The sequence below is a fragment of the Rhinolophus sinicus genome, chromosome 5, assembly GCF_057876585.1.
Source record: "Rhinolophus sinicus isolate RSI-liver-muscle chromosome 5, RSI-T2T, whole genome shotgun sequence".
NCBI lineage: Eukaryota > Metazoa > Chordata > Mammalia > Chiroptera > Rhinolophidae > Rhinolophus > Rhinolophus sinicus.
In genome coordinates this window covers 25026896-25098984 of record NC_142505.1, presented here as the reverse complement: position 1 = coordinate 25098984, position 72089 = coordinate 25026896, and the positions used below count along the sequence as shown (strand labels likewise).

At 38.8% G+C, this 72089-nt stretch overlaps 1 pseudogene; it reads right to left on the bottom strand.

Moving 5' to 3' along the window:
* Window positions 1-34625: 34625 nt before the first annotated feature.
* Window positions 34626-47891, bottom strand: LOC141567335 (small ribosomal subunit protein uS2-like; annotated as a pseudogene).
* Window positions 47892-72089: the final 24198 nt, after the last annotated feature.

The window sequence follows — 72089 nt, the reverse complement described above, 5'->3', positions numbered from 1 at the left end:
CATCATGAAGCCAATCAAATCCACAACTTTGCATGTTGCTAACAGTTTCACAAGTTTACGTGGAGGGTCCACGACTTTCCAGGCACCATTCCAAGGATACCAAAATGTCAAAGATAAGTCACCAGAAGATAAGATATAGATCCTCAAGGGGGGCTTACAAGGTTGTGAAATTGGTCCTGATTAGTAGCCGCCTCTTGCCAAAAGAAAAATCCACCTGCAAAGGATAAAGCTTTGCCACCACTGGAATGATTTTAAAAATAAAGGGCCAGGGAAGCTGCTGATGGGAGGCAATACTCAGAAGACAGTGCCTCAGAGATCAGTCACAAAATATGCTGACGAATGACACTAGTGTCACAATTATGATAGTCCCTTCCGAGGCAAATTTTAAAGATGATATTCATTTGAAGTTCTGTTTTGTTTGTAAAGTCCTATTGCTTTCCAGTCACTACTTTCAGTTTATGACAGTGACTCTGAAAATACTTTTCAGCTCATGAGTGTATCCTTTGTTAACTGAATTTATAAATTAAACTGTTCATAAAACCAGATTTCCTTGTGATTTTATTTACCTTGATTACTAGCTGCAAGCTGAGGTCACTTAATAAAGTTATATTTCTCCTTTGCGGATTAATTGTAGAATATTATTTTAAATGCATGTTAAATACTGATCTGTGCATACATAACCCAAAAGGGAGTAATAGCACACTGTCAATTTGATAGAAGTTGTAAAATTGCATAAGCTGTGGTTAGATTTCCCAACAGCGCAGTGTAAGACAAACAGATTTCAACATAATAAATTTACTGATTTAGCAATTATTTTAAATTTTGTAGCACATGCTTTAAATATTAGAGCTGAGGTAGGCATAGAGCAAACCTCAAGAATGAACAAAAACTATTGTGAGAATAAATTAACTTTAAGTTTATGGCTGCATTCTTTCACATCATTAAGAAATAGATATCATTTTTCAGTCAGTAACAGCTTTTGATGTCTACAAAATCAACGTTTTCTAGAACTGTTGAAGAAAAATTACAGAATTCTGTCTTCTAAAATTAGAAAAATTCTAGGAACTTATAATTTTTGTATAAATGTAGTTTTTAATGGCTTATAGAAAAATTAGGGGTAAAACAAATGCACTTGCTAAAGGTATAGAGATGGAGAACAGATTAGTGGTCACCAGGAGTTAGGAAAGGGGGAAGGGATTATGCGGTTATGGAGAAAGTATGAGGGATCTTCGTGGAAGGGGATAGTTCTATATCTCAATCGTGGTTACTCAAATCTAAAACTGTGATAAAACTGTAAAACCACACATGTGCACGCACGCACACACACACACACACACACACATTCATACACACACGTGCATATAAAACTGGTGAAATGGGAATAAACTGGACTACAGGGTGAGTTTCCTGGTTGTGATATTTATCCGAGTTACACATGATGTTATCATTGGGGGAAGTTAGGCGAAGGGTGCTTGGGACTTCCTGTGCATTTTTTGCAAATTCCTGTGATTTATAATTATTTTAAAATAAAAAGTAAAACAGGAAGAAGGAGGAGGAGGAGGACGAGAAGGGGGAGGAAGAGGAGGAGGAGGAGAAGACAATGTATTTAGAATATCTGAGGGAAATTAAGTGAAAGAAAAAAATGTTAAAATCATTGATAATGCCAACACCCAGGATACCAATCCTTGTAGTGGTTTCTTGGTTTTTTTGTGCATATACTTGAATTTTTTTAAATTCTATTTTTTAGAGAGATTGTAGCTTTATATTGGTATTTTTTAAATTTAGGCCACGGCTTGTTTGCCAATGCAATATATAAGCAAATTCACTACTATAGAACTCTCATTGCATTTTACAATGACATGTGACTGCCTTATGCATAATATCCTGTTGTCATGATTTGAATATGTATTTTAAGATTTTAATTTTTTTACCAAAATATTTGTGATTATCAAATATTCTTATTCCTTATTATTAGTAGAGATTTAACTTAGAAATGTTCTACTTCTTAGACTTCTGGACAGGTGCAATATAATCTTTAGATAGCATTAATGTACTATTTTTTAAAAACCAAAAAACTCATTTACAACTGCTCATCTCTGTGAATCAGGTTTTTCTTGATATGGTGCAATCAAAACAACAAATTTGAGTGCCCCAATCATCCATGATTTAAAGTTCGTGTTCATCAGAAGGGCTTCATTGTAAATGTTATAAATGCGAGCTTTTAAAATACACTGATAAAATAAAATACTGCTTCAATCTGTTTCTCATATTGCAGATACACATAACATTTCATTCAGAAAAATGTTCTTAGGCTAAAAAAATATTTTTAAGCCATTGTTTTATGATCTATAAACTTTCTGTTGTTATTAACATCTATAGTTTACAGGAATTTCAAGGACACTATTGCTGTTATGTGATTACTGACCTTTGTAAAAACAATTGTTGTATTTGAGAAGTAAAATAGTAGAAGATCCATGACAAAATAGGAATTAAAGTTGGCTACGCTCAACTCCAAAAAATACCAAAAAATGCATTTGCAAAAAGGTAGGGCACTTTAAAATAATTCCAATAGTAAATGATATGCACATTTCATTGTGTAATGTTTGTAGATTTGTCTGAGATTTTAAGATTTATCAGTTCTAATAGCCCAATCAAGAGAATGGTTTTACTATTTTCATTTTTAAATTTTCCCTTTGAGGTCCACCTTTTCAGTGAAGGTCAGTATAGTGTCTCTTGCTGAGAAATCAGTGGTAGTAACATACCCCCTAATGTCACTCAAGATAATGATTCAAAAGAATGACTCAAAGTAAAAGTAAATACAAACTATTATAAATAACAGCAAGCTATTAAAACTTGGATAACAAAATTCTAAAATTTTAATCCACCCAATGTCACCCCACAATACAATAGTTAACTCCTTGCAAATTACTGAAATGCAGTATATTAATTCCAGAACAATTAAGTATATCTCTTTAAAGTAAGGGGAAAATAATTATAATAAGAACAATTTAAAAAGACAGATAATTTCACAGATTTTTAAAATAATATTTACATTTTGTAGCTTGCCAAGGGTTTCCACACCTAACCTTATTTACAACACCTCCATAGGTAAGATATTTTATCCCATTTTATAGATGATCCAGAAATAACATTATGACTGGTCCACATTTATGTGATTTCAAAATGTATCAAGAACTGAAAGTTAAATAGGTAGAATAAAGTTAGGATGACTGAAGAATTATTCAAGTATAGGTATTTAAATCCCTAGCCCAAATAAATTATATTCTTGTATAACTATATAATCATTCAAAGTCTTTAGATAATCAACAGCTATCATTTTAAGCACCCTATGAAATTAAGACAGTATCTAGAGACTACAATATTTAAGAAATATTTTGTACTTACATCTGAAAAAGAACTTCCTTATTAATTATAAAATTTTTCTTTATTTCAGAAAACATTAGACTATGAAAAATTAAAGTCAATGAGGAAAATTATTTTTAAAATCCCAGAAACTTGGTAAAAAATAAATAAACTTCTTTGTAAGTAACAGTTTAGTTCAGCTAAATCTAGTTTAATTCTAAATTATCAAAAATAGGAACAAAGAAATGAAAAAGGTAACATACCTTTACTTGAATAGTTTTTCTTATTGTTATTTCATCCTAAATGAAGTAATGTGTATGTGGAAATTATAATTCAAATTAAGCCACTAAGTGGTGTTCTAAAGATTGGAGGACTTTTTGGTAAGGGAGAAGATATCAGATGATAGCCTTGATGCATCATTGCATAACTTTTATCTTTAAATTGCTATCATCATTTTTAAAAAGCACTGCATCTGATTACTCATGTGACTCATAGACTCATGCAATTGGAACAGGGAGAGAAAATGTTCCTTAGATAGGCTGGTTCTGGACACACACAAAAAAAGAAATTTACATTGCCTGCCTTCGGCAAATAGAGAAGGTTAAGTAAGGAAGCTCTGCCTACAATATTGAACATGAAAAGGTAAACTGTAATTTCAAAGCACCTCCTATGCTTTGTGTACTGGCAGGCCTAATATTCATGGGCAGGCACTGGAACAGCTATATCACAGTAGTTAAAATGTTGAAATACTTTCCTACCAGTTTATAAATAACTGCTGCGCTGACCCCCCCACCACCATGACCACCATAACCTCTCATAGCCTTATCACCCTAGATCCTTCCCTAGTACCCTGCTCAGCTCCAACTAAGAAAGAGTTATGCCTGGCTCAGTATGAAATCTCTAGCTTTGCTTCTGTCCAGTTGTTAAATATTATTAATATCAAATCTAAGTAGGAACCCCAAAGTCAACGGACTTTTTCAGAACATTTTAATAGCAGTTCTTTGGACATGCAAAAAAACCAAAAAGATTATAGAATTTAGTCTGAGGTAGGGCAGGGTCTCTGTATAAGAAACCTAAGAGACAAGAACCAACGTCTCAAAAAGAAAGGGGCTCTGAGTAACATAATCCTTTGGCATGAGGAGTAAGGACTAAGAAAAACTGTGCTAAGGGAAATTCTGCCTAATGGCACAATTATGAAGAAACTTGAGGAACAATCATGCTAAAATTCAATTCTAATGTTTTTTTTTTTTTTTTTTTTTTTTTTTTTTTTGTAATCTATGAGATAAGCCTTCAAAGTTGCTCTCCAAATAGTCAAACATTGGTATATTATAATGTATTTACTGGTGTTTGGGGAAATGGAAACAGTGAAGTGATGTTCCATGGCTGGGAAAATATAGAAAAAGTGATAAGGTAGAGTTAATAAAGAGGAGCAAACTGCAGGACTAGAAGACACTAGTGGACTTGAAGACCTAGAAATAAAAACTATCCAAAATGATACAAAGAAAAAGGACAATCAAAAATAATTAGTAGAGTCTCAGTGAGCTGTGGGACAACCTCAAATGGCCTAATAAAAATGAAACCAGTGTTCAGAAAGGGTAAGAGAAAAAAAGGGACAGAGAAAAATATTTGAAGACATAATGGTAAAAATAAAAAATCCAAATATGATAAAAACTATAAATCCACAGATCCAAGAAACACAGAAAACCCCAAAAAAAGAAACGTGAAGAAAACTACACAGCAAATCATAAGTCTAATAGCTCATAACCACTGATAAAAAGAAAATCTTAAAAGCACTCTAGAAGAAATACATGATACCTATAAAAGGACAGGGATATGAATAATAGTAGATAACTCATCCAAAAAAAAAAAAAAAAAAAAAAGTGGAGCAAAATCATGAGGGTACTGAAAGTTAAAAAAAAAAAAAAAAAAAAAAATCAACCTAGAATTGAATTCCCAATGAAAATATCTTTCACAAATGACATTAAAAAGCTGAAAGTATTCATCTCTAGCAGACGTGCACTACCAGAAAAAAGTTAAAGAATGTCCTTCCCGGCAGAAATAAAGTGATAAGAGGTAGAGATATGGATCTACATAATAAAGAAAAAGGATCAGAAATGGTAACCATGTAAGAATTTTTAAAATCTTTGTCATTGCTTAAATGTTTTTAAAAGATTATAGACTGATTAAACAAAAACAGTAAAAAAATGTACCGTGTTTCCCCGAAAATAAGACCTAACTGGAAAATAAGCCCTAGCATGATTTTTCAGGATGACATGCCCTGAACATAAGCCCTAATGCACCTTTTGGAGCAAAAACTAATATAAGACTCAGTCTTATTTTCGGGGAAACACAGCAGTGTGGGTTTATAGCATATATAAAAATAAAATATATGACAAAAGGAACACAAATATCAGGAGAGGAAAATTAGAACTATACTGTTAAAAGGATCTTATATGAAAGGTGAAGTGATATAATATAACTTGAAGGTAGATTATGATGAGCTACAGATGTATACTATAATCTTTTTAAAATACTAAAATGATAAAATAAAAATTACAGCTCATAAGCCAACAAAAAGACAAAACTAACTGTAAAAATACATTCAGTTAATTCAAAAAAGGGAAGAAAATGTGGAACTCGGAAACAAAAAATAAATAAGACAAATAGAAAACAAATAGCATTATGATATATTTAAATTCAAGCATATCAATCACAATAAATGTAAATGGTCTAAAAACCCCTATCAAAAGACAAAGATTATCATATTTAGATAAAATAAAAGAAAGACGCAACTACGTTGCCTACAAGAAACACCCTTCAAATATAAAGCCACAAATAGGCTAAAAGTAAAAGGATAGTATAAAATATGTGCTGAAACTATTTAAAGAAGGCTGGAATGGCTATAGCTATATGAGACCATGTAAATTTCATAAACAGCAATAATGATAAATGGGTCAATCCATCAAAAGGACACAGTAATCCTAAATGTTTTATATATGTGTATGTAATAACAGAGCTTAAAATACATGAAGCAAAAATTGATATAATTGTATAATATACAAATTCACAATTATAGTCAAACATCTCAATATCCCTCTCTCAATGAATGATAGAACAAGTAGACAGAAATCAGTAAGAAAATAGATGACTTCATCAGTACTATCAGCCAACTTGTTCTGATTGACATTTATGGAACTTTCCACCCACAAAATACAGAATGTGTTCTTACACACACACAGAACATTTATCAATGTCCATATTCTGGACCATAAAAGAAGTCGCAGTAAATTTAAAAGGATTCAAATTATAAAAAGTATAATCTCATCACTAATGAGTTAAATTATAAATCATTGACGGAAAGCTATGTGGAAAATCCCCAAATATTTTGAAACTAAATGGAATACCTCTAAATTATAGAGTCAAAGAGGAAATTAAAATGAAAATAAGAATTTTGAACTGAATTAAAATGAAAACACAGCATATCAAAATTTGTCAAATGCTTAAGGAGACATTTATAGCATATATTGTCTATATAAGAAATGAAAACAATGTTTCAAATGAACAACCTAAGCTTTTACCTTAAGAAACTAACAAAATAAGAGCAATTAAATTCACAGTAAGTAGAAGAAAGGATATACTAATAATCAGAATATAAATCAATGAAATAGAAAAGGGAAAAACAGTAGACAAAATAAATAAAAACCAATAGTTGATTATTTGAGAAGCTCAATTAAGTAGGTAAACTTTCTAGACAGACTGACAATGAAATACAAAGAAAAGACATAAATTACTATTATCAGAATGAGAGATGACATTACCACAGATTCTTATAAGAAAATATTATGAAAAACTTTATGCAAATAAATTCAACAACATAGATGAAAAGGACAGATTCCATGAAAGACAAACTAGCAAACTATACTTAAGGAGAAATAGATATCTGAAAAACATTGTATCTGTTAATAAAATTGAGTTTATAGGTTAAAATCTTCTCACAAAGAAAAACTCCAATCCCACATGGCTTCAGAGAGGAAGTCTACCAAACATTCAAAAATAACTCTAGTTCTGTAAATGCTTTCCTAGAAAACTGAAAAGTCATTAGTCAAGGAAATGCGAATTAAAACCACAGTGAGATACCATTACACACCTGTTAAAGTGGATAAAATTTAAAAGACTGAGCACACTAAATGTTGACAAGGATGCACAGGAACTGGAACTCCCATACAGGTGTTAGGAATGTAAAATGGAATAATTACTTTGAAAAACAACTCAACTTCCTTATAAACATTTAAACAAATATCTACCATATTACCCAACCATTCCACCACCAGGTATTTCACGAAGAGAAAAGAAAGCATATGTTCATGCAAACACTTATACGTGAATGTTGATAACAACTTCATAATAGGCAAAAAGTGGAAAATATCTAATTGTCCAAACATTGAATGGATAAACAAGGTAGTAAAACTGCATAATGAAATGCTCCTTAGTAATTAAAATTAATGAATGACTGATATCTACTACAACAGGAGTGAATCTCAAAATAAGTATGCTGAGTAAAGAAAATTAGATTTTAAAAGAATACGCAATGTATGATTCCATTTATATAAAATTGTTGGAACTGAGATATAATGCATAATGACAGAAAGCAGATCAGTGCTTGCCTGGGGTCAGAGGTGACTGAAGGGAAAGATGCCAAAGGGCAGAAGGGCAAGATGCCAAAGGGGCATAAGGAAACTTTTGGGCAAGATGGCTAGCTTCATTATCTTGATTGTGACATAAGTTTCACAGGTGGGTACATAGGTCAAAACCTAACAAATTTTACACTCAATATGTATAGCTCATTTTATGTGCATAATTATGCTTTGATAAGCAGTTCTTAAAACACTAAAGCTGCATCTCAAACACTGTCTTCTCATTTAAGGGGACTGTGTCCCATACACTCTCCCCATCACATGCTTATCATATCTGGGTTAGTATATACTATACACAGATAGGAGTAGAAGCTATGTAACTGGGGAGTCCTCGGGCACTCATCTTTAGGAAGGGTGAAAACCAACAATGCACCACAGCCATATCTCCGTAGGTGTATAGAAAATTCCGATTCAATGTTAAGCACATAGACAACATACTTAAGAAGTTTTGATGGGACATAGCTTAAAAAAAAAAAAAAAAAAAAAAAAAAAAAAAAAAAAAACAGAATGAGGCCTTAGGGGAACTTCAGAGGCAAGATAGTAATGGGAAAACCAAAGGCAATGGCCAACACTGAAAATGGAGCCAACATGAGTCATGCAAAAGAGGCAGGGCTGAGTCTACTGGAAAGAATTCACATCTGATTACACTGATGCTACGGTATCTGCAAATTTACTTTAAAATGTTTTACCAAGAGTAGCATGATATTATTAGTTCATGCTTTAATTCTAGCAGCCAGTTGCCCTGACTGAGAATTCATACTTTAAGAAAATCTGTGGCTTGTTAAATGCCATATGAATGTTAGTAGTTGCTCTCATTGGTGAAATGATTAAATGTTAAAGACATGTGGATTAGATGAAGTTTGAGAGATACTCTCTGCCCTTTCATGAAGAGGAAATAAGTATTGACTACAGCCTTTAGCCTGACAACCTTGGATATGACATGAAGTCTTGCTCCCTACGAGATTTTGTTTCAATCTCGTAGACAAGATAGTAATGGGAAAACCAAAGGCAATGGCCAATCATTGATTAAGAGGATTTTTCATTGTCTGATTCCAACTATAAGGGTACAGATACTCTCTGGAATACTGCCATGTCTGTCCTGAGGAAACTTTGCATGCAGGGTGATGGTTGTGGTATCTAAATGAGGAGAGAGCTGAGATATCCTTAGGTTTATACAACAGGTTGTGGGAACAGATTGTGCTTAGTTTCTAATTAGAGTTTTTTCAATAAGTGAGGAACCCAGAAGCTACCATCCCAGAATGTCATCAATGCCAAGAGTTTTCTTAAATTCCAGTTTCTTCAATACTCCATGGGTAGAAAGAACTACTTAAAATTACTTCCAAACCCCATTTTCTAGTGGGGACAGAACTATGCTTGGCTTCCATTATTCCAGAGATGCTAGATGGCAGCCTGTCTGTGGTTCATTCATTCAGTCAACAAATGTGTATTAAGCACCTATTAATTGGTTAGGCACTGTGGGGTAGGGGCTTGGGTGGTCATCTGGGTTCAGGTCAGGATGAGACAGTGACAGCCTATAACAGCATCAAGACCCTTCACTAGGGAAAAATTGGAAAGACCAAAACAAAAGGTAACTCTCCTTAATTCATGATGGGATGGACTGTACAACAAGGAAACCAAAGAAACAGACTCCTGATAATTAGGAGCCTGTAAGTCTAGCTATCTATTTCTAGTAGATTCTAGTAAAACTTCGCAGTGGAAGCTCTGTTATTAGCATCGTGTGGACTGTGATGAGACCTATTAAGCATTTACCCTCAGACTGGTCGGCACTCCTGCTTTCACTAACAAAGATGACTCGTCGGATGACTGCCAGTCACTTGGGTTACTAGTCACTTAGGAATTTGGATTCCACCTGCAAAACATTCCTGACATTATACTGTTTTCTCTATTTTGGTGTATATTTGCAAATTTTCCATAATAAAGTATTTTTAAATCTCTGGCCTGCAAAGGTCATCGAGCTTCACTTGAACTTTCCCAGAAGTGGGATCCTACCACTTCAGAAAGTTTATATTGAACTGAAACAAAGCTTCTTATAATGTCCACCAATGGATCCAATCCTCTCCTGTGAACTACATAAAAGTAGTTCTTTACACAAAACTAAATCTCTCAACAAGAGAATCCTCCAAATAGCAAGTTACCAGGTGACTATGTAATTTACTCTCCAAAATGAGGACAATTTTGAAAGTAAAAGGTAGTACTAAAATAATATTAAAATTACAATTGTTAAAACTTATATTTATTAATATGTTAAGTTTTATACATTGGGAGATCTATTAAAATGTTCTAATCCAAAAGCATTTTCAAAAATAAATTTATTTCTCAAAATGTAGTAATAACATATATGGGACAGGTGCTAAACCAGATGGGAAACTGAGAAACCAGATGGGAGCAAACAGAATGACCCAGGTGAACCCAAACATATGGTCACCCTAGATACAATGTCTCATCATCACTTCCCTCCTTCAGGTTAAACATCTCCAATTCTTTGAACTCTGATTTCTTCAGCCTCCAATTTCCTTAATCTGTCAATATCCACTTAAAATATGGCACCAGAAATAACACAATATTCCAGATGAGTGCTGACCAGTGTCCAATACAATGAAGCCATCATCACCATAAATCCAAACATCATATTCTCCTAACACGGCCCTCATATTGCATTAACCTCCCCAGCAGCTGCATCCATATTGTTGGCTCATATTCAGCTTGTAATCAACTGAAATCTTTTGCACGCACATAAAGTGTTACTAAACACAGTCTTCCTCTTTATGAATAGTCACAAAAGATTTTATTTTTCAGAACTAAATTCAGGGTTTGTATCTTGCTAGTTTCAGGTCATCATTATAAACTATTAATGTAGTTTTTGACAAACAGCTTGTTGTCTAATATATTATCTGTTCTTCCAATTTTTTGTGATATCCAGAGTTTGCTAGACAAATTCTATGTGTATTTTATCCAAATTGTAATTAAAATACTTAACACAACAGGGTCCAAGCTAAACTAGAACTACTAATCTCGTTGATCCAATTAGTTAACATTCTTCTAACCAGATAAGAATCCACCAACAATCCAAACATTGGGTTTATATCTGTCCATCTAATTCAACAGAACCTCATGAGAGTTATCAAATAAACCAGATACTTCCTTTGAAAAGGAACATGATAGAATTCGCAAAGTAATTTTCTATACCATTTGCTATGACAGATCATCTACTCATAAGTATCTTGTAAAGCAGTCTGAAGATTTTCAATCATAAAAGATAGCAGTTGTACAAATTTCACCACACAATCCAACATCTTAGCTGTTAAATGCTGCCTGATGAAAGCATAACCCAGAAAGAAAAGTGAAAATCATGGGGAGTGCATTTTGGCAACCAATTACTTTGATTCAGTACAGATGTTACATCTTCCCATGCTCTTCTTTGGAGCCTCCAGGTCTCATTAATGGGCCATACTCTGTGTTGTTTCCTATCCTAGGGCCTTGCTGACACTAGGTTGAAGAGCCATGGCAAAGACCCACCATGACTCAGCAGGATTAATGTGAGCCAAGAATAAACACACAGAGAAGTAGGGCCAAGAGAATCCTCTGATGAAGTGTGGCAGAGTGTGTGTGGGGGCAGAGCCCCAGAAAGTAGTTTCCAGGCTCTCAGCCTCACATAGACAGGTGCTGGCTCAGGTAGTAAATGGCCATCAACTGTGATTGCATGGCCATCAGCTGTGGCTAGTTGGCCGTCAGCTGTAACCAGTGAGCCATTGGCCACTAATATAACTGCTGTGGCTATGCTAGAGAAGAGGAGAGAAAGAATGGGGGCTAGCAAGAAGATGGCGGCTGGGCTGGCAAGTGTGGATGGCGGTTTGCGGACAGTGTGGATCCAGCCTCCAGTGAGAGTATAGTGCCGCCAGAGAGAATATAGTGGTATGACTCCCCTACCTATGGCTCCGTGGGTGTTCCTTTTTGGCCTCACCATGTCCTGCGTTCTTGTATGGGGAGCGGGAGCAGAGACCCCGCAGGCTGCCCTGCATGACAAATGGCGCAGCAAGCAGGGTCCCCCGCATGACAGTGTGTGACACCCTTTGCAAATAAAAAACAAGAGAGAGGACACTAGTGATCTCTATTACCTATATCAACAAAACCACAACAAAAAAATTCTCTAAGTAAAACCAAAAATGCCTGGAATCTGAACCACCCTAGACATACCATAGTAGTTTCTATTTAAAAAAATTTTTTTTCAAAGCAAACTACAATTGTTTTTAATTCTAAAGGATTATGAAGGAAGTGTGATCTAGAGAAAATGGGCATCTAGTCTGAAATCAAGCTCCAGTTTCTTCCCTTACTTGTTATGTGATTTAGGGTCTTGTCACTTACTCTTCCCAAGCCGTAGTTTTATTACCTGTAAAATAAGCCCCCCCCCCTTTTTTTTAATGCCATGACATGTTATAATACAAGAAAGATCTGCCAACCTCATACAGTTGTTATGGAGATCAAATGTAAAACCATAAATAAAAGCTCCATACAAATATATATTCTTATGATAATTAATCATAAATTGTTAACATTTAGATATTTTTAGCTAATTTGATTAAATGTTGAAGGTTATGAAAAAAATGATCGATAGGTGACAGAGAGATGATAGATATACTTATGAGAGCAGTGAACTATATTTACTGAACACTATCAACAAAATATTCTTACAGAATAACCAAAATTTAAACCTGGAATGGAATCTTGTTTCACATTATCTTACAGATGAGCAAATAGAAGTTTAGGTGTGTTAAGTGACCTGCCCAAGGTCAAGTTCGTGTGAAAACTAAGGTTACAATCTAGATTTCCAGACACCCAGTCCTATATGCTTTCCACTTCACTTGAATGTTGTTAGTGATGATGCTATCAGAATTTTCTATTCAAACTGTCACTATTCGAAAGATAAATAAAGCTATCACTTTTTCAATACTGCCAAGCTATATCATAGAACTTATCTTGGTGTGAAGTTGCATTGAGTAATGCAAAACTGGTAATGCAATGCTAATTGTCTCCACTCTCTTCCCTCTCCCACGGGCCAGGAAGCGGCTTTATCCTCTTGAAAACAATGGTCTGAACAAGCACTATCAATCAGTCCGAGTTGCCATGTTAGATGAAAATTATTTATACTTCTTAGATACATTGGAAAGATATTGGAATAAAAAATAGGAAACTTGAATTCTATCCCAATTTCTGAAACTCCCTAGCCATGTCACATCAGGCAGGCAAGTTACAAATATTTCCTCATCTGAAAAATGAGGGAATTGTGCTAAGTGATCCCTTCCCAGTTCAGATATCATCTACCTCTATAATAAATGTCTGAAGCTTAAGTGAAATGCAAAAATTAATAAATTAGATTGTGATTATTGTAGATAAAAGTGTATCCTAAGAGAAAATTATCTCATTTGTGATTTGTGACCTTTCCTTATTTTCAAGTCAGATAATTACTAATATACAACTAATATAGTTTACATTAGTTAGAGTATGCCAATCATTTATAAGAAATAAATCCCAAATTGAAACAGCTCAAACACATAAACACAGGCTAGACAGCAGGTATCTCTCCTCCATGTGGTCATTCAGGGACATAGGCTGATAGAGGATCTACAACTACAAGTCCAAGGTCAGTCTGGTCATTGCTTTTCCAGTCCACAGGAAGGGGGAAAAATATGTGTAGAAGCATATCCACTAACATAAAGACTTGGCCCAAAACTGGTAAACCTCACTTCCCCTCACATTCTATTGAACAGAAATAAACTATATAACCATATAAATAACTTCAAGGAAGTTTGGAAAAAATAATCTCTAGCTGACAAACCACATCTCAACTATAATTCTATTACTATGATAGAAAGACCAAATTTTGTCATATAGCTAACAGTCTCTGCCACAGAGTTCATTTAAATCATTGCAATATAGTCTGCTATATACCGATATATTAACGTATAGTCATCAAAAGCAGTTATAATCCTCAGCCCATCACTCATGACACTGTTACTAGATGTCTGAACTTTGAAGTTATCAGTTTGCTTAAATGTTAGCAGTTTACTTCAATGTTAGCAAGCGAAAGAAGTCCTTTGAGTCTCAACTTATAAATCTCTTCCACCTGTGAACTCCACCGAGAACCTGGAAATCACAGATTTACTCAATTTGATCCAAGGAAGCAGGCTTCTGCTTTTGATGTGTTCTAGCAATTCATGGGAAGTAGGTCTCTTTGAATCATAAATGGAATCTATAGTTTTAAAGAGATGCCTTTCCCTTGTAATTGAGGCAGTGCAGTGAGCAGTCTGACTGGCTAAGACTGAGTGATACTCAACAGAAGAGTGTGCATCTGTTACACTTGGCAAGATTGCTAATGCACAGTGATGCTGTTTGTTATGTCTCTTCTTTAGCTCATAAGTTAAAAAAAGGAAGGCACAGGATAAAACAAAACCAACACCACCCCATTCCATCGTGTCCCTCTTCACTGAGCTTCTGCTCTTCTACTTGCAAAATACAGCAGATAGAATGTTAAATGTAAACTAGCAAGTCTCTTGCATTCCTAGCTGTCAAAACAAACCATGTGCCTCCTGCTTCTCAACTATAATCCACTGAAAGCAATGAGACTATTTCAGACACCAGAACATGCACATCCAGGTAACTTTTTTTTTTAAGTATACAAGTTGGAAGACGAATGGGTGAACTCAAGCAAGAAATAAGTGTCCTAGCTCAATGAAGATTTATTGGCATTTTAATTATGACAGCTCTATGATAAATACACTTAGTCCTACCAAGACCAGTAAATGTTAATATTTCTCCGTGGTGATCTATGCTAAACATTAGTATGTATTAGGGTCATTATAGTCTTTATTAATTGTTTAGAAGAATTTTGTCCAATAAAAATATATTGCAAATCACAAATGCAAGCCACATATATAACTTTAAATTTTCTAATAGCCACATTTAAAAGGGGGGGGAAAGCAGGTGGATTGGTTGGAATAATATAATTTAAGTGCTTATATTCAAAATAGTATCATTTCAACATGTAACCCATATAAAATTATTAAGGAGATGTTTTATACTCTATTTTTCATACTAAGCCTTTGAAATCTGGTGTGTATTTTACATTTACAGCACATCTCAATTTGGACTAGCCATGGTTCAAGTGCTCATTAGCCACATGGACAGTGCAAGTTTAAATCTCTTAGTATTTTTTTCCCTACAACTTGAGACTTATATGAAAATTAGAGTGACAAGGAAATGTGCTAAGTATATTACAAAGTAAATAATCGGCAGTATCTTAACCCAGAAATCTTCCCCCAGGTACACAGTGATTAAAAATTCATGTATCAAGTCAGAAGTAAGATAAATGTGTTGAATAGGATCCATGGCCAAGCATTCCACAGGTCCTAAGCCCTTACCCCACACTTGCAGCTAACATCCTGACTGTTGTGAATAGGCTCTAAATCCAGCAGCTAATTCCTCAATCCTTTAGAATGCTATTATAAAAGTTGAACCCAGGAAAGAAAGTATGACTGGGTCTTTGCCCGATGGGACTGAGTTTTGAGAAATCCCAAAACGTGGCCAGTTGATGAGCTAGTCAAAAAGGCACTCTTAATTTGAAAAAGGGAAAAGTTGGAAACTGAAAAGCACATACTCTTCAGAGGTCAAGTCCACCATATAAATATATGTGTCAAGCCATACAAAACAGTAAAGGGACGAGGGTCAACTGCAGCAGGAATGCCTCATCTAAAAATCTTCACATTGAAATTTTGTGAAACACCATGTAAATTCCTGGGTCTCACAGGACCTTTGGGTTGTGTTGTCTATTTATAATCCCTGATAGAAGCTCATAAACACCAACAAGGAAGTTTCCCACATATATAAGCTTGTAGGGGACATTAGCCAAGATTTAGGAGGAAATACAAAACTACAAAAAAAAAACCCAATTTCTGTTTTAGCCCCACATTTTTGAACAATCTGAAAAATGAAGAGTCTATAAATAGTATTCCTGGACTCTTTAAGATACCTCATATGTAAATAGTAGTAAATGGATTTGACAAGTACCGGATTGTGTTACTGACTAAATAAACTCAAAGGTGATTTTGGGGAGTTTTTTTTAAGAGAGCTACTTCACACGGCATTCTCACCTAAACTAAACAGGCCAATAAATGCAACTTGGAAATGAGCATTTTGCCCAACAGACTTACAAATGATCCTTTTACACAAGCCATGAACTGGCTCTTCAGCAGAGTATAATATTGGTAACACAGTAAGATGTTCTTGTGAAGAAATGACTTCATATAAATATTCAAAATGTCATAAAAAGAGTACAATGGGTCTACAACCAAGAATCATGTTTATTCAGCCAATCACTTCTTTGAAAACAATATTACTGATATTACTAGAGAAACAAACAGGAAGCATCTTGACTACTTGTAAAGATATATGCTCACTGAGCCAGAAAGCATTAACATTACTCTTCCTGTGAAATTAACTTGAAAATTAGGTAAGCCAAGCCTAATTTGTTATTGAGTCTTTAACATAAAAAGTAAACAAAAACTTTCTCCAAAAATTTACAAGCAAAAATCATACCAGGGAGATTCTTCAAATTCCCTGAAAGAGATCTGATTTGATGGTCTTGAAATCCTTAATTTCTTTAACACTATTTAACCTCTCTGTGCCCCCATTTCCCCAACTATAGTGAGAATAATAATACCTACCTCATAGGTCTCTTATGAAGATTGCAATAACCTATGTAAAGTGCTTAGAAGGCCTGGCACCTAGAAAGCATTCAGTAAATATTAGCTATGAATTTTAAATTAAAGAAGAAGAAAATGGAGACACTAGATAAAGCAGTCCAGTCAGAAGTTACACAGATATGTAGGCTAGATAAGGGTTCAACTTCTAGAAGCTGAAGAACAGTATTTTAATGCAGGTAGACTGCAATTAAACAAATCACCACCAACACCACCACCACTACCACCTCCCTCCCCCGCCAAAAAAAAAAAAAAAAAGAAAAGAAAAACTACCATTGAGGCAAACTGAAACCACAGGAGAGATTCTGTGATTCCATTTGTGTAAGAGAATGAAATACCTCAGCTTCATCTTGACCAAGCCAGTAACAAGTAAATGGCGTATGGCAGGAGCATAATATCTGAACCACTGTAGCTGAGATTATTAACACTCACCCACAGCCTAGTTCTCCTATATGCTTGCAGTTAGGTGTGTTCATGTGGTTGGGTTCTGACTAACGTAATAAGAAACAGAACTCATATGAGTTGCTTTTAGGCCCAACTCTAAAACATGCCACATGATCTTCCACATGTTCTCTCTTTCCTCTGAGGAAGTTTAGAACTCTGAGATGATAGAGACAAATGATGGAAGAAGTCCATAAGTGAGAATATGAGAAACTTTGTAATAAACCACTACAACTTGGGGATTATTTGTTATAGCAGCTAGTGATACTTACCTTTTTTCATTTGTTTACTTCAGTGGTGATTTAAACCCTACTTGGGCTCCTGCCTGCAACCACTTTAGTTATATCAACACTACCTTTTTCTAAATTATAGGCTTGGAGGCCCTATGAAGAAATAATGAAAGATAGACATATCTTGACTTAAGGTGATTTAATTTGCATTCTAATGACATTCAAACCGGTACACTCCCATTCAATGACATTCAAACTGGTAGATTCCCATTAACTTGCCTTAATATTATTAAGCCCTCAGCGTCTCCTCTTCCTCCCTTCATCCATGCCACCATCAACTGAACATGAATTTCAGTTCCTAGCTGGTATCCCAGTCTTCACATCATAGTGAGAATAAAGCCATACTTAAAACCTTCAAATGATTTAGCATTGATTTACTATAATCTAAATCCTATAATTTGGCCTGTAAGACCCTCCATGCTTTCGTCCATGTTTACTCCAAAATCACCTCTTTCCACTCTCCCATTTGGTTATTGTGTTCCAACCTTCTGGTGTCCGTTCTGCTTCTTGAACATAACACATTTGTACCCATCTCAGGACATTAGTACTTTCCTTTTGTTTTCATCCTTCAAATGTCACCTCCTAAGAAAAGTCTTCTTTGACTTCCTCAGCCAAATTGCTAGCCCTCAAAGCCAATACTGAGAACATTACTAGATTATTTTGTCTTCAAAACAGGCATCAGTATCTATAAAGTAATCTCATTTACATATTTTTTTGTCTAAATGTCCCACCTTACCTCATCTCCAGTAGAATACAAGCTCCATATGAATCTGTCTGTTCATAGCTATTTCCCCAACACATAGTTCAGTACCTGGTACTTAGTACACCCTCAAAAGAATATATGTTAACCAAGTGATGAAAGCTGTAAACACACATTCCCCAAATGCATTCATTCACAAAAAAAGTTTACATATTATTTTATAGGGTTATGAAGCCCTTGAAAGCCACATATGTGCTGCCTAGGGATTGACGAGCAGCAGCACAGAAATCAAATATTGTATTGCTTGATGAGGAACCTGGAACTAGATCAATCTTGGGTTAGAACTTTGTGGGTCCTTCAACATCTTCTAGATATTATCAATTTTCTGTCTAATTTTTTCATCAGTTATTCTCAGTGAGATATTAAAGTCATCAACTACTATTGTTAAATTATAAATTCCCTTTTCAATTCTATCAATTTTGATTCATGTATTTTGAGACTCTGGTTTTAGATGCATATATGTTTATAACTGTTGTGTTTTCTTTCTTATAACTTTTATAACTTATTATTATAAAATGTCCCTAAAGCAGGGGGCTATTATTGTCTTCACTTGGCCCACTTAGCATGAATATTATACTTAGTATGACTCTCAAAAATAAAATATTAACATACTTAATTATAAGATGCCACCCCAGACTTCACCAGGGACATTATAATATATGATATTTGCACTGAATTTTCTCTCTGAAATCCAAAATTTTCTAAATTGCTTAAACAGCTAGCCTCAAGGGTTTTGGATAAGTGATACTGGGCCAATCATTTGTTTCAGGTAGCAGGTACTGGGCTAAAATTTCCATAGGCATCTTGACATTTAGTCTTCTGGATTGGATAGAAAATTAAGTCACAGTTCAGTCTCTAGGGCTTAGAGGAGCTGGTCACCTGCAGTTGCCTGTATGGTAAAGCCAGATCAGCACCACAGCAAAAATCACAGTTGTCTATTCTGTAGTAGGCATGTCTCAGCACTACGTGATCCACACACATGTAGAATCCCACGTATAAGAAATCACTGCTTGTCCTCCCCATTTGCAGAGAGCATCATTTCTGTGGAGCTCTGACAGGACTAGATGATGCTGTCATATAAGACCTGACACTTCCTCTCCCCACTAAGACTTTGGCTTCACAACAGTTTAACCAACAATTTGTTTGTTAATTAAGTAGTCCGTTTTGCTTTCTCCTGGATGAAGTTAGCTCTGCTGAAGGACCAGCAGTTATCAACACGGAGTTATGGGGTTTGATCAAGAGCTTTCAGATTATTTTCTATGGACCCCTAGGAGACTACGGAGGTGCTTAAGTGTTCCATAAAACCTGGATTCAAATTTCATTTTTAAATGTGTGTGTGTGTGTGTGTGTGTGTGTGTTTTAAATACTGTAATAAAATCAACATGCACACTTAAATGTCATATCAAATTTAAATACTCTAGAAACCGTATTAATTTGACTTGCACAAAAATTTGATTTTATACAAATTCTGATACAAAAATTCTATCATTTCTTTGTGTTTAATTAGAATTCTTGTAACTGTATCAGTAATTACAGAGGTTGTAGCTCTGTGGTGATCTATTTTTTATTCAAGCCTATACATGTCTACAGTATATAAAATAATTAAATTGGCTGCATGATTGCCAAATATGTGTGAGTTGGGATTGTCTTGATGTGTGCAACCAAAAGAAAATAGAGAAACAAATTGGATACAGTAATTGTCATTCATAACCCTCAATTTCATATATTCTTTAGAACAGTGCTATGATTTTCCATTATCAACTTTATTATATTTATGAATTTAGAATATAGAATTATGTTAATAAAATATTGCTGTTATCTATTTTACATCCAACACATAACCTCTACTTTGTTTTGACAGGGCCCAGTGTTTTCAGCTATCTATCTCCAATGCAACTTGAGGGTGGGAAGTGGGGGTAGTATATTTGTTACATATTACTTCATAACAGTTATCACAAACTCAACAACTTAACACAACACCCATTTATCATCTTATAGTTTCTATAGATCAGAAGTCTGGGCACAGAGTAACTGGGTTCTCTGTTCAGGGTCTCTCAGGCTGAATCAAGTTATCAGCTGAGCCTGAGGTGCCATCTGAGGGACACTGTTCTGTTTCAAATGCATTCCGGCCATTGGTAGAATTCAGATCCTTGTGGCTTTTGTATTCATTTTGTATTGCTGCCTAATAAATTATACCTCAGTGGCTTAAAACAACACCTATCTATTAGCTTAAAGTTCTGTAACAGGTCAGAAATCTGGGCATCATGTGCTGGGGTCTTTGCTCAGGGTTTCACAGGGTAAAAGCCATGCTACATGCCTTTCTGGAGGTTCTGTGGAAGAATGTGCTTCTGTGCTCATTCAGACTGTTGGAAGAATTCAGTTCCTGTGGTTGGTTGTATCTGTCAGGGGATGCTCCCAGTTCCTGTCGACGACCCTCAGATCTTTGCCATATGGCCCCTCTATCTTCAAAGCTAGTAGCTCAGAATCTCCCTGGTGCTGAATCTCTCTCATATTTCCAATCTCTCTCTAGTCTGTTATGACAGTCTAATACGAAGTAACAGTCACAGGATGGATTATTCCGTCACCATTTGCCATATAACACAATCTAAACAAGGAAATGAATATCCTATCATATTCACCCACACTCACGGGTAGGGGATTATACAAGACATGCACACCAGGAAGTGGGAATCTCATCTTAAAATTTTACTACCAGGGGGGCAAAGGGAGCCCTCTCCTCAGCTTCACAGTGAATCTTACTTTGTATTGCCAAATAGGATGGCCCCCTGCCAAGGATTTGTTTAAAGCCAGCAAGTGACCCAGATATAGGCAATAAGACATGAAGTGAAGTCTGCTGGGGAGCTTTTGGGAAATGTTCCTACCTCATTAGATCACCCCAATTCCTACTCTTTAGGTTTTCCAGTCCAGATGGGATGACTAGAACCACTGAAGCCATCTTGCTCCCAACCTGAGGATTAAAGCATCACACAGAGGAGGGAAGTGCCAAGAGAGCCATGTCGAAGTAGGGCTGGAGCCCAAGATACCATGCGGAAGCCCATGCCATTTCTGGACTACGTGTTAGGTGACATTTTTAATCCTCATCAGTATCTAAGCCAGCTTGAATCAGGGTTCTCTTATTTGCAGCCCAAGCTGTTCTGTGACTAAAAAACTCCAACCTAAGATTTAATTTGGAAAAAAAAAAAAAAAGCCCAGCTATTAGAGAAAGTTTGAAAATCATATATTTACTAAATAGAGTCAGACAGACTTGGGATTTCAAGAGAATTTACAACATTAATGAGCTGATCGATTTGATCTATAAGATCAAGAAAAGTAAATTGCATCTTCATTAGTCATTTTGAGGACTCATTATGAAGTTGTACACATGTAGAAAAATATGTAAAGTGAAACATCAGACTTGTTCCAAACAACTGATTCTGACCTGAAATTAGGGGGGCAGGATGGAATGGGAGGAAGGTATTGATAATCAGGAGAGAATGGGGGGTAGGAGGAGAAGATGAAGTAGAGAAAGTGAGACAGAAAAGAGCTGTCTGAGGGGCTGGTACACGGGGCACCTCCTCCCCTCACCCCAGATTGGTATCTGAACTAGGGATGGAAAGGCTACAAGCATACTTAAAAGTGGGATTTACACACATATACACTTTTGTGTAATGTGGTGTCAGGTAGGAGATGGCTGAAGCTACAGTGATAAAAGAGAAGTATCTTCATGGATATTCTTTCTCTCTGAAAAGAGAAAATGAAGAGGTTGACATTACTGGGAAATACTCCTGAGACACATCCTAGGGACTGGAATTAGAGGCAGCCATTAAAGAGAGAACTGGATGTGTCAGTAAAGCAGCAGTGTAGAGGGACAAGGAAAGAGTGGGGAAAACATTCAGAGAAGTTGGTAGCATATCACATTAGTGTTTCACCTCATATTATGTGCCGAGCTCTCGGGTGCCCCTTTGGTGCTTATACTCTTAAGTGTGCTAAATAAGTGGACCATCCCTTCCCTTTTGATTGATTAGGTGAGGGAAGAGGAGAACACAGCTATAATTACTTTTAGGAGGCCATATGTATTAGTCAGTTCTTTCTGTGTAACAAACAACCCCAAGGTCTCAGTGGCTGACAATAAAGACAACTTTTTTTTTTCCACTACTAGGTCTACTCTACCAGTAAGCTGAAACATCTCAGCTTCAAACTTTAGGTAAAATTCTTATCTCCTCCACACATCTTGCATCTTCCTTAGGACCTGTGGCTAACCAGGGCAAATTCTTCACATAGTAAATTTTAAGAGTGGTGAGTAGAAACATACAACACACAGTACTTCTTAAGCCCTCAGCTCAGAACTGGCCCATTATCACTTCCAGCCACAATCCATTGACCAAAGCAATTAATGTGGCCAAGCCTAACATCAATGGGGTGGGGAAGAATACTCTGCTCACTCTAGTGGGAGATACTTCAAAGTCACATGATAAAAGGGATGTACTTATAATTCACAGGCTTGATGAAAAGAATTGCAAGCAATAATTCTATCTACCATAAGAGGCCTTGGTGGATACATAAAAGGTGCATTGCAGAGGCAAGAAAGAGAAAAAAGAAGAGAGAGGAAAAATAGTGTTAAGGACAATAAAAATACACTATCGTTCCCATTTTGTCATGAGCCTATAATAGCCTCCACCCATTCCCCATATAAAAAAATGTACATCATCTACCTTAGTTTGAAAGTTCTTGTTGCCTCTTCCTAGCCAAGTTGCCTTAGGTGAATCACCTAGACTCAGGACTCAATTTCCTCATCCGTAAAATGGGGAACATAAAGACCTACCTTATATGATTGCTGTGAATAGGTGAGATAACGTCAAGTTACTGGCTTACAGAAGTTGCTAAATAAGCTAGTTATTATAAAATAGCTATTGTTACACACTATCCAAAACTCTCCCTTTGACCTGAAATTCACTAATATATTATACACTTGCTGTGTTTCAGGCATAATGCTTGAAACACAAATATACCTGTCATTGAAAACCTCACAAATCATTATTAATACAAAATAGTAAGCAAATCATTATTATATAAGATAGTAAACAGTACATTTGAGATCTGAATAAGGTAGATCAGATGAGAGATAGATTTACAATATCTGCTAAATATAGAAAACATGTCACAAAAGAAATGACATTTGAGCTAGGACTGGAAGGTTGGCTAGAAGTATCCTAGACAGTGAGAAAGGGAAAGAACATCTTAGAAAAAATGAGTGGCATATGTAAGCTTCCTGATGCCAGAATCAGTAGGTAATATTTTGACAACATCTGCAAGAAAGTATGTCAGGTCCCCATGTTGATACTAAATGTACCCTTATCTGGAATTTGATGGCAGGGTGGGAGCATTTGTACAACCCCATCCCAAAGGGCACAGTTGAAACAAGCTTAATGGGGCTGATAGACCATTTTGAGCCACTTGAAGCTTCTGTTATCTTATATACAATGACTATCATTTGTAAGAGTAGATATTATGAAAGGACAAGCTTGCAGAGTTTCAAACCAAAATCAATGCTTTCCCCCTAGAATAACATTACATGGAACCACAGACTCGTGGAACACACTGCTCTCCTGTGGGAAAGCTGTCTTGTTAACTTTACAAGTACATTGTTCTTTTTTGTTAGTTTTTTACTCTTATCTCATAATAAACCAGACAAGCTAAATCAGAATAGACAGTTCCCCTTCTTTTTTAAACAGCTGTTGTTCTTCCCACTGGCTTTCTGAACACTACACTTGATAATGCCTCCACTGGGAATTTCAAACAATAAAATATATGTGAATTGCCTTTTAGAAGGAAACACAGAAAGCAAAGACTGATTCTTGTACATTCTTGCTCCCCTCTGTTAAAGAATACTTCATGTGGTTCAAAATGGGCATTCACTAAACATATCCAAAAGGAAGTCTGGAAGGTGCTGCTAGAACAATACTCACTCGATTTTTTCTTTCCCAGTAGTGGTAACATTTTAATAATACCATCTCGCGGACCTCTGATCAAGACGGCAAAGTAGGTAAACACTGAGCCTTCCTCCTCTCACGACTACATCAAAATTACAACTAAATTACAGAACAACCAATATTAAGAATCACCTGAAGTCCAGCTGAACAGAAGTCCTACAACTAAGGACATGCAGAAGAAGCCACATCGAGACTGGTAGGAGTGGCAAAGATGCGGAATGGGGCTGGTCCCACACCCTCATGTGTTTGTTAAAAATTGGGAGGGATATCTCAGCTGCGAAGTACCCCCTGAGGAGTGGGGGATCCCAACTCCACACCAGGCCCTCCAGCTCAGGGTTCCAGTGCCAAGAAGAGAGGTCCCCATAACTTCTGTCTGTGAAAACCATCAGAGATTGTGGCTGAGTAAGAGGAAGGGCAGCTAGAGTCCCAGGCATTCCTCTTAAAAGGCCTGCACACAGACTTACTCACTGACAGACTCACTCGCTCTGAGCCCCAGCACTGGAACAGCAGCTTAAAAGTCACCAGGGACATATGAGGAGGAACTGAATTGTCTGGCTTCAGGGAAGGGCTGGAGGGGCAGCTTTCTCCCAGATAGAAGTGCTGGCAGAAGCCATTGTTCCTTGTTGAACCCTCCCCCAGCCCAGCATGCACACATAGGCATGTGCCATATCTGAGTCTCCATCAACCTTTCTAACACCGTTCACTTTGCCCTGGTGATTCCTGAAACCATGCCCGATCCAACTTATAAGCCCACCCAAGCTGCTCCCAGAGGCTTTTCCATAAAAACAGCCCATCTTAGCTCATGCTGCAGACTTTCCTAAAATCTCTCAGAGATTCCCAAGCCCCAAGTAAGCAGCATCTAGCTTTGGTATGCCACATACCAGTTGCTGAGCAGCCTGGCACTAATGGCAGCCAGTCTAAGTTCACAGGTTGACCTCTCCCAGCACCTCCAAGTGCAGCACAAGTGGCAACCATCTGCAGATCACTTTGTAGCCCATACCAAGTGGTCCCAGGCAGGGCACAGGCAGCAGTTGACCTTGGCATTCAACAGAGCCCCTCACAAGAGGCCCCAGAACCAACACACCTGGTGGCCAGTTTCAGACCACACAAGAGCAACACCCAACTACCTCCTCAAAAGACACACCCAAAGGGCAGACTGGGCAGGCACCAGAGCCCTGCTAAAGCAAATCTTGCTCTGTACAGTCATCCCCTGCATAACAGCTCTTCCACTACAGTCATAGCAAGTTCTCAGCCTGAAGGCCAATCCTCCCCATTGATATGCAAACAGCAACTAAGGCTCAACTACAACAGGAGGACACACACAACAGGCAGACCTGGAGCACCTGGCTCAGGTGACCAGGGAGACTATGCCATTGGGCCCCATAGGACACCTACTAATAAGGCCACTCTACCAAGACCAAGAGACAGAGAAGTTCTATCTACTACATAGAAATAAACACAGGGTAGAAGCCAAAATGAGGAGACAAAGAAACATGTGCCAAATCAAAGATCACATCAAATCTCCAGAAGAAAAAAAATTTAAAAAATGGAGACAAGCAATCTACCAGATACAGAGTTCAAAACACTGGTCATAAGGATGCTCAATGACCTCAGGGAGAACTTCAACAAAGAGATAGAAAACAGAAAAATAGAGACAGGAAACTAAAAAAGAATCAGTCAGAAATGAAGAACATAACAAATGAAATAAAGAATACATTAGAGGGAATCAACAGTAGATTAGATGAAGGAGAGGATCAAATCAGCAATTTGAAAGAAAAGGTAGCAGGAAACACCCAATCAGAACAGCAAAAAGAGAAAAGAATTCAAAAAATAAGGATAGTTTAAGGGGTCTCTGGGACAACATTAAGCTTAATAATATTCTCATCAAAGGGGTACCATAAGGAGAAGAAAGAGAGCAAGGAATTGAAAACCTACGTGAAGAAATAATGATGGAAAACTTGTCTAACCGGGCAAAGGAAATAGACATACAAGTCCAGGAAGCACAGAGAGTCCCAAACAAGAGGAACCCAAAGAGGCCCACAACAAGATACCAAGATACCATAATCATAATTAAAATACCAAAGGTTAAAGAGAGAATCTTAAAAGCTGAAAGAGAAAAGCAGTTAGTTACCTACAAGGGATCTCCCATTAGACTGTCAGCTGATTTCTCAACAGAAAGTTTCCAGGCCAGGAGGGATTGGCATAAAATATTCAAAATGATGAAAAACAAGGACCTACAACTAAGGTTACTCTACCCAGCAGAGCTATAATTTAGAATAAAATGACAGATACAGAGCTTCCCAGACAAGAAAAAGCTAAAGAAGTTCTTCACACAAAACCAGTATTACAAGAAATATTAGAAGGCCTTCTTTAAGAAGAAGAAGAAGAAAAAAAGAGCATCAAAAATATGAATAATAAGGTGGCAACAACTACATATCTATCAATAATTACTTTAAATGTAAGTGGATTAAATGTTCCAATCAAAAGACAGAGGGTGGCTGAATGGATAAGAAAATAAGGCCCTTACATATGTGGCCTACAAGAGACACTTCAGATTGAAAGACTCACAGACTGAAAGTAAAGGGGTGGAAAAAGTTATTTCATGAAAATGGAAACAAACAAAAAAAAACCGTTAAAAATCTGGGGTAGCAATACTTATACCAGACAAAATAGACTTTAAAACAAAGGCTATAACAAGAGACGTAGAGGGATCCAGTAATCCCACTACTGGGTATTTACCCAAAGAAAGCCAAAGCACTACTTCGAAGGGACTTGTGCATCCATATATGTTCATTGCAACATTATTTACAATAGCCAACCTGGGTGTCCATCAATGGATGAATGGATAAAGAGATGGTACATATAGACAATGGAATATCACTAAGCCATAAAAAAGAATGAAATTTTGCCATTTACAACAACATGGATGGACCTAGAGGGTACTGTGCTGAGTGGAGTAAGTCAGACAGAGAAAGACAAATATAATATGATTTCACTTACACGTGGAATCTAGAAGACAGGATAAACAAACAAACGAAACAGAAACAAGCTCATAGATACAAAGACCCTTTTGATAGCTGCTGACTTAGGGGACAGTGATGAACAGATGAGTGATGGGCGGAGGGGATTAACAGGTAGGTACAAATTGGTAGTTACAAAGTAGTCACGGGCTGTAGAGTATAGCATGGGGAATATAGTCAGTAGTATTGTAATAAATATGTATGGTATCGGATGGGTACTGGATTTATCAGGGTGATCACTTCATAAGTTATATAAATGTCTAATCACTGTGCTGTACACCTGAAACTAACATAATATTGTATGTCAACTACCATTGAAAAACAAAAATATTTTTTAAATAAATAAATAAATAAATAATACCAGCTCACCTTTGCAGTGTCCTGCTATGACAAAGTATTTTTGCATTCTTTGTCCATTTTTAATTTTCAAAGTAATCTTGTCAAGAACATTTTTTTTACATATGAACAAATTGAACAAATTGAAATCAGCTTGTCACTCAAGGTACAACAGCTGATAAGTCAGATAGAATTTAAATGCACATCTCAGATTTTTCCTCTACAAATTGGCAATAGTTAGAATCCTCTGGATCTAACCATAATCTTGATCAGCTAAGGGAACCACTTAGAGTATAAATTAAGGTCACAGACTTTCAAGACTCTCATCTCTGCTGTACTAGCTGTGTGTTCTAGAGAAATTTGTTTGTGTTTTCTGAGTTTGTTTCCTCATATACTGTATTAATTTGTTAGGGCTGCCATAATAAATTACCACAGACTTGGTGGCTTAAACAACAGAAATATATTTCCTCACATTTCTAGGGACTAGATGTCTAAGATCAAGGTATTGTCAGGGTTAGTTTTTTCTAAAGGCCTTTCTCCCTGGCTTGTAGGTGACCATCTTTTGGCGGTATCTTCATAAGGCCTGTGTATCTGTGTCCTAATCACCTCTCCTTATAAGGATACGAGTCACTGGATTAAGGCCCATCCTAATGAACTTTTTACTCTATGTACAAATATCATCCCATTCTAGGTACTGGGGTGGGGGGAGCGGATAGGACTTCAACATACACTATTTAGCCAATACCTATAAAATGAGAAGATGGAAAGAGTTAATATATAAAGCTTTCGGCGTGATTTGCATTAGTTTTCTATTATTGCTGTAACAAATTCCTACAGACTTAGTGACTTAACACAAATTTATTATCTTACAGTTCTGGAGGTCACATCCCACACGGGTCTTTCCAGGCTAATGTCAAGATGTCTGCTGGACTGCATGCCTTTCTGTAGGCTCGCGGGGAGGATCTATTCCTTGCTCACTCAGGTCCCCTGCAGTTGTAGGACCAAGGTCCCTGTATTCCTGCTAGCTGTCAACTGAAGGCCAATCCCAGTTTCTGGAGGTCATCGCATCCTTCTCTTGGGGCCCCCTTCCTTCATCTTCAAAGCTAACAACAGAGGATTCAGTCCTTGTCACATCACATCTCTCTGACTCTTTTTCTGCAATGGCATTTCTTTCTTAGCTCAGCCTATAAAGGCTCTCCATTTTTAAAGGTCTCTGATTAGAATGGACCCACTCAAATAATCCAAAATAATCTCCTCAGCTCAAGGTCCTTAACCTTTATCACATCTGCAAAATCCCTTTGTCATGTAAAGTAACATATCCATAGGTTCCCAGGACTAGACTGTGGACATTTTCGGGGAGGGTAGATATTATTCTGCCTATTATCATTTGAGAGAACCTTAGCTATTATCTCTTTAATTATTAAGATAAAACTTTGCAAGCCAATGATCCAATTTAAAATTAGGCTGATTGGTTTAATTAAACAGTTCCAACCAGGGGGCATTTGGCAATGTTTGGAGACCTTTTTGTTTGTCAGAACTGGTAGGAGGGAGGTGACACTTGTCCCTAATAGATTGAGGCCAGGGATGCTGCTAAACATCTAACAATGCACAGGACAGCCCCCCACAAGGAATTATCCAGCCCAAAATGTCAGTTGTGCCAAGGTTGAGAAACGATGGTTTAACTGGACACTAATTGATCTACATGGAAATTACATTTTTATTATTACTGAATGAAGTCTCATCAGTGCCACACATAGTGGTTTCTTTTGTTCTATAACAGGAAAAAAAAGTTTTCCTTCAGGTGAAAAAAAAGTATGAGATATTATCCCACAATAACTTTATTGTTTTTAAGACATGGTATAAGTAGATGGCTATATTCCTATTTTAATTTCAACCTGGTCTGAGAAAATGCTAAATGCTAAATTATATATATATATATGTATATATATATATATATATATATATATATATATATATATATATATATATGTATGTATATGTATATGTATGTATGCATTTATTCCTTTACTGAAAACCTAGCAAGAGCTAGGCAGGCATTATTCCAAGCATGCAGGATACATCAGTGAACAATCATACAAAGATCCCTGCTCTTATAGATCTGATATTCTAACGGAGGGTGACACTCAATAAGCAAAATAAATAAATAAATACAAAGTGAGAAGATAAGAACTTACTATGAAAGAGCAACAGCTCAGAGTCAGGGAAATCAATGGGATGTGGGGTGGGGCAACAGGGAGCCAGAGTGGAGGGGCGACATTTGCTGGTCAAGGCAGACCTCCTTGAGCAGTATAACTTGCCTGGTTATAAAGACCAGATGCCATCTCCTTTTCTTCACCTTATTTGGAAACTATTTGCAAATTACATTTGTGAGACACATACACTGAGATAGGCTTGTATTTTCATTCAATGACAAAGATCCAGAGATGAACCCATCAATATCAACCCATCGTAAACAAAAGTTCAGGGATTGGAACTGGAGCCCTTGAGTTACAAAATCACTTCTTTTCTCAAAGTCACTCTGCCTTCTCACTACACGCCAGTGCCAGGAACAAACAGGCTACATGCGTAACGAAGCTTCCAGCTATGAAATCACCCCTCTGCCTCGCACACCCTCCTCCAAAAAACAAACAGATTCAAGGACAGGTCAGGTGGGTTACAGCTGAGCATATTATGTTTGTTGGAACAATCCAATGTGCAGTGTACCAACTGCATGATATTTGTCATCAAGTTGAGGGAGGTGAAAAATGGAAAACAGTTAATATAGCGGTTGTACATGCCTTCAATCCCTTTCACACTAGAGAAAACAATCTAAAATACTATTAAACAATTTATTTATATATATATTGCTCTATGCCACAAATTCTAGTTTCTGACCAGTGAGTGCAAAGACAAAATAAACAATCACTTCTTGAAAAACAGCTAGGTCCTAAATTGCAGTATACCCTGAATTCCCAGAGTTGTATTCCTCCATAATTTTGTTTGTTTTGATTCATCCGTCTAGTTCTTGGCTCAAACATTTGGTCTTTTGACTATTTTGAGAAGTACCACTGTTTACTCTTCTAACTTAAAAGAGGAGTCCGATTTAGATACAATTGGGTTTCTTGCTCTAAACTGGGTCTGCTTATGACCATGCGATGGAAGTTCAAGTAAGCAAGTTAAAACTTGTTGTTGGATTTGCTCTTTAACATGTCAAGGAGGCAAATCAATATTTTCCAAATACAGCCTGAGAGACAACTGTATGAGGAGGAGGAATGGTATTCCCAGGCTTCTAGGGAGCCTACACAGTCGTGTGGGAACAGACATTCAAAAATTAACTTTCTCCAAACATCCTTTTGTGGCTTATTTTGAAAATATTTCTGGTTACACATTATCCTGCAGTTTGGCTTTTTTTTTTTTTTTTTTTAATACTCTCCCTCTCCAAATTCATTTCAGTGGGAACTGCCCATTGGCAGTGGAGGCCTGTGATTATCTCACTGTGTATAATTCATTTAGCAGCATAATGTGCTTTTACAAGTGCTGTGGCAGCACAAAGAAAAATTGCCAACATTAGCATTCCAGGGTCATGCAACCTGCCCCACTAGGCCTCGTAGTTTAGAAGAGACCCTCCAACAGGCTTTCGCACTCCCTGTATTGCACTGGGAACTGAGGGCACTATCCTAATACAACTCAAATGTCTTAGAGAGGCAGCTGCTAATACCTCTTCTGTAGGAGTAGGAGATCAGTACAAGCTGTACAGTGACCTAACCTTCTACTGCTTCGCTGCTCAGGGCAAGAACCCTGGTCAGGAAGTAGCATCAGAGAAACCTAGGAGCTCCTGAGAAATGCAGAATCTTGGGCTTCTCCCCAGACCTACCTAATCACAGCCTGCATTTTCACCAGACCACCAGGTGAGTCGTTTGCACACTAAAGATTGAGGAATTCAGCTCTACTAGATGAAAGCCAAGAATGCCAGAATTCTTCTCCAATATTTTCTGAGTTGTCATTGTCATTGCTGGTTTTTATAAACTCCAGATTTACGCCTAGATCATAGCATTTATCATTTTCTCCCTGATTATAATTATTTGTATACCTGTCGATCATATATTAAGGTATTTCTATATTTCAGCCCTCACTTTTGCCCCTGTCTTTGACTGCACTTTTCAGTGGCTTGTAGGTTATTAAGGCAATATTAAATGAATACAAATAACTGTCTTTTCAAACTCTTCCTCGATGTTCAGGGATACTGTTGTGCAAAACTATTGTTTAGTCTTCCCAACATCCTTTCCCACTTCCTTGCATCCCAGCCCTCCAATTTTCCTTTGACAAATCACTCTTCTCCAACCTCAGGCTATGTGCTTCAAATGTCCCAAACAGCCTGCTTCCAGGCGCCACATGAGAGCCTTTATCACCCTACCTCTGCGATTGTTTAAGAAACTCACATATTCCAACCCAGGGCAGTGTCAGCTATAGCACACTTACTGGAATGAAGGGAAGGAGGCACGCTTTTCCCTTTTTTGTTTGCTAAGCTGGGAAAATGGAAGCCTGGAGCTGCCAGTGACCGTCTCTGCCTCTTCCTAGCTTATTGTGGCAGTCAGCCATAGAGATCTAATGCACAGTATAATGAATACAGACAATAATATTGTACTATAATGATATGATATAATAAACATTGCTTCACTAAGAATCATATTGCAATATGTAAATGTATCAAAGTAATACATAAAAAAGTAAGTGACTCTAAACAATAACAATTTGTTACTGCTCATGATTATATAGATTGACCAGAAACTTCTTTTAGCCTGGCCCAGGTTTGGCTTATCCTAGCCAGACTTGTTCATTGGCAGCAATGAGTCAGTGGTAGGTTCATTGCTAGGAGCTGAGAGCTGACTGATCTAGGATGTCCTCAGCTGGGATGACTCAGCTCTGATACAAATGATCTGTCACCTTCTGATACAAATGACTCAGCTCTGATACAATCTGACTCAGCTCTGATACAAATGATCTGTCACCTTCCAGCAGGGGAGCCCAGGCTTGTTCATGCTGCAGGAAGAGGGATACTGATGTGAGCAGAAACACACAAGGCTTCTTGAGGTCCAGGCTTCGAGTTAACATAATGTCATTTCAGCCACTTTTTGCCAGCCAAAGCAAGTGATGAGATGAGTCCAGATTCCGGGGCGGGGGTGGTGGTGGGGGGATAGATTCTACTTCCTAATGGCAGTTTCTGCAAAGTCCCATTGCAAAAAAGTATGTGTTGAGGGAGGCATGGAGAATTATGGCCACAGAAACCTTGGAACATAGTCCCATGTACACTTGGAACTGAAAATGACATGAATAGCTGACGTCACAAGACCCATCCAGTGCCACTGTCTTTTAGTCACAAATATTTCACATCATAAGTTTGTCACCATCATATGATTACTATCACCCAAAAACAATATACATCTTAACCTGCACCTTCATTAACTACCTAATACTATGTAGCACAATGTTACAGATTAAAACATCTAAGTCAAAGAATCCTCTGTCATTGCATCCTTGTACCCAAGTCATGTAGTGTTGGGTATCTTTGTTCCCAATTAAGCTATGACCTGTGAGAAGAAATCAGTACTCTATTTCAATTGTAGTTATTTTTCCCAACTCTCTCAGAAATACAAGAACATTTTTAATATCATATTCTGACAAAGTGATCCTGAGAGTAATAATATATGCAAGCATTTACTTCTTTGGTTATTCTGCAAATTTTAAAATATGTAAGTGTGGTTTTTGGAATGGTCATTCTAGCAGATAATGTGTCAACTTTCTTCCTGTGAAAGGATCAAGTATGTTTCTTTGGGAAAATCTTCCATGAGTACATTTCCAATAAGCAAGTATTTATTTTCTTGGTAAATAAATGTGCTGCTTTGAAAAAGTTTCCTGGGAAGCAGGAGAAAATAAGCAAGGTTGAATAATTACTGGTCATTATTGAAAGAATCAGAAACTATTTACAAAACCCAAATAAAAAGTGAAATATATTATACCTAGTAAAACAATAAACTTGGCAGAAACTCAAGCTTAATGAGTTGTAAGATACGGTTTTAGAAGAGCCAGGAATTTATTGTGAGCACTCAAATAAACATGAAATGTGGCCTTACCAGGGCCTGCTTGCCTCTACTCAATGGTGGGCCACTAGAGGATGGGAGACAGAAGGGCCTCCTCGAAAGCTTCCATGAGAAAGGACAGGAGCTCCAAACAAGCCAAATATCCTGGTGCATTTAACAGATGGGATCACGGAGAGCCAGTTCTATCAGCACCTTCAAAGCCATGTGCTGGTGATACATACCAGAGGTAAATAAATGCCGACTGAAGACACTGTTTCCCAGAAACAAGTTCGTGTCCAAACAAGTCAAATAATGCAGACAGCAGTGGAGGATGTTAGCATACTTCACTTAAATGTAATTCTGTTTGTCCAGCAATACTGCTAGGAATCTATCCTGGTGGTTCCTTGGATTTCATTGTATGGCATTTGCTGCCTCTTCTTGGGGGCAGGAGGAATAGCACGTGTATTGTTAGTGAATCAACAAGTCGCCCTTGCAACTATGAGAAAGGCCATTGAGGTGAAAGATTACTTTTTAAAAACTGCTCCCACAGCTGTTATTTCAGAGCTAGCCTGGGCTCAATCATGTTCCGTAAGTTCTAGTTCTAAAAACTCATTCATTCAACACATATTTATTGCCTACATACTTTGTGGCAGGAATTGTGCTAAGCACTGGGGATAGCACAGTGATAAAACCAAGTTCCTCCTCTAATAAGCATTTAAACATAGAAGCCAGGTAATACATCAGAAACACATAAGTGACCAAAAGAACTACAGCTTGTGATAAAGTGCTAAGAAAGAACGAACACACAATGAGGATGGACAATAATGGAAGGAGGGAAGGCAGGCTAACCTACATTTGGTAGGTATGAGGACACAAGCTTCTAGAAAGTGACATTGAAGCCAAATTCCAAACGTCGAGGAGGCAGGCATGCAGAGATCTAGAAGAACAGAGGAAACCAGAAGTGTCAAGTCCTTAAGGCAGAAAAGGAGAACCTGTCTGAAGGCATGTGTGGCTATAGCAGCAAGTCTGTGGGGAAAGAGGCGTGAGATGGAGTCAGAAAGGGACCTGGGAACCAGATCACACAGGGCTGCTCCGACGGTAAACACTGCACGGTTTATTCTCAAAGTGAAAAGAAGCCATTGGAAGGCTTTAAGCCAGGGAGTGGCATGATCTCATTTGCATTTTTTTCAAGATCCATCTGGTTGCTAGATGAGGAATAGATATGCCTATATTATCATAGTATTTAAATATTCTGAAACGTACCAGCCTACCAACGTAAATGCCCCAGAGTGATATGAATTTGGGCAAAAGGCCCACACATCACCTTGCTTCCATATGAGAATAAATATTGCCTTATTGCCTTGCCAAAAGCAGCACATACCACACTTAATGATTTGTGTAAATTTTTAATTTGATGCTTGAGCTCCTCCTTGTGGTTATATGGCTGCAAGCTCCTTGGCAACACCAGTTTTCATAGTGACTAGTGTGACTAGCTATCTTGTGTTTTTAAAGAAACAAACCTTTGTTAATAAAAAAGTACAAAGCCTAAAATATAGGCTTGAAATTTAAATAGTGCATTTGAAAAACTAATTTCATTCTTTGCTATTACAAATAGTGCTTGTATAGGAGTACTACATGGTATCTGGAATGCTATGGTTGCTTTCTCACTGAAACCTGTTGTTTTCTGTAACATTCTTGCCAACGTCTCATACAAATTACAGTAAGATATAAATTATTTACCTCTCATCAAAAATAATTTTGCCAAATAACAGAATATATCTAACAAATGTACAGCAACAAAATAAAAGGAAAAAATCTTAACATTGTTCCATCTTCAGGGTAAAAAATAAAGTGGTAAAAATGTGTCTACTACAGAAGATGTGAATTTAAAAATAATCGTTCTCTTCATTCATCAACATATGCAGTTGGTGACTGACAACAATTTGCATTAGAGAGAACCCCAACCAGTTGGGCATTTGGGACTTTCTAACTGTTGTATCCCTTACTTAATAAGTACAGTTTTGGAAAGTTGCTCTCAGAAGGTACATCGTTCTGAAAAATCTCCTTTTCAACCCATTTTTCTGTGTAGAAAGCATTTGTGCCATGAGAGATGCCATGCAGGTGTGAGCCAGGGGGAGGAGGAGAACCCCGTCAGCCCTGAGAGCTGGCATGTTTCACTTGACGATGAAGTTAATCCTTTAGCGCCTTAATTCTCTGTATCTTTTTCCCTAACTCTACTTATTATTCCCAATGCATTTCCAAAATATTTAGAATTTTCAAGTAGAGGCACTCGGGCTGGTGTATAATGAAGAATGCTGGGAACTCTGTGGGGCCATTTGGCCAGAAGGTAACCATAGTAATGCTATCGTCCCTTGGACAGGTAGAAATATTGTGATGGATCATGCTGAAAACCTAAAAATGTCCTCAGAGCATGAATGACAGTGACTATTCAACGTGGAAAAATGCATTAAACTTCCACTACTGTCACATTCTTTCCATGTGGCTGACACAGCCCATTGGACTATCCTGGGTGTGTGTTTCCTGTAGAAAATTGTACTTAACCAAAAAGACCTGCTTTGAAACAGCAATAAGGCAAATTGCTCCAGAATCTGTTCCTGGTCACAATTCATGAGGTGGGAGTAACCTAAAAATAAGTATAAGTGCCTGCAGTTACCTGCAAACAAGGAACTATAATTTGAGGAATGTGGATGAGTGTTCCGTGATGCAATATTGCTTTATGATGTATGAAATACAGAACATTTCAGTCATAGCCATCACTTCTTTTTTGCTGTTACTATCCAAAGAGTAACAGCTCACTAAAAAGTAGGAATCAATTTTATAGTTAGTTTACATAATAAATTCATAAAATGTAAAAAAATTAGTTGCAACAAAAATTTTTAAAAAAACAAAAATATTCAAGAGCTAAAATGAATGTGTTGTATTTAAAATACATTATAATTTACCCTTATTGGAAATATGAACTCAAGATACAAATAAGTGCAGATGCCTCAACTAAACATATATTTTAAATGCTGTGAATAATGATGTACAAAAGGATATAAAAATTCAAAGGGGAGGGGAAATGATAATATCACATGGAGACTGTTGTAAATATGATCTCCAACACAGTTTAGGGGATCAATCAGGACCCTCCTGGTGCAAATGACAAGAACTCAACTCAAACTAGTGCAATTTTTTTCATAACTAAGAAATGCAAGGATACAGGGATGAAAAGGGCCACAGAGATTCAAAAGTTGTTCTCGTTCTCTCTCTCTCTCTCTCTCTCTCTCTCTCTCTCTCTCTCTCTCTCTCTCTCTCTGTCTTACTTCCTTCTCTCTTTCTCTTGTTTGCTCTCCTACCCTCTGGAATTTTGTCCTTACTTTTTCCTGATCCAGACACCTTGCTCTATGCAGCATGGTTTGGGGGGGTGGAAGGAAATGACTACAGACATTCATAGTCTCGGGGACCCCAGAAGACAGACAGCATTTTCTCTCACAGTGCCCTATATTAAATCTACAGAAAAGACTCCCATTTTGCGGCACATACTCACCCCTGCACCAATCCCCAAAGCCTGGTGATGGGATATATAGTTAGCCAGCCCTGGATCCTCTGCAGTCTGGTTTGAGGTGAGGGAGGGGCAGGAAGCAGGGAACAGGATAGTGTGATTTGGGTGCTTTATACACAGAATGCTCCAAGGATGGTGCTATTGCCAGAAGAAGAGGAGTGGGTGGGGCAAGGAAGCGGAGTAGCTGAGCAGGTGGGGGGTGGGGGGAACATCCACAGCACTGTCATTAGATGAGTTGATCGCCAGTTTTAAAAAATTGGTTGTGGGGTGGAAGCTCACAGGAGAGGAGAAAAAAAAGCAAAGTAGAAGGAGCTATAGGAAGATTTCACCTCAAATGCCAAGGGAACTTTCTAACAATTTGAGGATATGAAAGATGTAATGGGCTACACCTTGGAAAGTAGTGAGCCATGTACTTTCAAAGGGATTCAGTCCTCAGCTAGCAGACAATTTGGCAGCGATGTTACAAAGGGAATGTAAGTTTCAGATGAGTGGAAAGTAAATCCAAACAACAGTAATCTTGAACATTTATGGTTCTGCAAATTATGATCTATTGAGTGGGATGAGACTTACATTGTTGGCTATTAGACATTTTAGTTCCTGGGGCCAACCTTCAGGTGGAGGTCACCAACTAGTGGTCCATGAGACATACCTGGCCCACCTAGTATTTTTTAAATATTTAAGTTAAATGCCAATACTTTAAACTCTTGGAAAATTCATATAGAATTTTGATTTTATAGCCTCTCTTGAAAAAACTAGATCTGGAGCCAAGAGTGACTACACCCTTTGCACAAGGCCTGTGTTCTCCCAATTTCCAGCTCACCTCACTTATTTCCACTGCCTCTCTTTCTCTGACTTCTATTTCATTTTATAGTCCCTGCGTAAACCAAAGTTAACAAACACTACTCTTTCCTCTAGCGACCATAGCTTTCTCCTCTTTCTCCATCAGACTGATCTATACTCCATCTACCACAATCACACTTTTCACAATTACTGCAAAAACAACAATCATAAACAACAGTAAGAGGTGTAGGCTAACGCTATTGAGTGCTCACTCTGTGCTAGCTGAGCAATGGACTAAAGTTGTTACATACTAGTCACTATAGACAAGGCTTCCACTGCACTAAAAAAAGTAACTCCCAATATCAGTGACTTAACACAGAAAAGTTCATTTCTTGCACACATTTCACATCTAATAGGGATGAGCAGGGTGTTCTAATCAGTGCTCAGGAATGTAGACTGATGGAGGCTTTCCCATATGGTGGTATGTGTTTTTTGTTTGTTTGTTTTGTTTTGTTTTGTTTTTTGATCGTCTCAGAAATTGAGCAGACTTTTTCCTATGTGATTCTCAACATTTCCATGAGCCAGCATCTTCAGCCATAGTTCTTTGTGAAGCATATTTTCAGAAAATATTCTATCTTGCAGCCTTTCCCCTAGCACTGTAAGTTCATTAGAATATGATCTGTTTCTCCAGTTATAGCAAATCACAATATTGCCAAACATCTTGCCACTACAGAATATGGATTGTCATTCTTCTGGCCTCTGATATTACTATCCTTACTGCCTTTTGCCCAACCATTAAGCCAAATACTAAGTATTTTATGTTTTTATTATGATAACACCCTACTTCCTGTAGGACCCATATTATTTACAGTAGTCTAAGCTTATGCTGCAGTAACAAGCCAGCCAAATCTCAGTGACTTGACATCATAAAAGTTTATTTCACATTAATGGTACCTATCTAATTACAGCAGCCCAGGCTCTGTTCCACACTCAGGGACTCAGGCTGACTAAAGCTCTACGATCTTATAGATATGCTACTATACTATGCTATCTTCTCAGTTACCATGGCAGGGGAAGAAAAAGATTAGCAAATTACTCATCAATATTTAAATGCCTCATTCCAAAAGTGACAGAGTACATTCATATTTCATTGGCCAGAACCAGACACATGACCCACCAAACTGCATTGCTTGGAAATGAGTGAGAGCAGATAGAAAGTTTGGTGAGCACCAGTCTCTCTGCCTCACTATCCCAATTAATTCTTACTACAATTCTCTGAGGTAGGTATTGCAAGATGCAGATTGAGATTCCAAACTTAAGTACTATGCAGAGAAATTGCAACCAGAATATAACATCTATATCTTTTAAGTACTTCTAAATTTATTCATTTACCAAAATTTATTGATTCACCATACAGAAGTCCAACTTCACCAGTATAGTGTGATTTTGTACAACTCATGACTTTAGTATCACAGAGCTTACTAATGTGAAAATAAAAAAACAAAATAAGAAACCTGAACCTCAATTTATATACCTGTGATTAAAGAAAGTAGACTGGTAATTCTTAATGCCCCATCCACCTCAGATACTTGTGATTCAATTTTAAGGCCAACATGAAAATGATTTAAAACTCAGATATCAGCCCTCCAACTATACTGCTTCATTATTCACAGAATTGTGGTGACTAAGATGACATATCACGAAAAAGATGATTAGTGTTATCAGTGCTTCTTTGTATTCACTAGAAATCTTTGAAATGTTTTATCCATTCTTCTTTTCTGGGGTTAGGCTATTGATATTACTTCTGAGTGAAACACCCTACATATGAAAAGTTAAATTTCCACTGTCTCAACTCATTTTTAAATTTAGCATAAGAAGAGAGGACAAAGGATTTTTTTTTCTCCCAAGGACATTTTTCACCCAAGGCCTCACCTACACGCTGGAAGAGAGGGTGTGGATAGGGTGAGGCATTTGGGTTACATGTGTATATCACTACAGAAATATCTAGTCCCACTCTCAATGTTGTACCTGCTCATGTCAACCCTGATCAATAAATATCAGCCCTTTTTAAATTTAAATGGAAGTCAGCAGGTTATTAATAAACTAAGAATGATTAGGACTATTTTCTGGGTTCATTTGGCAAATTGATGGACTATGCCCACGAGAGGCTTGTTGACACAAGGGTGCTGAAGAACGTTAGAAGAAAGAAGCCTGGAAAAGATGTACAACAGGCCCAATCAGTCTCTATATGTAAAGAGGCTTCTCAGCCTTCATAGGAATAAAGGAGGAAACTAATCACTAAAGGCTTTGCCCAGTAAAGAAGCCTGAACTGTAGGATGGAAGGGGCAATTCTGAGTCTGAGTGAGCTCAGAAGAATAAACCGTCCTACTGAGGACGTATCTGACAAAGCAGAGCACAAAACCCAAAAGGAAAGTAAGGTATTCTACTTCAGTGATCTATTGCTGCATAACAAACCACCCCAAACTGAGAGGTGTAAAGCAATAATCCTTACATTATGTCTCATGATTCTGAGTGTCAGGAATTCGGACAGGACAGAAGTGGGAAAGACTCCTCTTTGTTCCACAATGTCTGGGGCCTCCGCTGGGTAGAGTGGGAGGGATGAGGGTGATTCAGATGTTTGGGCACTGGAATTATCTGGAGGCTTCTTCATGCACAAATCTGGCTCAGATGACTCCAAATCTGGACACAACCGGGACTATTAACCAAAGCACCTCCATGTGGCCTCTCTCTAACACTGGTCCTCTCACAGCCTGGCAGCTGGGTTCTAAGAGAGAGCATCCCAAGAGGAAACACCTGGAGACAAAACATTCCAAGACAGCCAGGTGGAAGTGCAGGTCTTTTTATGATCTAACTTCAGAAGCCACAGAGCATCATTTCTACCATGCTCTAGTAGTGGTCAAAGCAATGCTTCACCCACCCCAATTCTAGGGGAAGGGACACAGACTCGACTTCTTGATTGAAGGGACATCAAAGAATTTGGAGCCGTATTATAAAATCATCACACAGTCTTCCCTACTTTTACTTTGCCATCTCAAGGGCTGTTGGGCCTCACAGGTGGCAGACACATAATTGTTTGTTGACATGGTGGCGTCCAGCATGAGCCTGGATGGTTTGTAATCACACACGAGATACACACTGGGTACCCCTAAAGCCAGAGGAACCAGCTGATTCTTAATATAGTTGCACTTGTAACCACGGGCTGGAAAAACCTGGACAAAGGGGAGGAGGAACATGGCTTATACTTAAGAACAGTCAGATAAAACAGGGCAACCAAAGAGGAAATCCACAGGGACTCCAAAAAAAAAAAAAAAAAAAGGAACTAAGGCAACACTTACTGCAATGCTACCCAGTTCTGGATGGCTATAGATTGCAAACTAGATGAGCTATTTTGTTCTGTTGAAATACGGATAACAAGCTGTGCTTTTCAAGCCAACTCTTTAAGCCAACCTTGAAACTTCTATAAAGAATTGCATGATGCTCTTCAAAATGCAAGCCACAAATGCTCATGGAAATGAAAGCTTCATGTGTAGAAGTGAGGAAAGGACTTCACGTTAAAAAAATGGCTTTTCAGCCACACACACATTCCCTCACACCTTCAAAAATTAAACAAATCACACAAAATGTATTTCCAAGCACTTGATAATTCTGAAAACTCAGAGAGAATTTGAGCCAAAAGGGAAGAAAGTAACCCCTCTCCACAAAGAATAAATATCTTACCCATTATTTATGGAGAATACAAATCATCCAAGCAGCAGTCTATTGGCATTGACTATTATTTTGTCTAATTAAGTGGCTGTACAAGCTTCAGAATGCCATGTTTCCTGCCAGCTGACCCTATTCCCACGATCTTCCCTCCACACAGTTCAGGAGAACATGATACTTGAGAAAGACATTGCATTTTAATCTAGAGGGAAATACAGATTTGTACATGAAGGGAGGTGAGGTGGTGAGGGCTTTTCCCATGATTAGTTTGTGTCTTAGAAGCCTCTCTGACTACTGTGCATGAAACACTTATGCTGCCCTGTTTTCCAAAAAATTCAGCGGGCAGTCAGCCTTGCTCTTTTGATACCATGCAGCTAAATTTTGCATGCAACACGTGTCACTTGTTTTATAAAATTTCAGAGCTCAGCATTTCTTATGCTTGTTTTTGCTACTAAATTCTTGACTCTTGAGCAGTGTTGAATCTCCTGAGTTTTGGGGGGCACTAGAGTTAGGACCCCATGATTAGGTCTTAGAGGATATGTAGGTGAGGTCTTAATGGGAAGTTTCATGCTGGCTTATCACACCTATTCACAGAGCCAAAGGAGATGGGTCCATACTGGGCCTACCTTAAATGAACCTACACAGCCTCTCATCTCCCTCTCTTTTCTTTTCCTCCAAGACCTCCTCCTCAGTCTTTTTTTTTTTTTTTTTTTATGTCTATACCCATGGATTTCTGAAATATTATCATTGAGTTTCACTAAGTATGAAAGTGGGTACATTTTTACATATGTAATACAGCCTATTTCCAATATTCTCATGTCCCTCTTAGTCAACACCTTCCCTTCAAAGGTAATCACTGTCTGACTTTAATCACCATAGGTTAGGTTTTGCTTGTTCATGAACTTTGTATGAATGGAATCATATAGAATATACTTTATAGACTGTAGCTTCTTTCATTCATCATTGTAATTATAAAATTCATCTGTGTTGTGGCATGTAGCAGTATTCCTCTTTCTTATATTCCATTGTATGAATATACAATAGTTTATTTGGAGACACTCTACTGCTACAGATCCATTTTACCACTGATATTGCCCTCAGTCTTTTTCCTCCCCCAATGTCAGTTCTATCATCAAAGGAGAGAGTCAGATCCTCCTAGAAGCTGTGAGCCATTCCAGGCTCCTCAAGGTGAGTAGACAAAGGAGATACATTCAGGCCTTTGAGGTCCTATCCTGAATGAGATTTTAGGCCCTTTTTGAGTCTTCTAAGTGAAACAACCAAAAAATAACAACAGTAAGTATTTTCCTTGCTAACGTTGATCCCTTTCAAAGTTTAACTTATATGTTCAACTATTGGATTTCTTTTAGCACCTATTGTATGCCAGGTATTTTTTTTTAGGTCCTAGAAATGAGGCATCAAATAAGACAGATAAGGATGCTGATCTTCTTAAGCTAATCCTCAAAGAAAATATCAGATAGTGATTAAAAACCATGTAAAAAAATTAAAATAGACCAGCATAATAAAATACCCAGGGGGAAAAAAAAGCCTCTCTGGGGAGACCACAGAATAAGAAAAAATATATATAGTCAACTGCATAAGGATTGAGGGAAGCCATCAGGAGGAAGTATATTCTAGGCTGGAAGGGCAACTAAATCAATGCTCTTAAGTCAAGAATGAACTTAAAGAATAGAAGGAAGGCTCATGAGGCTAACATGTGGTGGACAACATGAAAGTAGCGGAAGATGACAGAGCAAGGAGGTAAGCAGGGGATTGGGTCATGTATGACTTTGTGGTAAGAAGTTTAGATTTTATTCTAAGTATAATGTGAAGCCATTGGAAATCTTCAAGCATAAGAGTGACGTTACTCTGGTAATTTAGTGGAAAACGGCATAAAAGGGGTCAAAAGTAGACACAGAATACCAATGAAGAGGCCACTTCCCTCAATAACAGATGATAGCATCTTGGACTAAGATGGCAGAAGAGGAGGCAAAGTAGTGAAAAGCGTTCAATATGTGTTAAAGAGAGAGTCAACAGAATATGCTATGGAAAAGATGTACCATTATGCTAAACAAGTTTCTATCCTCTCACTGTGTCTTACTCAACACTTCCTCTATATGTTAGGACGGTGGAAGAAAGGATGAAGACCTTTAGGGAGAAAGATGATTCTGCCTCAGAGTAATCCCTTCCATTGGCCCAGACATGTAGAATTTCACTTGACTCCTACAACAATCCCATAAGGAAAGGAAGTAGACATAATAAATTCAATTTTATAAATAAAAAACTCAGGATTTGAAGACCATGATGGATTAACGCGAGGATACACAATTACTAAATTCCTAATCCAACACTTGTACGCATTCTTTTGGCATCCTGCCTTCCATATTGTTTTCCTGAGATATTTGCTCCAGTGATCATAACAAATCTTAACTTTTATTGCGTGCATCCTCTTTGCCAGACACTATAGTAATTCATGACATGTATCAATTTTTTTAATCCTACAGTGTAAGTAATTATTGCCATTCTTGTTTTGCAGACCTGTAAACTTAATGGTTCAGAGAGTTTAAGTAAACTTTCAAAGCTATCACAGATGCTAAGTGCTGGAACTAAACTTTTGGTCCAGGCAAACTCACTCCAAAGTCTATTTCCCCAGTTATACTACTCAGCTATCATAGACAGAATTAGTAGAATCTGTTGAAAAGGCCATCTGCCACCTCTGATGTTAAATATCCTAAAATAATTTCAATACTAATATTCTCTGGGACCTTTAACAATACCACACTGATAAGTTAGCATACAAATATCCTGGATATTTTCCTCCTTACCCATGATGTTCGCTGAGAAATCTATCAGCTTTTCTCCTTTGCTTCTGAAAAATGTTCACCATGTAAGATTTGATGATTTGCCCTTTCACCATTTGATTCCTATTAACATCTATCTATAGACACCAGTGTAATTACAAATGTGTCAAAACATCAAGGCTGTCTGCAGCCTTATCATTTACTCAGAAAATATAAAATATCCATTACAGAGCCAACACTTTATGATTATAAGCATTTCTTGAAGACAAATAAGTTAACAATGGACACACTAACTCATCCAGATTAAAACACGTATTTGTGAGATCCCCTCCACGATGTCTTCTATCATTAAACCAAACATTACCTTACCTTTTGAAAAAATCTAATTCAGGATGCTTTCTGCTTAAAATTTTCTTGTGGTTTCATAAATCCTGGATCTGCTATTTAAGTGTATTTTATTAAATTATACACCATTTAGAGTTAGAAGAGACATCCCAAGCCATGTGATCAAATAGCACGAAGCTGTAGATGGAAAAGTCTAGTTCCGCGAAGTTTTCTATATGTCCAGGGTCCCCCAGTGAGTTCATGAAAAAGCCAGGACTATATCTGGCCCTGGTCTCTGACTTTCAGCACAGCAATGATATTTTACCATCTTTCTTGATGTGTTACCTTTACTAGCATGTTAACATTTTCCCTCTCTGATAAAGTTTAGAAACTCAGTCTATAGTTATCTACATAATCCTTTATATAGCCATATAGTGATCTATAGAAATAGATTTTCATATACTTTAGAGTTGGGTAAACTCTTCCAGATCCAGTTCAAATGGGGCTCCGTGGACTCCCTCTGACAGAATGAATCATTCTGTCATCGTGTTCCAAGAGAGTTGTTCTCATTTCTCGATTATAATAGTTATCACATTGTATTCTAATTTGTCTGTTTAAGCTTTTGCCTCTTCACGACTGTGAGATCATCAAGGCAAAGATGGTACCTTAATCTACCTTGCAACCCTCAAACCTTTGCATAAAATACACCATTCAGGAAAAGTTTTGATGAATGAATGTGTTTTGGAATCAATCTGTTATTAGAGATTACCTTGTACATTCCTGAGCTCAAAGAAATAGAACACTTGAAAAAAAATACCTTTGTATAAGTAAGTCATAAATAAAGCAAAGTAGAGAGTTGAACAGATTATGCTGGGAGGGAGAAAGGAGATTTTAGCACTCTGAACCCAATTAGGAAGTCAGAAGATAGTAATTAAACAGAAGTTTAACATAAAGAATTACTAAATTGTGACAGGAGAATAACTACAAAGATGTAAAGAGAACTCTAAAGGATACCTTGGACCAAGGGAGAATGTCCAAGGAAGGACAAACTTGAAAAGAGGATCCCTTCCCCAAGGCTGAGGTTTCAGACCTCATGGAAGAAGGTGAAATTTCACTGGGCTTGGGAAAATGTTTGCTGTCTTGCCTGAGCCACAGCTGGGCCAGAGTTGTTGGGCAAGCATCAGTACCCCTCAAAGGCACAGGCGAGCTGTGGCTGGTGAGTGGGCCTGCAGAAGAGGTCAGGTGCAAGGTACAAGGCCTAGAACATGGTGACTACACCAGGTGAGGCACAGGAAGTGAACCTCGGGAGCAGGACCAGATGAGGTTGGTGGGGGAATGCACAGGAGTCAGAACACCACTATGGGCACAAGGTCTGGAGCATGAAACATCCACATAACGTCAGGAGGGCCAGAGCAAGGCGGTCACTGGGCCCAGGGTGGGCCGGCAAAGTAGCTAAAGGACGGCCCACTCCAGTGCACAGCTGGGGTAGAGCACCACCAGACATCCCCACATACTGGAGCCCCTGACTGAGGGCAGCAGGAGCAGGAGACAGCAAACTCAGCGGCCAGAACGTGGGAGAGCCCCTTCCCCCTGCAATGTCCCTCCAGCTCCCTCTACTGACACAGCTTAACGTCACCCCCGGAAAAAGAAAAGTGCTGACAAAGTCCAATCCATTATCACAGAACAAATACCGAAGGACAAATCAGGAGCTGAGACACATGAAACGGATCCCTGTGGCTCAAGGATCCAACACACTCAATAAATAACACATCTTTGGACCTCAGGTGTACGGTCCTCTAGCTCTCAGTTTCCGCATGTGCAAAATGAGGAAGTAACAGTATCAACCTCACAGGTGGTGTAAATACGTAATAAGAACTCCATAAATGTTTGCAATTATCACGTGCATTACCTGGAAAAGCAGAGCTGGAATCAGAAGACCCAAGTTCCATTCCCAGCCCTACTCTTACACTGGGACACGGCAATCACTCCTCCAAGGGCCCTAGATTCTACTGCTATAAAGTTGCCCTTTCCCACTTTTTAAATTAAAAAAAAAAAAAAAAACTGTTTAGTTTCCATCGACTTTATTTTTATTGTCTGTTTAACAGTCTGTGAAAGAAGAGCTTAAGACCACTGCGTGGTTGTTCTTACCTGATCCTGGGCCTGGGTGGTGGTGGCTGGAGACCAGTCCTCAGTGGCAGGGAACCGCTGGATCGGCACAGAGGGCCCAGGAGCATCCAGACCCTTCTGCCACCTTGGGTTGAGTTGCACTAAATCTGGGAGCCAGAGAAGTGCATTCATCCCGAAATTCCTCCTTGGGCACAGCCTTTTCCGCAGCTGCCTGCCCTTCCTTTTCAGTCTCTTCACAGTCTCTGCGGAAGTGGAGATCAGGTGGGACCTCCCACCAGAGTTCCAGAAGTTCTTAAGATGGTGCTGCACATGCATAGAACCTCCCGGGCCAGCACCCACCACCTCAGACCCTCTGAGTGAGCTCCCTTGTTACTCAGGATGGCAGTGTCCACTAGTGCAGAGGAGAGTCTGAGTTACACAGCGTGATGGTAGGCAGGTTAACTAAGAGCCTCTGTGAGAGGCTGCCGATCCGCCCTGGGCTCAGTAGCCCCCGGAAGTTGCGGCTCCCAGAAGGCTTCCTGGATCTGCTTAGTGAAGGTAGGAGTGAAGCCGCCAGCAACAGGAGCTCGCTGGCCAGTGTTCATGGAGGATATGACACTGACACCAGCCAGGTTTTCAGTGGTAACAATGCATGAGCCGCCCGCAGAAGCTTCTCCCAGGTTCTCTTCAGATTTATGATGTAGATGCCATCATTTTTCCTTTCGTAGATGTACTGTCCCATTTGGAAGTTAAGGTGGGTGCCACCTAAGTGGGTTCCTGCTGCAAGGAATTTGAGGACATCCTCCTCTTCGTCCTCCTTCATTTGCAGGACACCAAGGGCTCCGGACATTGTGAAATTTTCCCTTTAAGTTGCAGAAAGTGGGGACCCAGAACAATGCCATATGGACCCCTCTCTGGGTAGTGCAGAAAGGCTCTTTCCCACTTTTAACATCCTTTTTTCCTATCTCACATGCCTGACATCCCTGCCTTCTGCTCCACACCAGGAAAACCCATTTTGGAGTACACAGTGAGCCCACCCCTCCAAAGTGTGGGTAGAACACTAGAGAGTGAGTTGGCTGCATGGAGAAAGGTTGAAGACATTTATAAGACAAAAGTAACGATCCAATCTGACAGCTTTTCAAAGTCTATACATTTAGAAAATCTTCCTTGGACAGGTTTTTAAGATACTTCTGGGGAGGGGGCTGGTAGATGAGGGTAAAAGGGATCCAATATATGGTGATGGAAAGAGAACTGACTGGGTGGTGAGCACATAATGTGATATATAGATGATGTATTACAGAATTGTACACCTGAAACCTATTATAACTTTGCTAACAACTGTCACCCCGATAAACTTTAATTTAAAAAAAGTTAATTAAAAACAAAGAGATACTTCTGCTGGGATTCTACTCAGAGCCAACTTGATTAGAAGCAAATGGGAAAAACCAGAAACCAACCTACTTATGCTTAGATTAGACAATTTCTTATTAAGGGGGTCATGAAGAACATTCTCTTGTCTTAAAACTATCATCCCCCATCACCACCACCACCCCACACTTACACACTGTCCTGCATTTATTTCTAGGAAAACAATTGCCCGTATTGAACTTCAAGCCCACAAGGGAAGAATATTGCATAAAGTTGCAACTGGCCGTACATAACTTAGTTGAATTTATCAAATGCCTTCCCAGTGGTCCAGAATCCAAGAGCATACCTGGATGCGGGAGGCTGAGAACAGCCCTGATCACCAGGAAGAAAGGCAGGTACATTGCAAGGGAAGCTAAAAGGACCTGAATAATAACATCGCCAACTTCACAGTTTTTGCTGGAGCCACCTCGGTAAGAGGATCTTCTAAGTGGAGAGGCTCACTAGTATTTTCCTACTGATCCACACCAAGTGTCCAAAATGCCATCAGTTTTATGGAACTGGGTAAGAAAAAGTGTCCCCAAATTACCTAATTATCAGAGTCATGTAAGGTGTTTGTTAAAAACACTAATTCATAGGGTCTTATTCCAAGCAGATGTGCCCAAGGAGAGTCCTGGGTGTTTCAAACAAGTCCTCAGGTGAGTCTTAAAATCAAGTACGTTTGGGAAATAGTGGGTTAATAACATATCTGACCCTAATACTCACTTGGTAGACTATGCATAAACAACTTTCTGGGCCAAAGAACTACTGAATTAAAATATGCAGGCCCTCCCAAGAGTGCCAGGTGCTGGCTATGGTCAGTGCCTTAGCTCAAACTGCCAGAACAAAATGCCATCGACTGAGTGGCTTGAACAACCGAAAATTATTTCTCACAGTTCTGAAGGCTGGCAAGTCCAAGATCAAGATGCCAGCAAGGTAGGTTTCATCCTGAAGCCTCTTTTAGATTGAAGGCAGCTGCCATCTCACCATATGCTCATATCACCTGACCTCATTTGTTTTCATGCCAGGAGAGGGTGGGGCGGGGGCGGGGCTAGCTCTCAGGTGTCACTTCTTAAAGGAGCACTAATCCCATCATGAGAGCCCCATCCTCACGACCTAATCTATCCCCAATTTCTCCCAAAGACCCCATATCCAAATATCATCACATTGCTGGGTGAGAGATTCAACACATGAATTTTGGTAGGGGGACTCAAATATTCAGTCCAACACTGTCAGATATTTTGAAAACACTGGGTTACATAAGTGTTTATATGAAGCCTCTTCCAAAATTCCTATGTTATGATAGGACATTTCAACTATTATCAGTCACTGATTCATAAGGAAGGTTCGGTGTAACTAGTGGGAAGTAAGGCGCCAAATAAATAGTGTGCAGAAAAAATAGGTTTTACAGACACATGGAAAGGGAAGGGGGTTGTTCCATACAGGAAGACTGAGGTGGGATGTGACTAGGGTGGTAGAGCAGGGCTTCTCAAACTTTAATGTGTATATGGGTCACCAGGAGATATTTTTCTAATGCAGGTTCTGATTCAGCAGGTCTGGGGTGGGGCCTGAGATTCTGCATTTCTAGTGAGCTGCTGGTCCACAGACCACACTCTAAGTAGTAGGAGCAAGCAGTCCAGATATCCAGGAACTTCTATGCCTCCGAGGTATGATGCAAGAGACAGCTTTTCAACTTAAAAATTTTGCCTAGAGTCAATGAAGTCATTACAGAAGCCTGACTTCCAAAATATCATCTAGAAGAAATGAGCTTCAGCAATACCGATCTCTGAACTCCATCGCTCCCAACATTTTAAAATCACTTCAAATGCACAGTAATTGAATACACATGACAGCTCAGACATTACTTTAAATGATCACCACATTATATCAAGAGGTCCCCCCGAATTTCTCACTTTCAAGGGATCCTTAGTGACTCCATAATTATTTCACAGTGTCCCTGGCCCAAAAGAAATAACCAACCGTTCTACTTACTAAATAGTTAGGTCAGTAAAACTTGGTTAAGTTTTTCTCCTGACAACTTATTAGCCCTTTGAAAAAATAATACACATAAACTGAAAGAAAACAGGTTTATATTTCATCCTTAAATAACTACAAGAGCTACGAATTGGGATGTCTACATCAATTGGGAAATGCAAAAATTCTCAAACATTGGAATCAGATCAGACTACTACCCTCATCGCCTGCTGCACTTTGCTTTTCATATGGGAATTGCTATTTATCTCAGTAACTATCAAAAACCCAGCTTCGCAAATCTGTCACACCATTGAAGGGAATGTAGCTCAATCTTACTGAAGAAATTGTGAACTGTCTTGGACTAGTAGTTTATGTGATATCCAGTGAACATTGAATATCACTGTGCTTTCCTCCAAAACTGAAGATTTTCTGAGGTACCCTAAGGTGACTTGGCTCAATCGGGGAACTGCAGGATCATACCCTTTACAAGTCCTAATCATGGCCAAAGGCAAAGTCAGAATTCCAAAAGAAGACAGAAGTTTTTACAAGGGATACCTACAAACAGAACAACAAAATACCCTTAGATACTAAAGAGAAATTGATTCTTCTCTGGCTTGTTAAAACAAAAGCATATCCTTCTTAAGTTAATATTAGGATTCTTAAAACAAAATGTTAGGATCCTTTGAAGGAAAATGATCTTCCTAATGTTTTCCCAGTAACAAGATATTACTTTGCCACCAGAAAAAAAAGACTCATCAGATAATTATTATGATTCTTTTCTTTCTTAAATTTACCTTCTATTTCCTTGACATTCAATTTCAAATTAAACATAAAGAACAAGTTTGCACATTCAAGATTCACACACAAAAAAGGAACCTTGATTGATTCAAAGTTTTACTCTATGTACCCACAATTTCCCAGTAGTCCTATTTCTCAATCAGAATTTGAATAATCTTTACCACTTGTATTCCCCTAAACTCAGATTTAATGACTCAGTAGGTTCAGAAAGAGAAAGAACAGCTGCAGCTCATCCCGCGGTGCCATTCAGTAATGACAATGTTATACCACATTAGCAATTGTGACATTAATAAAAAGGAGCCCATAGGATTAACCAAAGACAGCTGACTTTAGTCAAATGTAGGTCAGGCTTTGTTTGCTCAGAAGCTGGTAATAAATTCCCAGGTAAGTGCTCTCGCGCCACACATATGTGTCAGGAGCATAATTTCAGCCCCACTAAATGATTCACATTTTTAAGTTTCTGCAAGCCGTTTTTGAATTATTGTTAAGTATTTCATTCCACTGCCAGGCCTATGGGCTCCTTAAAATTATTAACTTATATGACATCACAGCCTGTTTTTTCCTTTAGGCACCTCTTAAGAACACCTTGGAGGATTTCGTGTTCACCTTCCAGACACTGAATTCTTACTAGAAGAGGCTCAGGGGTCACCCCTAATTTATAGCATAATTATGGGGGAAATGGTGTTAATGGCTAAGCTAGCTATCTGTAATCACTGTTCTCATTTTCATAGGAAATGTCATTGTAAGCCTAACGTGAATATTGCCTTCTTATTCAAGTCTTGATATACTTTCTACAAACCAGAAGTCTAGAACCACACAATCTTAAAATATATGTTTAAAATATAAACACTTTGGAAACAGTTTAGCAGTTTCTGAAAATGTTAGACATACACCCACCATGTGATCCAACCATTGCACCCCTAGGTATTTGTCTAAGAAATGGAACCGTATGTCCTCAAGAACTGTACTAAAATGTTCATAGCAGCCCTATCCATAATATCCCCAAACTGGAAACCACCCAGACCAACAAGAGAATGGTAAATAAACAGTGGCATATCCATATACCAGAACACTACTCAGCAATAAAAAGGAAGGAGCTATAGATCTGTGCAACAATCGTGAATGAATATATAAAACATTCTGTTTAGCGAAAGAACATTATGTATAAAACAGTGCATGGTGCCTGATTCCATCGATGTGAAATTCTAGGACAGCAAGAGATTTTGTTATGGTATGCTATGGGATCAAATGAAGTTTTATGGGTTAGGTGTAAGAACCATTGGAAAATTGAGTGATGATTCCTACATCATCCTAGGTTTCTAGTGGCAGATCAGAGGGTTCTGTATTAAGTTTGTTTAACATTTTTTTATCGATTATTTTCCTGAATACCTAAGAGCACTGCCATGAACTTCATGTTAACCAAGCATTGGTGTGTTAGACAAGAGAGGAAGCTCTAAATTATCTCGACAGGGTAGAGCAGTAGTTTAGAGCTAACAAGGTAAAACTTTATAAGGATAGCTGTTAAATAGCTGAATTGTGTCTAAAACCCAGCTTCCAAGTGCAAAATAGAAGTATCATGCCACACCAACAGGACATTAGCAAAAAACAGCCTTAAGGTTATAATCAATAAGTTCAGTGTCCATTAACAATGAAATGTATCTCAAAGAAATTTGCATGACCTTGTGTTACATCAAGAAAGACATAAGCTTTAAAACAAAGGAGGTGAAAATCTTGTTCTAGTCTCCATCATAGATTTACATTAAAATATTGCATTAAGTCCTTAGTGAAATGCTGAAGGGGAAAAATGATTAAAACTAGATCATAGGAGGAAATGGTTTCGTATAGGGCAGTATCCATGTCTTCGTCATTGCAGCATCACCTTGAACCTATTGCAATCCTGACATGACCATAGTTATTATTTATAAAGTAAATGTTTACATATTGATAAAACTAAGATTGATGCCAAAGAACAAGGGCTTTTTAATCTAGAAAAGACTGAAGAGGTGGGAGGAGGGGTGAAGCCAAGAGGACAGGGCAAGATGTGCCTATACTAACTGTGATGGATTATAGATGGCTGCAAAATCTTTGTCTATTTTCTCCATCAAAAAGTATAGCTATATTTTCAAACCCTTGAATCTGGGCTGAATCTGTGACCACTTTGATCAAGAGAATACAAGGAAAGTGACACTGCCAAGTCCAGGCCCAGTTTTTAAGAAGACTGACTGCTTCCATTTCCTCTCGTAGAACCCAGCTATCCTGCTATGAGGAATTTCAAGCAGCTAAAAAGGTAGGCCCACACGTAGCAGAATTGAGGCACCCAGCCAATACCTCCAACCAAACTCCCTGCCAGCCCATGTAAGCAAACCACTTGGAGAGAATCCCTACCTCGTCAAGCTACCCTGGCTAACGCCTCATGGAGCAAAAATGAGCTTTCCACCACTGAGTTCTGCCAAATTGCAAGGTCATTAGCAAAAAATAGTATTGTTGTTGTGTTGAGCCTCGGAGTGTTGGGGAGGTTTGTTATGCAGCAAGAGAAAACTGAAACGACAAGCATCTTCATATACATGAAGACCTATCGTATACATGGCCCCATCAGCTAGAATTAGAACCAATATGCATGCATACTTTGGAGAGATTCACTGAGAGGCAGGCTGGAACCTCCAAGATAAGACTAGGCAGAGAAATCCAGAAGAAGAGAGTGCCAGACTTGTGGGACTCATCTGGCATTAGGACTGGCCCCTAGGAAATAAGCCAAAAATCTATATTACAATGCTCTAAGGTACATGGCTAGCTTAGCCTCAATTTCAGATGGCATCAGTTTCCAACGGTTCCATCTGCACTAGCAGATGTGTGCGTCATAGTGCCGGCGGGGGGTGGGGCGGGACCATTCAGGTTGAATCCCATCCACCCAATGCCTGGGGGTGGAGGGACCGGAAAAGCCTGGAAGGTTGTCAAGAACTCAGTTAGGATGAGATGCAACGTGAGATTTCAGTCCCAGAGGGATCCTGCAGGGACCACCCAACACCAGAAATAAGCAAAGGCACAAGAGCTAAGCAGCAGAGTGGGAGATTAAGCGATGTGGCTTGGAATGGGGCACACCTCAAACCTACCGGACATCAGACATGTTCTTGATCCCATCCTCTGGTACGAATGCAAATCCTAACGTGCTAGCGGCTATATTAAAATTAGCTCAGAAACCTGCCAATCAAGGAAGCGGCTCAGGAATTAGGATGAGCAAGTCGGCAGCAGGAAGGTCTTTAGAACTTTTCGCCATTTGGGGATCAGATGAGAAACATATGAGGGGCTCTAGAGAAAAACAGACTTCAGTCTACCGCAAGGAAGAACTTCCTCAGTCAGAGGGGTGCATGCCCATGATGGCAGAAGCCTGAATGACCACCTACCAGGAGATCTATAGAGCAGATGCATTCTTCTGATAAGAACGACATCAAATAACTTTTAAATTCCCTTCCAATCAGGATTTCCTGACATTGGAAATACACCATGTGAGGGCAAACTTCTTGCACAGAATACGTAGGTGCTCAAAAAGGTGTGGCTGGATGGACAGATGGACACTCAAATGGATGGACACTCAAATGGATGGACAAATGGCTGAATGGAGACGTGCCTCAAAGACTTTGCCAAACACTTACCTTTGAGTACCCAGAAATATGCTACATTTGTGTGCTTATGAAAGCAATTTCCTACCACAGTAAGAATTTCATATGAAAATCTCTGCATTATCCCAACTGGCTGAGTCTGAGCAGAAATCACTGTGATCATGTCCATATGGAAATCGGTGCAGCTCTGCTCTGATATTTGGGAACCCTGAGTTCCAGTGCAAAAGAAAGACTTGAGCAACAAAGAAGTAGTGACCTGCCTGTGTCCAGAGCTTCTCCTGTCTTTTCTACCAGCTGCTTTCTCATCTCATTTTGGCTTTACATGTTTTACACCTATTTTTTAATCATTGCTCTTGTCACACACTCCAATATGGGGCGTTTCTGCAGACCTCTGACACTATACACTGTCTGTCCCCTCTGTGACAGGGCTCTTCCTAACTGAGGTTTTATTTAAATGAATTTCCTAACAGCTTCACGCACAAAGAACATCTTCTTCTCTAAAGCAGAGGATAAAGCTCTGATATCTAAGAATTATATATGTGTGTGTGTGTGTGTGTGTGTGTGTGTGTGTGTGTGTGTATTAACCCTGACCCAGAGTCAAAAAAAGTTGTACATCACAACCTAGCACACAGAATACATATAAAACAATGTTTACCTCACTATGTGCAGTGCATTCTAATACTTTTTATTCTATTTCCTTTTTAAGCCACAGGTCAGAACTCACTAATTTGATTTTATGAATACACTAATGTATGAGGACGGGTGGTCTGAAAAGCACTGCTGAAGGAATAATTATCAATTAGTATTTACAAGGAGTGTGGCAGTGAACCACGTACCCAAAAACTGTCTTATCAATATGAGTAGCAAAGCCCAGATCCCCCCCAAACCTATAAATAATGTAACCGTTTTCTAAGAATGAAATTAGTAAGTGTTAATACATAATGGATGAGATTAGCTAAGTGTAGAAATTAATTCAAGAAAATGTAGGGCTGCAGGAACTTGAAAGTACTGAAGTCCAATCAAGGTGTCCACAATGTACAGTGTGACAGGACTCTTACTGATTTATAATTCTAATATGACTATTTGAGACCTGACAGTTTTATTTCGCCTCATCTGAAGAAATCCTGTTGATAGCAGGAACAGACTGCATTGGAGGTCTCGTAAGTGGGAAGTCAAAATACAAAGACTTTTAGTAGGTCCCCCATCCACGGACCCTGAACACAAATGTCCAGTCGGCTTGGCGGCTGGGGGCCACGAGGGAAGTGGAGCATCAGACTAATAGCTCAGTGACACTCGTCCCCTTTCTCTTCATTTGAATCCACTACACAACTTGTTTTAAACATTTGTTTCTCATAAAGTGGTAAGAACACTCTACCCAGCTAATAGGAATTTCTCCTCTGCTTGCTAGTTATATTTTTCATTGTAAATTAATCAATCAGGACCTTGATTAATATAAATCAGTCTTATGGGTTTGGTTATAGGATCCTTTCTATGCTGAATGAAACATTAAGGTTGTGTAAGTCAAAACACCAGACCTAGAACAGGGCAGCCCTGATGGGACAATGACACCCAAGAGAGAACTGCCTGGGCAGCCAGCCAGGCAGTCTCAAAGAAATCCCTCGCTCAGCTCCATCATTCTACCTACAACAAGGTATTCAGAGGTTGATAAATGACAACGCAAATAAAAATGTATTGGTTTTATAGAGAAAAGCATTGACTCAGTATTCCTTTAGCCAGCTGGAGAGAAGGAGTATTATTGAGACGCTGTCAGATTTTGCTTTCCCACACCAGGGCTGTGGGTGGTCCAACATTCCATGGGCTAAAGTTACTATTTTTAGGAGATGACACAACAATTTGTGTCCTCGGGTCTGATGGCCATAGCATGGCTTCATGTTTCAAATCAATTGCTGGGTCTGGCTTTTCATTGTTCCTCAACATCATTCATTCGTTCCCCGCATATTTCGTGAGCACCCAGGTTCGGGGGTCACAAAAGAGATAAGGGCTCTACCCTCAAGGATCTAAAAGACTGGAACAGAAGGACGAATACTTAAAGTGAGAAACAGTGTTACGTGCAACGTACAGTCATGGCATCAAGTAGGATTGACTCAACAGAGGAAAGTGAAAGTTTACACAGGAGAGATCGTCAAGGTGGGTCATGGGCAGAAACTGGCAGTCAAGAAGTAGACAACGGAGAATTCTAAGAAGAGAGACCACGCACAGGAGTTCGGACTGGCTTGATCTTGGTGACTTACATGAGTTGAAAGGGGACGTTTTTGTGGTTGCAGATTTCCTTTCTTTTGAAGAAGAGTGTCACGCTCAAACTTGCACTTTTTAAATGACTCTGGTAGAAATGCAGCGTGTCCTGGAGAAGCTGGCAATACTGAAAACAAAGTCTAATCCAATTACTTAGTATCTGTTGGGGGTTGTTTAGAAACTGACCCATACACAGAAGACGATTGTGCTGGGTTTTGTTTTGTTTTCTTACAAAAATGGAATTAAAGCTAATGGGAACTCTTGCTACAAGTAAAACAGATAGTTTTCATGATAATCTGTTTTGTTTCATTTTCCAAAGCCACCCAAAATGATAGGAGACTCTTTTTCACAGGAAAGCAGTACACCTTTAGCTACTTTTCCAAACACATGTTTGTCTCTTTTTATTTACCTAACTTAAAATATATGATGTGTGAAAGGACACTCATCAGAAAAGGCAATGCCTGGCAACTTTCTGCCCTGTTTTCTGTATCGTCATGCATAGGAGGAAACAGTCTCTGCAGAAGTCCAGTTCCCACTTGTGGATGAGTGAAGGCCCAGAGCCTCCAGGGCCCGGCCAAGAGAGATGGTGGATGCCAGACACCCAGAACTAGCATCAGGTATTAGTGATAAGCGACTGATGTGTCAGGAAGGGCTGTATGTAGAACTGGGATGGCTGTCTAGCCCAAGCCACATACCAGAGAGGAAGGGTCCAGGTAAACAGGCAATAGGAGAGAGACAGGGCAGGTGGTTCAAAGCCAACACTGTGAGGAAAGACCCAGAATGAATTCTGCACCAACCAAGGAACAGTGGCAGTGACTTTTCCCCCAGTTTTACTGAGCTATAGGTCACACACATCACTATACAAATTTAAGGTGTATGGTATAACGGTTTGACTTACATATATTGTGAAATGAGTACCACAATACGTTTAGTTAATATCCATCATCTCATACAGTGGCAATAAAAAGAAAAGCAAAAATAGAAAAAAAAAATTTTTTCCTTGTGATGAGAACTCTTAGGATCTACTCTTTTAACAACTTTCCTATACATTATGCAGCACTGTTAACTACAGCCATCCTGCTGTACATTACATCCTTAGCACTTATTTATCTTGTAACTGGAAGTTTGTACGTTTTGACCATCTGTGGGCAGCGACTTTTTTGTGGGATGCAATGGTTAAAAACATATTCAGAGAGAGGACTACATCAAAATGATTTTCTTCCCCCATAGTTTAAAAAGATTAGTGTTTCTGCCAAATGTAAGTGCTGTACATTTCTTCATAAACTCTTCTATTGACATCAGAAATAAATTCAGCCAAGCAAATTTATTTCTAAAATCAAAGTTTGAGAGGACCTGAAGGCAAGAAAAAAAATCACATTTTCCCTAATTATTATAAGTCTGGGAGTTTTTTAAAATTTTTCATGTCAGATCCACATAAAAATAAACAGAGTAAAATAACACCAATTTTGTTACGAGGTCAGAACGCAGTAAAACCGCCAATCTTTGTTTAAGCTCCCTTTGTTTGTTAATATATGCTTTGTTCCAAGAAGAATTGGAGGTGTCTTGTTCAAATGAGCAAATACAAAACTGTTTGCCTACCATCTTCCTGAACTACAGAATAAATATGCAGTATTGATATATTTAAAATATATCGAAATAAAAATATATTTAAGAATAAATACATCTATATCAAACATATTTTAAATGTATTTTTTAAAATAAGAAGGCAGCCACCTAATGTGATGCTTTCGTGGACGCTAGAAAAAACTTCATGAGGTAGTACCTTTCCACTTGTATTTAGAATGAAAATCACATAGTGTAGGAGGTCAAACTTGGAGGATTTCCAGAAAATGGAAAAAACAATGCAAACCAAAGACTTCTCCAGAAGTTCCCTGATAAACACTTTACATAAGAGTAAATTCAGGAAATACAAATGAATGCATTGTTTTCCAGGTGTTTTAAATTAAAATGTTAATGTTAGTAAGTATAGTAAGTTGTTTTTCATTTCAGTGGCGCGTTTTCCCTTCTGTGCTGTCTTGACATTCCATGCATTTAGCTGCTAAGCCTGTACTGTTAGTGCAATAATAGTACATCCAGCTTTAGGCTTCTGTGATGGAGTGGGCAATACCGGTCTCTCCAACTTCACTCACAGAAGCAACTTCAAAGCAGTTAAAGAGCTCTACAAATTCAAAATAATCATGAAGAGAAATGGGTGGGCTTTTGAAAACACAGAACTAATAAAGTAATTGATTGTACTGTGCATATTCTCATATATGAGGCTATTTGAAAACCTACAAACGTTACATTTCATTCAAGGCTTTATCAACATTTTATCATAAGGACCCCTCCTCCCTATTTTTAATTCATCAGAAGAGTGTAGAGAAAATTTGAGATATCAATTTTTGGAGGGTTGATTCTATTATACTACTACAATGATTATTTTTACCTGTATGACTTATATTTCCCCTACTTCAATACTTTTAAAAGCTGCTTGAGATTCCTGTAACCAGATTAGTGAGGGAGGTTATGGTTAATTAACACTTAATTATCACAAGGTTGAGGAGCAAAGCCACCTTCTGTAAGAAATAAACAACTTTAAATAAATTTAGGTCCTCTAGCTTAAAAATTCCAGCAAACATAGTTGCCAATAAGAAACATTAATATTTTTAAGGTTTCAAATCAACAATCCTTGGATCTATTAAAGAAAAACTCTCAAGATTACAGGAAACTTTTGTCACTCTTAGTAAACATTTTAGATTGAAGCTTAACTTCATAATGACAAGATAAAGAATATCATAAAATTAACTTAAATATTGTGATAATGATATGTGAATATTTTCTACCTTTTCTTATTCTTTCTCAATAAGGAGCAATCACCTAAATCAGTGTTTTGCATTTTCTAAAGCCTTTGTGTTAATGGTTTCCTTAAAGTTTCATTAAGTGACATTGAAATTATTTGAACTCTAATTTTAAACTAAGCAGAATAAAAGAAACTAGGAGTTATAATAATTTATTTCTACATTAGCAAAGATTTCTTTCTTTAAGTCATAAAAATTCGACTGTAAAGGGCATAGTAAAACAGCCATTCTTATCTATTTTTTGAGGAGTGAATAAATTGATACAACTTTTTGAAAAGGCAATTTGAATATATCAAAAGCCATATATTAGTTATTTATTGTTATATTAAAAATCACTCCAAACAACAGACAATTCTAGCTCCCAGTTTTTGTGGGTTAGGAATTCAGGAGCAGCTTCTCTGGGTAGCTCCATTCAGGTTTTCTCCTGAGGCTGTAGCCAATAGGTGGCTCAGGCTGCATTCATCTACAGACTTGTCTGGGGCTGCAAGATTTGCTTCCAAAATGATTCCCTTGACTGGCTTTTGGATGGAGGGTCTGAAGAAGGCTGTGAGTAGAAGTCACCATATGAACCTCTCCATAGAACTGTTTGACCATCCTCTTAACATGTCAACTGGCTTCCTCAGAGCAGGTGTTCCAAGAGAAAGCAAGGAAGAAGTTGCAAATCCTTTATGACCTAGTCTCCAAAGTCACACCCATCACTTCTGCCGTACTCTATTCATTAGAAGTGGGTCACTAAGTGCATCTCATGTTCAAGAGGAAGGGAATTAAGTAAGAGCCCTTGCTTGAAGCAAGGAGTAATCAAAGAAACTTTAAACAGCCTTTAAAACCACACCAAGCCCTAAAGTAGTTTGGAAGGTTATCCAAACAGACAGACACACACACACACACACACACACACACACACACACGCACTCACACACACACGCGCGCGCGCACACACACACCTTTTTATGATCTTGTTCATTGCAGTGGTATTCATGAAACAGAATCATTAAAACTTTCAATATCCAACCATCAGTAAAATGTTGAGTAAAGCAAGATACATGCAATTTCAAATAATGTTGTCCAAGAATATTCAGTAGCATATGCAAGGGCTTTTACTATATTAGATGGGAAAAGCATCATATGGAAAAATATTTAAAAGCAATAAATCAAAATGTTAAAATCTCTTGTCTTTGGGTATTAGAATTAAATATTCTTCTCTCTCTACTTTTTAATATTTCCATATAATAAAGCATCCAGTTGCCTCTATTCCCAAATTGTGATGTACTTACATGTACTCTGTCTGCAACGGTCTTTTAAAACTCACGAGTATAATCGTTTATTAAACAGTTTCTTAACTTTTAAAATTATCAAATTAGTGATTTTTTAAAACTATAAAACCTCAATCTGAAAGACACAACAAAGCAGACATTCCTGTTCATCGTTGATAGTGGGGAGACCTCCTATACTTCACTCCACCAGGGATCTCATTATGTCCAGAGGAGGCTAGGAGCCGTGCTGGGAGGAGACGCGACACATGCAGTGAAGGGCACTTGGAGGTCAGGTCGCTGACCTACAAGCAAAGTGGACAGCTCCTCCCAGAATTGACTCTTGAATCCAGAGGCTGGAATCAGGCCTCTATAGCAATTGAGCTCCTATGAACATACCCTGTAACTCTTACATAGTCTTCTCATAGCCATTCATCTGAGGACTTCCCAGAAAACAGACCTGAAAGGGACTTCTCTCATGAATGGGATTCGGGGCTCTGATCAGTCAGACCCACCCTCCCTTCTCGTCTTCCTTACATGCAGCCTCCACCCAACCTCCTCCTTCCATCTATGTTATAGACAATTGTAACAGATTCTGTCTGTGCTCCACCCAGCTCCCCTGGAATTCTCCTTAGCAATTCTGAACATCTTCTGGGTACTTTGCTTCTAAGGTGTTGCACCTGAAACTTTCTTCAGTGATTTCTTTTGAGCTACTGGACTGCTTTTGGCTGCAAACACAGAGAGTTGAAATGCTTAGAAGTGCATATCTGACCCACTTGCACCAAATACCCTTGGTGCAGCACACACACACACACACACACACACACACACACTGATCAGTCCTTACCAGTGACTAAGGAAAGTAGTAATACAAAAAATTAGCTCCCTTGTTTCAAACCTTGAGGTTTAATTTATGCTCAGAGCTTCTCTGGGGACCAGTCTGAGGCTGGGACTTGGCCTGAAACATCACTGTTTCTGTGTCTCTCATTCCCTGCCCTACTTCTCCATACTCTTTCCAATCCTCCTGGGAGCTCTTTCTAAATAAAACCTGTACACAAATCCCTCTTTTCGGAGTCAACTTTATGAAAAACCTGAAGACAAGATGGGAATTAGGTGCCTGAATACCAGGGATGCTGAAAGTCCTTCAATGCAAAGAACATCCCACAAAACAAAGAACTGCCTTGCCCCAAATGGCCATAGCACCCTAACCAAGAAACACTGGGGGAGAGAGAAAAAACAGTACTCAGTTCAGACCAAAACCAGAGAAAGTCTGAAGTTTAGATTTGGGTGAGGAGGAGGAGGAGTCAAATAATGACATTGAGAAGGAGTAGCCAGAGAGCGGCAGGAGAGAAACCAAGGAGAGCAGACAATCAAGAAAGGTAACTGTTTCAAAAAAAGAGGGATGTCATCAGTGTTGGATGCCAAAGAGGTCATATGAGGCAAGAATAGAGAACTGGCCATTGAATTTGCTCCATGGAAGTCACTGGTGTCCTTGACAAATGCAATTTCTAAGAGACAGTGAGAGTCAGATAAAGTGAAGAATGGGCGTAAAGGAATAGGAGAAAGCTGGTTTGTGTGGCCTTGAATGGGTGTAGAATAATAGAAGAGTGGTTGGAGAGAAATTTGGTATGGGTGAATTTTGTTTTAAAAGCAGGAATGATAATAATAAACAGGAATGATTCAATACAGAAAGAGCAATAGATGGTTCATGAGAGAGGAGAAAACAGAAAGGACATAACTTGAACAGGCAAGAGGGATGGGATCTGAATATCCCAAATTTATTTACCCTTCCCAAGGGCCCAATACATACAACCGTAATGCCGATTCCTCCCCCAGCAGCACACCTCCTCCTTAGGGGAGGGAAATGTATTAATTTTTCATAATCCTCACCCTCTCAAACAACAGATTGAAAGGCTTCCTGCTAAAGCACACACGCACACACGCACACACAGAAACATAATAATAACCCCTCACTTCATACATTCAGTTCTCATGCCCTAAGTGGTCTTGAATAAAGGTCAGGGCAGGTGGGGAGGTTGACCTTGATTTTTGAAAGGCAAATCGTTCTCTTTTGCCTTCTATGGCCTTCTGTGACCTCTATGGAAGAACAACTCTCAAATCTTTCAAGAGAGGACTTGCTGCAAGAAATGTAGCTAGCAGACCATCTTTAGCTGCTGTGTATTTGAGATCTGTCCTGGCATTCACACCGAGGCCACTCTCTTCCCAGGTTGTTCCCAGCCAATGGCTGAGTTCTGCAGCTGTACTAGAGCCAGGGCTTCCTAATCAACACAAAGCTCCTCTAACTGGTGCTCTTTACTCTGAAGCTCCCCATCAGCGGGATATAGACTTCTCAGAGCTGCCTTGCAATCTGAGGTTTTTTCCTGTGGCTCCTCCCCCCCACCCACCCCACCCCCGCCCCTTCACAGGAGTCAGATCTGCCGACCTGCAGCTTGGTCAGAAGTGGCTCCCTAACTGCTTCTGTGACCTTTCCCCCTTATCTTTCACAAACATTTCCTACACCAAATATCTTGCATTTCTAATTCTGTCTTGCTGTCTGCTTCCATCAAAACCCAAACTGACACAAATTCCTCTTCTTTTGGATGTCCAACTCATGCCTCAAGATGGAGGTCTTCGTAGCTCACCAGTTTGAAGATTTTACATATATTGTATTTTCAACCAAAGACGTGGCATCTGAAAAAAATACTGTCAAATTTTTATAGAAGTAGATGATGAATAAATTGTTGTTATTATTGATAGCTATGCTAGTTTTATAAATAATTAAAATCTCCAAAGGATCTGGCACCAACTCATATCTGTCTTTTCCCTATTGGATAAGCATAATTCGATAGATTGTTGTTCTTGTTGTCTGCTCCTTTCCAACAATGAAATCACAGTGCATAGTTGCCAAGTAAATAGACTAAAATGATGTCATGATACAAATAGAGCAAAGAATGCCGCCCAGGCATTCTGTATCAATAGGATTCTTGGTTACGAGATAAAGCTCACTTCAGCAATAGGGAATTTATTGACATAATCTAGGGTGGGGGGATGGAGACTGATGGAATCAACAGGAGGCTGGGGTACCAGGCTTGGGAATGGATTGAAAGAACAAAAGGAGCTCTGAGGGCCAAGAAACTGGGAGCAGGAGTCAGCAATCATTTCATGGTGGCAAATCCTGGACAGGACTATGTCACCATTTTGGCCGTTGCTGCAACAGTCACATCCATGTGTTCAAGGGCTTGGGCTCAAGTCAACTCACTGCTATTCAACTGTACCAGGGAAAGAGAGAAAACAGATCCAGGAAGTTCACATTAATTATGGGGATGGGGGCGGGGGAAGGGGCCCCACTTCTACCAAGGCTGTGAACAAAAGGGAGAAGAAATTCCTCCCAAAGAAATTAAGGAGGCATTATGAAGAGTGCTAGGAAGATAAACAATTTTTAAATTTCACTACATACTTTTAGATCTCAAGCCATTTTCCATCATTCAAAAGGCATAGGAAGTTTGTTCAAAGAAATTATAAGAGCAGTGATTCTCAACTTTGGCTAATGGAAGAATCATCTGGGGAGCTTTTATGAATCTTAACACTCAGGTCAAAACTCAATAAGAATTTTGAGGGGTGGGACCCAGGCATCAGTACTTTGTAAAGCTCCCCAGGTGATTCTAACACGCGGCCAAGGTTGAGAACAACTGAATTAGTAGAAAGTCCAGTACATAAAACAGACAAAGCAGAACTGTTCCAGTTGGGTGGGGAGATTGGCATTGCTCTCACCCCCACTGACGCCTGAGGCACCTCTAAGGAATCCTTTTATACCAGCATTTAGAATGGTTTTAATTATACATTTGTCGGTTCCTCTATTGTCTCACACCCCAAATCCAGTCTGTCAGTTTGGCTCAACCTTCAAAAAATAATCAGGGTCCAACCACCTCTCACTACCTCCCCTGCTGCCACTCTGGTCCAAGCCACCATCATTCCTGCTTGGATTGTTGCAACAGATTTCTGATTGGTCTCCCTTCTTCTATTCTTGCCCTCTGCAATCTGCTCTGGGCACAACAGCAGGAATAATTCTTATGTAAAGTAAATCAGCGAGTGGCCCTCTTCTGCTCAAAACCCTCATGTGGTTCCCACTTTAATCAGAGTAAAAGCCAAAAGTTCAGAGGTCAGCAAACTTTTTTCGTAAATATTTCAGGACCCTATGGTCTCTGTCACAACTATTCAACTCTGCTGTAGTAGCCCCAAAGCAGCTTAGATGATGTGTAAATGAACAAGGATGGCTGTGTGCCAATAAGACTTGATGCACAGAAACAGACAGAGGGGCAGGATTTGGCCTTCAGGCTAATGTTTGCCAACCCTTGTTACAGCTCCAGCCTGATAGTTCCTGCCCTCCTCCTTCTCTCTCCTCTTCAGTCACACTGGCTTCCATGAAGCTCCTGGAACGTTCCAGGCATTCTTCTGTCTTAGGGAATGTGTTCTCTGTTTGTGCTCTCTGCCCTTGAAGTTTTTCCTTTGGCTAGCCCCTCACCTCCTTCAAAACTTTGTTCAAGTCCTATCATGTTTCCCTGAAAATAAGACCTAGCCAGACAATCAGCTCTAATGTGTCTTTTGGAGCAAAAATTAATATAAGACCTGGTATTATATTATATCATATTATATTACATTACATTATATTATATAAGACCCGGTCTTATAATAAAATAAGACCGGGTCTTATATTAATTTTTGCTCCAAAAGATGCATTAGAGTTAATTGTCCGGCTAGGTCTTATTTTCCAGGAAACACGGTACCTTCTCAATAAGGCCGATGGTGACTGCCCTATTTAATAGAGCCTCTGCCTCCCCACCTATCCCCATGGCACCCTTACTTCTTCCTCCTCTAATTTTCTCCTCTAATTTTCTTTCCATCACACCTTTTATTCTTAAACATATTTTATAATTTACTTATTTATTGAGCTGTTTACTCTCTATCTAGAATGTGATCTGCACAACAGCAGAGTATCAATCAGGGTTGAATCAGAGCAGCTGAATGATTGTGAGAGATAAAAAATAGGGATTTACCCCAGGAGTCGTCGCCGTGCCGTTGTGGGATCAGGTGGGTGGCTGTGTGGGCTGTGACCGCTGCATGCTGTCTGGAGTTGCCATGAATCAACCATTCTGGCAGTCAGGAAGGAGACCTGGCCGTGCCGTGCACTAGAACAGGGACAAAGGGACAAAGAGCAGCTCACAAGGACACCTGCAGACACACTGGAACCTCATCTGTGTCTCACTGACTCCGACCTCAGGGCTGTGGGGAACGAGCAGAAGCTGGCCCTTTGCCATGGAGCTGCACCGTGCTGTGCCCAGGCCCCAGAGAACCAGGACCTGAAGGTCACCCACGGCACATTAGGAAGATGAGCCAGCAGATCAGCTCCAAACTGTGGCAGTACCTGGCTCCCCACATTGACCTTCAGAGACCAATGGCTGCAGCATCGCTTCTGCCTTCCGGATCTTAGGCACATTTTTCTTATGGCAATCCCTAACCCGGAAGCTTATAAAGAAGGAAACTCTGAGAAATTTAGTTCCAGCTTAGACTGGTTGGCATGTTATAAAGCCACCACAGGCAGAAATAATATTATTTGTTATAAAGCCACCACAGGCAGAAATAATATTATCTATTTGTTTTAGTGATGAATCAGAACCCCAATAACCTAAACAGTGTTTTGTAGGTGCTAAAAAAAAATTGTGAATGAATATACTTTGGTGGTTGTTCGATTCAAGCCAACTCCTCTGTTAGTGTGCAAGTCCCATGAGAGAAGAGAGCCTGTGCTTGTGCCCGTTATGCCATCAGTACCTAGCACACACATTCAGTCTACGTGCAGGCTCTCATTCCAGGAAACACTGCCCAGCAGCCCAAAGTAAAGAGAAATTCCAACTCGAATCGTATCTCTGCAAGAATGTCAAAAGTTATCCAACACAGATCCACAGGAACACTTCCTAAAATCCTTACTCCAAACTCGCAGTGTTTCCTGTACCCAAGAAGCCACCTCAAGGTTTTCTCACCTCTCCCTCAGCTCCTCCCACACACAAAAATTACTCCCCGTCCCCTCTGCCCCACACCCACCTCACCTCCCTGCATTGAATCTTCTCTCCCTTCTCTTTCTCATGTAAATTTCCTTATCTCGCACCCACCACTAATACCCCAATGTACATAAGAAGCACCACAAGTGAGCTGACAAATTCAAATCTTTTTCAGAAAATTTTATGTGTGTGTTTGTACATATGAGTGTCTGGGTACATGTATGTATATAATTTTAATATACTTATTATAGTAATTGTAATATATTAAATATATCTTCTTTTCTCCCTCCCATTGAGTGAATGAACAAATAAACAAACAAAACAAATCAATGAATGAATTTGAAAAACAGTGGCCTAAACTACTGTTCTTCCTTTTAACAGCCCTGCAATTGCATGATGTCTTCACTGACAGTGGGACTAGAAATACATGATAAATTAAGTCCTTTGAATACTCAAGTAACAGAATCAAACCGGGTGATATTTCAAAGATATATAGTATACATGTATATTGTATATGCACATATTTGTTGGTGAGAATGTTCTGCAAACTCTTGAATCATAGTAACATTAAAAATATAAAAATCAGGATTATTGAGAAAATTACACAGATGATAGCACATGTAAATTTCACGGTTAAAATATTTTTAGAGGATGATTCTGTTTCGTGCCTTTGTGCTTATTTTATCTATTAAGCAATAGTAATATAAAGTCAAAACTATTCACTTATTAAAGGAACTGACAATGAAGAAATAGATAATATAAAAATGTTTTATTTGGCTTTGAAACATGTATGTTTGCAGCCAATTCGTAGTCTACTGACATTGTACTGGTATTGAAATGAGTTTGCATTTCGTAGCACATGTTTATATTCAGGAAAAGTGTTCTAAAATTCACCCCTGATAACTCACAAAGTGGGTAATACACACTTAGCCTTCTTTAAACAGAGAATTAAATGTTCTCTGGATACAATAGACAACAGAGGACAAAGAACAGGACTTTATGTCTGACACATTTAGAGCAGGGCAAAGAAATTCCCAGGAAATCCCCAACCCACTGACACTTTTAATCTGAGCCAAGGTCAGATTCAAGAAGGAGGTAAATCATGCACCCTCAATACTTACTGAAACTTATTTCCCAGAACAAAGATAAGGACTTTCTCTAGACTCACTCCAAATCAGGGAACAACTTCATATTATCCAAAAGATGACCAATATATGTGAATAATGATAAGCCCAAGGGTAAAAATCCTACAACCTCTGAGGTTTGTGATCAATTGATTCTGGAATCAATCAAATCCAGAATAAACATCTTGGTCTCAAATGTCCTGGGTCAGTTTGGTCTTATTTCCTAATCCAGAACAAATCTCATTCATGTAAGAGTTTCTGGGACAAACTATGCAAATTGTCCTTGCTAATTTTTCCTCTTGCTCTAGAATGGCTAGAATCAGACACCCTTGGTGTTGTTTATAGCACAAAAACACTATCTACTGTTCAACTAAGTCCCCACAATTTCAAAGCAGACTCTTTCCACCTGGGACAACAGCACTGCTCAGCATGAATGAGTTTCAGATACAAACACCTATAAAAGACAACTTTGTAGTTCATTGTTAAGTACTCACCTTAAAAGAATCATGGTTATGAATCAGCTCGCAATCAATTCTCCATAAATAAAAAGCCTAACTTAATTCAATGAATCATGTAAATCCAGGAGAATAAAGTGAAAAATTCAAAAAGAGTGACTCACACTAATATGGAGGTGAGGAAAGAACATGCTATTTATTACTGAGTTAGATTTTATGGCTGACAGTTAGAAACCAGGAAAGATGCATTATCCCTTTAGGCTCATTGATATGGGGGTACAATTTGTTACCTGGTAAAAGGTACCTGTCTGGTCTCAGAGAGCCAATCGCTTCCTAAATGTATGACCTAAATTATTTGTTCAAGGAATTTGACCAAATGCCTTTGAGTTTATTATGATTACATATAAATAATGAACCAGACTTCCACTTTGAAATAATAAAAAAATTGTTTCTTAGGCATAAAGGGAACAGAAAGTTCCACTATTTGCCCTCCTGAGTTTTCTGTTTTACCCAGGAGAAGGAGGAAATGACTCAGCTTCCCCTAAGGACTAGCCATCCCCATTTCTCCAACTTATTTTTACATACATGGTAAGGGTCTTATACTCATTCAGCAAATATTTATAAAGCAAGATTACTATGTGTCAAGTACTTTGGACAAACATATGTAGGTCCATAACATAACCTACTCTGCCAAATTTATTTATTAGGTGTGGTCCTTTCAAATTTTGTTTCTGATATTTTCCTTTGGCTTGGAACCATATTTGCAACAATTCTTTAAATTTACTTTATGTATATCTTGTGCTTAGTGCAAACCTTTTTATGCAATGATTTTCCCATCACTGAGTTCTGGAATTCCATTCCGTATCTTTAGGTCAGCAAGTGTTCACCTTTAAGTCTTTTTTTTTTCAGGGAACTTTCTTTGGTAGCTACTTGGCTTACCATTTCAGAAACGAGAAATGAAATGAATATATATACTTACATGGTGGAAAATTCTCAAACTTAATTGCCCGAATACATGTGCCCGAATATATATGTATGTATGTATTTGGGCAATTAAGTTAAATATATGTATATATACAAATTTTAGTGGAATAAAATTCTTGTACCAAATTTTTGCCCCATCCATATCATCATCTACGTTCTTCTTAAAGTTTAATGTTATAGAGAGGATTTGCCTACTTTGCAGGCCACCTGATTTTCTCCCTGGATGCTTTGGAAGTATTTGAAATTTTAAAATATTACCAATATGTGTCTGGATATGTTTTCATTAATATAGACAGAGGCTGCATATAGCCTCCCATAGCTCAGGCAAGGTTTTGTCTATTATACATTTAAATGTCACTGTCATCTTTCTGCTCTGGTCTCCTTTTTAGAAACCTCAATTACTTCTGTTTAATCACTACCTTCTGCTCTGAAGCTATCCATTTGTCATTATTTTTAACTCTTTATCCTTTTCTGTTTTTTCTAAATCCTGGAGGTAAATTCTCTGGTTTTCTTTCCATTAGCTCTTTTTTTTTTTTTTTTTTTCTACTTATTCATCCTAGTGGAAGTAAGGCTTTCTCTGGCTTACTGTTTCCTCCACAAACTGAAAGGCTGGGTTCACCTATTTCTCCTGACTGTCCTTAGAATCCTCCTGTCAGATGCTGATGCTGAGGTCTGGTCAATGCCAATGTCTGTTACCTATTCAGCCTGAAGTAAATGGCATGTATGCAGTGGGGGCTAAGGGCATTCCCAGCAGAGAAATATCTTTGCATAGCTTCTTTGTAGCACTGGTGAAGCTGCAAAGCCTACAGCTTTCTGCTTCTGGCTTCTCTGCTAGGCCTCCATGCCAGGTAACAGCTGTGCCTCTGCCCACCCCCTTCTTGATCCTGCTGCCAGCTAAATCAGGGCACAAGCCTTACCACCCTGTTGGATGTGTTCCCTATGACCTGCTGTGTGAAACCAGCTGCCTCCCAGGGCTGCTACCTCCAGCTGCCGGGGTGGAAATGAAACCCAACAGTGTTCTGTGTGACCCCATGACCCATCCTGTGCATCTCCAGCCTGTACTTGACAGATCAGAGGTGTTAAATTCTTCTAAGGTCTGTTCTTGACTGCATCTGAATGCAGCTCCCCCCATCATGCTGTCCTTTTGCTCAGGACAGCGACAACGCTCACAAAACCTGGAGGTTCCCTTTGCCACTAACGGATGCTGAGATGCAGCTACAAAGCAAATTCTGCCATATGTATTCTAAATCCCGTATCCAGACTGTCAACACACCATGTAGCATCACCTAGAAACCATAACGTTAGAGCATTATTTTGCAATGATGTTTGTTCTTCTCTTGCTATACTTGCATATTGTCTCCTCCGAACACATGACAAAGCTGGAAAGTTATCACCTCTCTTTCTTTGCCAAAACAATCTTCTTACTTTCCTCCTAGTCCTAAACCCAACTGAGGTGTCCGAGGGCAGAAATCCATAGCTCAGCTGCTGTGAAACACAGATGCACAGATTCATTTTATCTTGCGTGCACAGACACAGACCATACTTTGTAATAAAAAATTCTCTTTGGAGTTTGCGAAGTGCTTGCACAGAGGCTGTTTCACTTACCCTTCGCAGATCTGTGTAAGAGAGATGTGGTTATTACCTCTGGTTCATGGACTGCAGGAATGTGCTCAGCACCCTTCATAGCTCTGCTTCACCGACATCCTTTTCACTGGACACCCTCTACTAAGTTCCCATGACTGAAGTCTCCCCAGACTCTGGCAATCCTTCCAGTCTGCCTCCCACACTTGCCTGCTCAGTCTTGCAGGTTCTCTGTTGCTAATGCTCACTTTGGATCACTAGACTGCGAACGGGCATTTCAGATGTCCTCTTGCTTCCTGTCCTGCCCTCCCATGGCCTGCCGCCCTGGTTTCAGTCACACTTTGCTCCATGCCCTCAGCTGTGAGCAGCCCCCTTCACTCCCACACCAAGTCTGGAAACTTAGTGCAGGCCAACCCCTGGACTCCCAGGTTACCTAGGAGAGGAAGACAAATATAGACGTGGGAATTAGGCCCCAGAAGAGGCAGAATATACAGTGAATACCTGATCCTCCAGGCCAGGCAGTCCAAGTTGGAAATGAGTCATCTACTAAGAGTGTGACTTTGGATTAGTGTCTTAACCTTTTAAAGTCTCTGTTTCTCAACTATAAAAAGGATGTAATGATAATACATCCACCTCTCAAAGGCTTTCTGCAAATATTAAATGAGATGGGTATAAGTTAAGTGCTAAGCAAAGTGCT